The following is a 72,043-nucleotide window of genomic DNA, read 5'->3' as shown; positions in this document are numbered from 1 at the left end:
GCTTTAGCGTAGGGAGGTATATTTTGTTGATATAAAACTTGACATAAAATTAAGCTGAAAACCCTAATCTGTTAAGAGATCATTTAACTCAGGGGGCCTGGGTAGCTCAGTGGTAAAGACGCTGGTTACCACCCCTGAAGTTCACGAGTTCGAATCCTGTTGAGTGCTGAGTGACTCCAGCCAGGTCTTCTAAGCAACCACATAGGCCCGGTTGCTAGGGAGGGTAGAGTCACACAGTGTAACCTCCTCATAATCACTATAATTGGGATCGCACAGTGAGTCGGTGGTAACGCGCTCCACGAGCCACGTGATAAGATGCCCAGGTTGACGGTCTCAGAAGCGGAGGCAGATGAGGATCACCAATAAGATCACCTGAAACTATAAATATCTACAAGCAGATCTGTATATTCCTCTAAGTTTTCTGAGTTATGTCTGAGTAATGTGAAATAATCTGTTCTTATTACTTTTGGACACATGTTCCACTATTTTTCAGTGTTTTCTGTACAACCATTACAGAATGCCACACCATTATTGGATTTTTCTTTTATTTATTTTTTTCAGTTTATTATTGTAGAATAATCTATTCCAGATAAACATATGAAACAGCATGTCAAAACAAAATTGTGTGGCTTTAAAGTGTGGCTTTAATCTAAGTAGGTGGGTTTTGGCCTGAATGAGCTGCAATGTGGACCAGACCTTATGCTTTTTGTCAAAGGTCTGTCTACATGAGAAGTGATGAGCAACTAAATCATCCCTATGCATCAATATGATGCACATGGATGATTCAGGTCAACAGCAACCATACTGTAAATACACACATTCCGCTGTAATTTGACCTCCTTGTTTGTCCCCCTCTGTCTGAGGGAATCAGAAACATTTAGACAGTCAGTCTACTGTTAAGCTCCTCTAGATGGTGGTCTGGCAATCTGCTCCATTCTTCTATGCAGTGGAACTCATTGCGTGAGCAATGTGAAACACCAACGCATGGCTCTATAGACTGAGCACACTCTGAAGTGAAGTTAACTTGTGCCGACTTGTTTGGCATCTTAATTTGTGCTGAAAGGCTGAGAGGAGACTTCCAGCATTTGGTGAGCCAATGCAAATAGATCAGCTATTTCTCCGGACTTGGGCTACAGCTCCCTCGTGGCTGACAGGAGTTTGATACTTGAAATAAAGTAAATGCCAAACAATGTCTAGCTATTTAACACATCCTGTGAACTATGGTCCCAAAACAGAAATGTTTAAAATAGGTTTAGGATTATTATGAAGAAAATTTAATTCTGTAGATAATATTCATAATAAAAAAGTACTGTCTCCTTTTTGCAATTAAACATGATTTTAGCCTCAGAAATGTCAAAACGTTTTTGGAATTTTTTTTGACTATTGAAAAGCATAAAATAATTTGTACATTTTTCTTTGTGAGTTAGGCTATGGTCAGACTCTCAATGGGTTCCTCAAATAAGCAAGTAGATATTTACAGACACTTTTACTTAAAGCAACAAAGTACGTCTACAATCCCTTTGAAGCCACCTGAGATTAAGTGCCTTGTACAAGGATCAGAATGCATGACTCATCGTTGGAAGGGTTTGAATCATCAACCTTCTGTTTACCAGCCTTGAGCTACACCCACTACACCACACAGCTGGAGCCAAAACACTGGTGCTTTGTTGAGATTGACTCAACATGTGGCCTTGTTAAGTCTTGGGTATACCAAGGTACCACTTGGTTTTTCCAAATGCTGTTACGTCTCGCATATGTTCAAATGCTAAGATTTTCAAAGTATACTCTTTTGACCGTGAGTCCGTACAGAAGTGTCCGCAGCATGCATATTCAACTGCTTTGTGATAATCTTTAGTGCAGTCAGCAGCAGGTGAATGTGGGGACGACGCAGATACTGATTGTCCACGTGTCTAGAACATCTGTGCTGCACTCGGACAACTTGCAGCAGACTTTGCCGTATGTTGAAAACTGGGGTGGGGGGGTTGGGGGTTGAAACTTTGGAAACAGTTATTATTTATGGGTCAGTAAATAATAAAAGAATTGTAATTTTGGGAAACGCTTGAAAAGGTTAGTGTGGACGGAGAGCAATTTCAAATGAAAAAGCCATTTTAAAATGTATCCGGATTAATGTAGACATAGCCAGAAGTTCTTCAGCTGAAATCAAGTCAAGTCAAGTCAAGTCAAGTGGTTTTTATTGTCGTTCAACCATATACAGTTAGTACAGTACACAGTGAAACGAGACAATGTTCCTCCAGGACCATGGTGCTACATAAAACAACATAGGACAAACACAGAACCACATGAGACTACACAGACTCAATAACATACCTATATAAAGTGCACTTGCAAACGTGTGCAAAAAGTATGGGACAGTACAATAAATTACTAAAAAATGAACAGGACAATAGGCACAGTGAGAGACAGTGCAGCGCTGACCAATACACAGTAGTGCAAAAAAAATGACAGTTTCTAAAAATTCAGTCTGTCCTACCTGAAATTAAATTCTTTGCCACCAGTGGCTGAAGCTGGAAGTGTTGTTGAATGTACAGGATGGGCATGTGTGAGCTCCAGTTTCAAGGGGAAATGTCTACAGAATGGTGACATAAACGATATGTAAAGCAAGATGTTTTTAGTTGTAAATGATGTACAGTAATATAGTCAATAGGAATGCAATTTATCATTAACTCTTCAAACCAGACAAATTTCCACAGTTGTGGACAATAAAGGATTAACCAATCAATCAAACCCAAGCCTCATCCCTAAACCTTACTGTCAGTTTAGATGACGGTTGTGTATATAAACACGATTACTTACTGGTTTCCATGGGAACAGAAGCCGTGTCTTTGTGGTTGCTCAACGATATTTAGTTGTCAATTCAACATGTATTACAGTCTTTAAAGTATTGTGATGTCATGATATGATATATTTAGCTGTAGTTGTGTTTGACAAGACATTTGTTTCACTCTGTAACTATATAGAATTTGCATGTAAAACATGGGGATGTGAAAAACTACCAATTTTCATAATTAACTAGTCGTTGTAATAATGCACATTTTTATATGTGATTTTATAGCAGAATGGAGTTGATTTCAGGGTACCTGTACATTTGATATTTCCAGTGTGATTGTATGACAAAATCATACAGGTCAAATACCCTAACATCCATGAGGCCACCACAGTAGGTGCAGTGTTTTCCACCTCAAACAAAAGGCTCAACCCCTCAAGGCTATGGTCCACTCAAGTTTGGTGCTAAAGCCCTTAGGTATTTCTTTTCACAGTGCAAATTAAAAAGTTATGGAGCCACATGAGCTTTTAATTCGCTGGGGGAGGAACAGGGTTAGAAGGTGCTATGTCTCAACCCATAACGACCTCTTCAATTGAATTGGGGTCCTTTAACATTTTTCAGGATTCTTTGTGTTGTTCAAATGCCAGCCCTTCCTCCTGCATATGAATAGGAGGTCATGACACTGAATGCTGCACTAACATTATCCTTTCTTGAGTCCAAGTCTGTAAAGTGTGGCATATGCGCCATGTGGCTTTCAGTTTTGTGTGTGGCAAACTACTTGTGATTGCACAGTGTTTAATCAGAGAGAGCGTGCAATAGGGAACTATGAGGTGTGAATCCTATAACCAATTATGTGCTTCCCCATATTATGGCCGCTTAGTTGGACAACATAACCGTTTTGGATATTTCTCTTACATTAAGATCTGTCTCCTTCACTGCTTGTGATACTAATGAATGTTAGGCATGGTTACATAATACACTAAAGAGAAGATCAATGTGGGCTGTGATCCTAGTTCTACAAATTTTTTTGGCAAATGCAGAACGTAAAAACTATTTGTTTTTATTACTTGCATGCAAATGCTGTCAGGGCAAACACAAAAAGATGCACTTCAAGGCTCTAAGGTTTTTACTTCACTTCTCATTTAAAAAATGATTGACAGTCAATTTCAAACAACATGACTTTAGCAAAACGACTGAAACACACACCCATCCTCTCGGCACATTGTGTACCAGATGGAAATCATCAACTTTTCCATTCGTGCATGCACAGTCACTTTCTCTATCCAAGTATATTTGAGATGCATTATTTCAAACTGTGAATAATGCACAGCTAAACTGTTGTCTTGTTCACCACAAGATGCAATCGCATCACCAAATACCTCTGGAAATTGAGACTATTTTTTAAAACAGAGGTGCTATGTGTGTGAATGTTTTCCTTAGAATGTGGTGCTGTCTCTGGGCAAAGCTGACCTATAAACCACAATGTAACTAAAGGCTTCTGTGAGGCCCCTTACTACCCACTCACTGACAGAAGCCTAAACTTTACATCATCATGAAAACATGAGTCAGATAGTGTCTGTGTGTATGCTTCTCTTCATACTGTGAGCCCTTTATCAAGCTGACACTATTTATTTACTGTATATAGTGTTATAGTATTTAGTATACTAAACTATTTATATTACCGGATATTTACATCTTACACCTAATTTATATACATACACTCTTTTAGTTTACACTGCCCCAACAAACACAAAGAAATACCAAGAAACATCAAATTAAATTTTTTTGGATGAGTGTGTTAATCTGTTGTAGTTGGTTGGAGCAGTGTGAAAACATAAGAGTTATGCCTGTTACGCTTGAGTAACGAGGCAGACGAGGAGATGCGGATCCAAACGCAGTTGAACTTTATTAAATGAACAACACAGGAAAAACACAAAGGAACAACCCACGATGGGGAAATGAAACATAAACTGAATAAGCTGACCAAGGTAGACACGAACAGGGAACTCGGGAAGGAAAGATACACCAGGTTAACATCAAACAACGATCGACAAAGACTGAACAAAGACACGGGGTATAAATACACAAACAAGGGAAAAAGGGGCCAATGAACGAACAGAACTCAAACAAGATAATAAGGTGATTAACAGAAGCAAACGGCAAACTAATGAGGGCAGGTGAAAACAATGACAGGGAACACGAACGCTAACAGAGGACTATGGAGTTACATAAGGGACTAAAGTGAAAACTAAGAAGTGCAAAAGTGACAAGATGGAAAACAAGAGGGCAACAGTGAAACAAGACAGGGTAACCGTTACAATGCCATTCAAACAGAACTTGCTCTTGTTCTATAAAAAGCTAGATGCAGTGCAAAGTATAAAACAGAACGCATGTGTCCCAGATGCATATTAAAAGTTGAAGTTCTTTAACTTGAAGCTGCTTCTAAAAAGAATTTGACGCTCCAGCACAACACTGAGAGATGTGGTGCAATGGTTAAAAATATCCATCTAGTTCAGGTTTACATAAAAAAAACTATAATAAAAAAACTGTGTAATTACACAAAAAGTGTGTTTGTTCTGAATGGCCCTAAAGGAATTGTTCATCCAAAAAAAAATTATTCTCTCATCATTTACTCACTCTCATGCCATCCCAGATGTGTATAACATTTTCTTTCTTCTGCTGAACACAAATATTTTTAGTAGGATATCTTAGCCCTGTGGGTCCATACATTGCAAGTCAACAGGGTCCAAAACATATAAAGGTAGCATATAAGGAATGCCTATGACTCCAGTGGTTTAATCCATGTCTTATGAAGTGATATTATAGGTGAGGGTGAGAAACATATCAATATTTTTGAAGTCCTTTTTTTCCAATAAAGTTAAGGTTGGCAATTCATATTCTTTGTGCATATCTATTTATCATAAAAAAGGACTTAAATCACTGATATATAATATAGAACAGGATTGCTCATGACGTAATAATAGTGAAGCCACTGCGCGTGAACAGTGAACAGTGAACAGTGAAGCTATGGTGACTCTACCAACTTGGAGGAATACACAGCAACAGTGACCCGCTACATCAGCAAGTGCATTGATGATGTCACCTTCTCCAAGACCATCACCACATGCTCCAACCAGAAGCCGTGGATGACTGCGGAGGTGCGAGCGCTGCTGAGGAGCAGGCGACAAGGCTTCCCTAAGAACAGCGAGGGCCAAACTGTCCCGGGCCATCAGAGAGGCAAAGCGCGCACACGCCCAGAGAATCCACAGTCACTTCCAGGACAGCAGCGACACGCGGTCCATGTGGCAGGGCATCCAGGCCATCACCAACTATAGGACAACATCAGTTGCCTGTGACAAAGATGCCAGAATGACGTGGTGGCGAGGAAGACCACCCTTCCTGCCAGGTGCTCTGTCTTACCACGGCTGATGTAGAGTCAACCCACAGAAGGCTCCTGGACCAGACAACATTCCTGGCAGAGTGCTAAGAGGATGTGCAGACCAGCTGGCAGATGTTCTTACCGACATCTTCAACATCTCTCTGAGCAGCGCCGTCGTTCCAACGTCCTTCAAGGCCACCACCATCGTCCCCATGCCAAAGAAGTCTTCAGTGTCCTGCCTCAATGACTACCATCCCTTCGCACTCACACCCATCATCATGAAGTGCTTCGAGAGGCACATTAAGACCCAGCTGCCCCCTCACTAGACCCACTGCAGTTTGCATATCGTCCAAACTGATCAACAGACGAAGCCATTGCCACCACCCTCCATCTGGCCCTCACCCACCTAGATAAAAAGGACTCATACGTTCGAATGCTGTTCATAGACTTCAGCTCAGCATTCAACACAATCATTCCTCAGCACCTGATTGGAAAGCTGAACCTGCTGGGCCTGGACACCTCCCTCAGCAACTGGATCCTGGACTTCCTGACTGGGAGACCTCAGACAGTCCGGATCGAAACAGCATCTCCACCACCACACTGAGCACTGGGGCCCCCCAGGGCTGTGTGGTCAGTCCACTACTGTTCACTCTGCTGACTCACGACTGTGCAGCAATGCACAGCTCGAACCACATCATTAAGTTCGCCGATGACACGACCGTGGTGGGTCTCATCAGCAAGAACGACGAGTCAGCATACAGAGAGGAGGTGGACAAAACAAAAGAGATGGTTGTTGTCTTTAGGAGAGCACAGAGTGACCGCTGAACATTGTGACCGCTGGTGGAGAACCTCACCTGGTCCCTCAACACCAGCTCTATTACCAAGAAAGCCCAGCAGTGTCTCCACTTTCTTTGAAGGCTGAGAAAAGCTCATCTCCCACCCCCCATCCTAACTACATTCTATAGAGGGACTATTGAGAGCATCCTGAGCAGCTGCATCACTGCCTGGATTGGGACTTGCACCGTTTCGGACCGCAAAGCCCTGCAGAGGATAGTGAGGACAGCTGAGAAGATCATCGGGGTCTCTCTTCCCTCCATCAAAGACATTTACAAAAAACACTGTATCCGCAAAGCAACCAGCATTGTCTTGTTTCACTGTGTACTGTACTAACTGTATATGGTTGAACAACAATAAAAACCACTTGACTTGACTTGACTTGATATTGCAATGCCCCTATTGACTTAATAAGAAACCGTCTAATTTGAGTGAGTAAACATTAGTCATTCAATCACCGATTCTGAAATCTGCATGTACATCCCTACAATGCAAACGTTCCTACACATGTAATTATTTATTAATTTAAAGTTACACATTTTTCCTGTTTCTTGAAAGCCCAAGAGAATTATGTATATCTGTATAAAACAGTATCCACCTCTAACAAACTTCATCAGCGAACATATCAGCTGAATGTAAACATGTTCACTGAAACCGAGGTAAGATACAAACAGACATTTTCAGACTTATTTATTGTGATCTAAGTGTTTGTTCAGAGTTACTTGTTTTATGTTTTCATCAAAAAGTGCCTTGTACTCGAAAAAAGAGCATGTGCTCTCTCTCCCTCCAGAGGCCTCTAAACTTGGTTAAAAACTTTGCGGTCGAGGCTCACCTTCGTAAGAGGGCAAGCCACCCCAGCAGCTCCCTGACTTGGTCCTTTTACCTACGAGTATGAGGCGGGGTCGGTTAGCACTGGGGGCGATATGGGGACATCAATGGGAGCTTCTCCGCCGGGTATTCCCCCACGGACCTCCCATACCCTGTAACGCTCGTATGTGCTGACCGAGTTCTGGAGCGAGTTTGCCGGTACGTCTCAAGACGGGCCCGCAATCTTGTTTGGAGCTTGCGACGAAGATGAGTTATTGATCGTGGCATCAGAGTGCGGGCTCGTCATGTCTGACACTGAGGACTCGGCTGGACTCCCACCCTCGGGTCCGGCAGCTCAGTCGCAGCATGCTTGTCCGGGCAGCTGCGAGTGTCGGGCTGGAGTGGAACCCTTTGCCCGACGAAAGAACATCTTTCGTTTACGCAAATAATTTTATTTTTTAGTGTCCACTTGCAAGAATTGGCTTATGAAAACCCTTAGTTATAAATTTAAGTCTTTGTTCACTAAGGGTTTCTTTCTTGCAGTCGGCTGTAGTGCTGGTGTTGATTTCTGTTGCCAATTTCCTCTGACAGAGTCCTCTGTTTCGATTTAAGAATTTTGTAGCTATATGCTACTTGTCCACAGAGATGTGAAGCAATAAACTGTAAAACAAAGTTTTCATTATTGTAAATCCCATATTTACACTGACACTCTGAAGAATCCTTAACCATTTCAAGATTTTCTGAGTAGGTTTCCTTTTGACAGCTGTTTAACAGCATAGGAAGATGCTGGTAGTCCTTGAGATCACTTACTTGGTTGATAAAACATAAGACAAACACAGACACACATGCAGCGTGGCCGCGTTCATCTCTCTCAAACTGGCATCTCCGGCTCCCCTTATCTCGCTCTCCCACGGATCACCTGATTCAGCGCTGACCATCGTCCTCATGGCCTGGTCACGCACTCTTCCTCGTCACACTGTTATAATCCAAAATGGTGACTGTTAGAAGATTATCTCACGATGCGCCCAGATTAAACACAATGTTGTATGCACTAAATCTCTAGACTAGATATGCAGCAGTAAAAGGACAAAGGAAATGTAGATATTTGTCAGCAAAGTTGTGCACATTTTGCACTATTTGGTGTCCGAGAGCAGTATAACTTTGTGTATGCCCATATGTAGGAATGCACATCTGTATGTATTCACTGTATGTAGGCTTTTGTGAAAATAATATAAAGTTCAGGTAAAACAATTTGCACAGATGATGTCTCCATGGCATTACATTCTTTAGAACATTTTTCAAACTTTAGAAAAAATATGTATTTTTTAAGAATAGTCTGTACTCACGAAAAAACACTTCTTTAGAAAGTTCTTATAAATGTTCATCATGAATTGTATTTAGGAACATTCTTGTTATAATATTTCCAAAGACCTTTAATAAAATTGGTTAAATCATTCCAATAATTGCTCAATGATTTTATTACGCCACACCCTGTGTTTTTTTTTTTTTTTTGTTTGTTTTGTTTGTTACACCCATTTTACAGGTAATTCAACAATGCAGTCAATGATTCAAGAGCTTATTCTCAAGTAAGAAACTTTTGATCTTTGGGGAATTGCAGGTTTGAACAACCCCCCCCCTGCGTTATCTCCAACCATCTGTTACGATGTTGAGGTTGTTGGAGGTTGAGACTAGATTGGTCTGTTCTATGGAAACACCCTGCCCTTTTCCTTATTTTGATTTCTGTATTTTTTCCTACTTTGTAGCGGGACAGTACTTGTAAAGCGAAGATGGTGTAGCGTGTCTTTTACTGGAATTGGAGATTCGTCAACAACACCTCCACCCACTGGTTCGTACTCCCATGTAACATAAGGGTATAACAGCACAAAGTGGAATACCTTTTCTGCCCAACCCCCATCCACTGGTTCCTACCCCAGCCCCCCAAATGGCTAGCACACTGAAAAGCTCTGGCCAAGAGGAAGCATACCATTTGCCTAGCTAACCTTCTTATCATTTTAAGAGCTAAATGACTATATTGCCACTCTCTTTTGTAGAAAACAGACTCCAGTTCAGTTAAAGGAATAGCTGACCTACACACAGCTCTTTTCCAAACAACCACATCTGTCAAGCTCAAAAAAATTAATAAATAATAACAATAATTTAAGATAGGGCTGCAACGAACAATTATTTACATAATCGATTAATCTTTGATTATTTCTTCGATTAATCGATTAATCTGATAAAAAATATTTTTTTAACAGAAATGATAAAGAGCGTAAGGATTTGGCTCGATTTAGAGTATTGAATTCATGATTCTATTCTGTCAAAAAAACTTGAACAAAAAAACAAAGCTTGAATCATGAAGTTATGCTTGATTTTTTTATTATTATTATTACTTTCAGGACATATGAAAACCAGTGCCTTTCCTTTACTTGTAAGACTTAACAAAAATGACTGTTCATTAAAGTGTAAAAATATCCTTTGGGATGGATTGGGATAAAAAAAAAAATCAGCCCAGCAGAGAGCAATGGTGGCACCAAAACAGAAATATTAATAATTCTGATCAGCTGAAAAATTCATAATTGTGTTAAAGACATATGCTTGTACATTGTCACTGAGTATTTAAAATTAATATTGTAAGTTTTAAAATATTATTGTTACTGATTACATGTTTCTAAACCATTCTTTTTACAAATATGTGTATGCTTATCCAGTAAAATAAGGTTTGACATATATATTTACTAGTGATATCAGACATTAAATGTGGTATTCACAGGAGGACTTTCAAATATCAGTACTGTTAGCATTATTATACATTATATTCAGCATTATATACAGTTTAATATAGTACAATCATCTGTAAACATGGTGCAAGTTCACTCTAGCGCTGAATTGCATATTATCATCAAAAACACTTTAAAAACCAGCACACTTGGACCTCTGAGACATCAGTGTGACATCTATGAGCTACAAAATTTATAATTTTGGAACTGAAGTTGAGGTATGATGGTGCACAATTACTAACTGCAAAACACAGTTTGATTGACGTGGATGTGCATGCTCGCTTGCTCAGTGAAGTTTAAAAAAAAAAAAAACCTCTTTTGAAAAATACCTGGAATTACGCACCTGATTTTGAATTCGTAACATGTATACATTATAAAACATAGAAAATAGCAGTAAAATGGAATTCATGCACTGGAGAAAAACAACTCTTTGGAGCATCAAACAAACAAAACGTGCCCTCTGTCAAAGTTCCTGATGCAGCAACCGCTCCACATTCAAATATATGCTTATTATGATCTTCTTTAAGTGCTCTCGTGCGCTGGACAACTTTTTCAGCTTCAGCTCGTCTCCACTGTTTTCTAATGAGTTTCATCAACACATTTTTACTGGGCTGTAAATTGGTCACTGATGGAGTTTCTCCGTGCTTGACGCATATATAAAAATAATTGATAATGAAATTCGTTATCGATGATTTCCTTTACCAATAATTATCTATTTTATCGATTAGTTCTTGCAGCCCTAATATAAGCACCATAAAAGTAGTCCATATCATTTGTGATACATTCCAAGTCTTCTGAAGTCATATGATAGCTTTGTGTTAGGAACAGACTTAGAAGACCCTTTAATAAAGATTTTTTATTTTATTGAAGAGTTGATTAAGGTACAATAAACTGCAGTAGATTACCACAATGGTGTTGAAAATTACAGTATAAACACATTGTCAAACTTACATGATATAAAATCAATGTTTAATTTGTTGAATTAAAACAAAAGAAAAGAATATGATCAAAAGTGATTTTAAATTAAGTCTTCCCAAATGGTAAAATAAACTATTAGCAATTTAGAAATATTATGTGTGTTAAATTTGAGGGACCTGTAAAAATTACTGCCTTTAATATTAAAGTCAGCTGTAGTAAATAAAGCACAAATTATGCTTAACGACACAGGTGGTAAACATTAAGGCAGTTGGCACCTGATTTCACTCTACTGCCGATCTGTAAATTAAGCTGTAACAACTTAGTGTATGTTTATGGCATTACTTTAGTTAATTAAAGCACTGAATGGCATCATGGCTGCAACTGAAGAGGTTTAGGGTATTTGTGTTTATTAAACCATAGCCTGTTTCTGGAGAACTGCAGTGGAGGTTCATTTTAAGACGCAAGTGATTAGACCTGCACATGTTTTGAATATCGAAGTCTGTTTTCTTGTCAAAAGCACCGTGGGTAGCCGTAAAAATACCATGAAACAAACCACATTAGACAGCTCTATTTATCTGACTGGCAGGCTCTCAGATTCCTCCGTGACCCAGCAATTTATGGCATTTTTTTGGAATAGATTTCTAAATTGCTCTGGCAATAGAAAAAAAAAGTCCCAGAGAAAAAGAATCTTGAAATTACTTGAATATAAAATTAATCTTGGTCTATAGTTAACATAGCATGGAAAATATAATGACATTTTCCTCAATAAAAAGCTTGACATTTTGTTTGAAGAACGGGTTGACTGTGTCCTGCATGTTGTAGTTTGTGAGGAAAAATTAACTCTGTCAGATGTGGCACAGGCAGGGATATAAAGCATGAGATCTGAGTTTTCTGTTCGAATGCAGATAAAATTGTATTCTCTGTTAGGTTCTTCCTTGCCGCATAATAATAATAATAATAATAATTGGTTGAATGTTTTACATACAGGTAAGAACAAAGAAGAGTCTGTCATGCATACTAGCTATCATTTAAAAATTAGCACTGCCACAATTCTGACTAATGTAAAAACTAGACATGGAAATAACATGGTTGTGGTCAAGCGTTTCCACAACTTTTTGCTGCTGCTGCTGGCAATAATGCTCACCCATTGTATAAACATATTTGCCTTATTTTAAACTATAATTAATTATCATTTTAGCAGAGCTACGTTCCCACAAATGCAATCTACGAATTGTGCTCATCGTTGCTTATGTGAACGCGATCAGTAGCACTAGAGGGAAATGTCTTTATGGGGGATGACACTGTCAAAATGATGATTTCAAGTGTGGTCATGCTGAAAGCACACCTTTATCTACAAGATTTTATATATTATTCAAGTTTTCAGACTACACCACGGTTATCGGCCTCATCCGCGATGGTGACGAGTGCATACAGATGGTATGTTGATCAGCTGGCTTTCTGGTGTGGTCACAACAACCTTGAGCTGAACTCTCAACCTACAACTGGAGCTGCTGACACAGTTCTACTCATTGAGTTTGTCCTGTGTACATCTATAACTGTCTGGTTTGGTATAGACACCAAATCAGACAGAAAGAAACTACAATGGACAGTCAGGATAGATGAGAGGATTATTGGTGCCCCCCACCCTCGAAGACCTGTACACCTCCAGGAAACATGCAGTTACAATCACTCTGGACCCCACACCCTGCCCACCCCCTCTTTGAACTGTTGCCCTCTGGCCAGCGCTACAGAGCACTGTGCACCAGGACATCCAGGCACAAGAACAGTTTTTACCCTCAGGCCATTTTCCTGGGGTAAAATTTTCAGGACTCCCCATAGTGCAATAAAATAAATTAATATCTCATGTATATATGTAAATTCACATATTTAATTAAATAACTGTACATTCCCCTACCTTGGACAATATGTTATATGTCCTATTATTTGTATGTCTGTTTATACTCTTTCCTTGTTTTAAATCAAATCAAAATCAAATCACTTTATTGTCACTCAACCATGTACACAAGTGCAACCATGGGTGAAAGTCTTGGGTGCAGTTACAAGCAACATAGCAGTCGTGACAGTGATGAGACATATACCAATTTACAATAAACATCAGATTTACACAACACAATTTACATATCTATTATACACAATATAGAATACGCAGTATACAATGAAAATAGAATATATAAAATATACAGTAGGTTGTATTGTGATGTATTGACATTCAGGCTGTCAGCTAATAGTCAGTTGCCAGTGTGTTGTTGAAAGAGAATATAATTTATGACAGTCTAGTGTGAGATTAAAGTGCAGTGATTATGTATATTGATTGTGAGAGATCAAGAGTTCAAAAGTCCTATCGCTTGGGAGAAGAAGCTGCCATGGAGTCATGGGGCTGGTGTGGGTCCTGATGTTGCGATACCACCTGCCTGATGGTAGCAGTGAGAACAGCCCATGGCTTGGGTGGCTGGAGTCTCTGATGATCCTCCGAGCTTTTTTCACACACCGCCAAGTATAGATGTCCTGGAGGGAGGGAGGGAAGCTCACCTCCGATGATGAGTCTAGCAGTTCACATTTGTGGTTTAGGGCGGTGCTGTTGTCGTACGAGTCCGGATGCTCTCTTCAGTACTGGTGTAGAACCGTGTGAGGATGTGGTGGTTCATTCCAAACTGCCTCAGCCGTCTCAGGAAGAAGAGGCGCTGGTGAGCCTTCTTCACAATGGGCTCAGTGTGGATGGACCATGTGAGTTCCTCAGTGATGTGGACACAGAGGAACTTGAAGCTATTGACTCTCTCCACCGGTGCTCCATTAATGGTCTTTCCTCCTGATGTCCACTACAAGCTCCTTGGTCTTACTGACATTGAGGGAGAGGTTGTGCTCCTGACAGCAGTGTGTTTCTTCATTGTCAGTGATCAGACCTACCACCGTTGTATCATCAGCAAACTTAATGATACCAGTGAAGCTATGTGTTTCCACACAGTCATGTTTGTACAGCCTCCGGGGCTCCAGTGTTGAGGGTCAGTGATGAGGAGATGTTGCTACCCATTCTAACTACGTGGTGTTTGCTTGATCCAGGATTCAGCTGAACAGCGAGCTGTTTAAGCCCAGAGCCCAGAGTTTCATATCAAGCTTGGAGGGCACTATGGTGTTGAATGCTGAGCTGTAGTCCACAAACAGCATTCTCACATATGTGTTCCTTTTTTCCAGGTGGGAGAGAGCAGTGTGTAGTGTAGCTGCAATGGCATCATCAGTGGAGTGGTTGTTGTGGTAAGCAATCTGCAGTGAGTCCAGTGAGGCAGGCAGCACAGAGCAGATGTAATCTCTGATTAGTCTCTCAAAGCATTTGCTGATGATGGGGGTCAGAGCAACAGGATGCCAGTCCTTTAAGCAAGTGATTTTGGATTGCATTGGTACAGGCACAATGGTGGACCAAAGACAAGGAGAGGGAAAGGTTGAAAACTACATGTTTTTATTTGTATTAAATATATTTATTTTCTGTATCTCACTGTAATGTTGTGTGCACTTGTTTCTCCTATCACCAAAACAATTCCTTGTGTACATGAGAACACTTGGCAATAAATCTCATTCTGATTCTGTTCATAGTACAAACTGTATAGCCTTTACAAGTTACACACCCAAGTTTAATAGGAGTTTGTTCGAATCGTTTGACTAAGCAAGAACCACTAAAAACATTTAAAATGTATTGATGGTAATGCACTGTCTTGGGGGGAGATCCCCCATTCCAAGAGATACAAAGTGCTAATTCTCGCTGACTGGCTACCAAAAGAGCTGCACCTGGATTGGATTTCAAAAGAATGTAAGATAAGAGCCCTGTTGGAGATTCAAATGGCAAGTTTGCAGTGCAAACTCGTGAAGATTTCACGTATTGCCTTACAAATGTGGATTGTTCACATTTGTTCATCTGATGGTTAAATGTTACTGTTTCCCAAGCCAATGATGGTTTATCCAAATTATGTGTAACACTATTAAAGTTTTTGGATGCATTTTCTGTCTCCACATGTGATTTTAAATTTAAGATAACAGGACAGGCCTATGATCAAAACACACTGTTTAAAATAAGCCCAGAGCCCACAAGGGAAATCCTCCTCCCTTATAGTCTCATCCTGGAAAAAAATGCAATAGAGGAAGAAACTTAAATTGCAACAACTTCCGAGTACCATGCTCAGCAGGAAAAAGGAAGAGGTAAAAAGAAATATTACATCCATCTAGTACTTACACACAGATGACCTCTTCCTCTTTCTTTTTTCTTTCTTTTGTATAAAAAGACGTTATTCATTGGCAATGGAATGTCTTGAATAAACTTTGTGAGTCCACAAAAATGTATTTGAATAGCTTATTTGTATGGCTTGACAAGACTTTTCATGTTAGTACCATTCACTGAGAAAATTAATGGCAAGAATTGGCTGGTATTGATTTTTCTCATGAATCATCTTGTGACAAACTTAAGAAAAAAAAACTGGGGAGATTATACTCACCTAGAAATGGGAGTGATTTATAGTCTAGTTTGGTTCTTTTTGTTCACTAGGTTTATTGTCTTTCCCTAAAAGATAAGGAAGAAAAAAAATTGTCATTTGTATAGTAACAATTAAACAAGGAAAGAGGAAAAGTAGCATAATCAAAAAATACAAACAAAAGGACCTTGTTTATAAAACACAAGTGGAAAAAATTTCATGAATCAATTTCATGCCAATTGTCCCATTGAATTTAAATGTGACAATTTACTGAAACTGGTTTACTTATGAATTACACAGAAACTCGTGTTTCATGAAAAGGTCAAATGATGGCAAACATTAAGAATGGGTTTCTTGAAATAAAGCTGTGGCAATTGGGCTGTCAGACATTAATCTGGGCACATGGCGAAAAGGCCATCAATAATGACAAAATAGTGATTTTCTTTTATTTTTATCTGTTAACATTTGATGTTTCACATGCCACAGAAAGTGACAAATTGGCGATATTCTCTGATTTTCATCTGTTATCTTTCATTTTATATATTTAAAATGCCACAGAAAATGACAAAATAGTGATTATTTTTTCTCTTATCTAACATTTGATATATCGTGTTGCACGTTTGACAAATAAAACTTGAACGTTATAGGTCATGGCAAAATTTTCCCAAGATTGAAAATATTATTTGATTTAAATATTTTACAGAAATGGACAACACAGTGTTTATATAGGCTAATTAGTAATAAATCGATCATAAAGATTAAATAACTATATTTACATTTTGATTAGATTTGTTTTATTATTTCTGATACAACGAATCAATATTTTTGTAACATTTCTCCCAAAAATATGCAATGATTTTTAGGGATGCAAATCAAGAAGGTAAAAGGATAGGACACTAAACAAATCGGAACAGTGGTGATCAGAGTAAATCGGGTTTCAGACTCTGGTCCCTGAAGGGGGTGGGGTGCGCAGACGGAGGCGGGAGGAGTGGAAAGCATTTCGGGAGCCTCTTTGTCCTCCTCCTCACGCTATTTGAACCCCGACGGCGTGCGGGGAGGGGGGTGTACACATGCTGCTGAAACGAATCAGTAAAGAGTGTGGCTTTCATCATCCAGAGGATCGCCAAGAGATGTGGTGATAGTTTACGCGCTTGTACGAACTCTTAAGAAGGACGTAGTTGGCGGAAAAGGGTGGAAATCTACTCGACGAGGTATGTTTTTCCACCGCTCTTCAGCGTTGACGCGGCCAATGGATTGTTGGTGGCGCCCTCATAACGTGTTTACTGTAGCAAATCGCCACTTTTCGGCTTTATCGAAGTTTCAAGGCGCATTCTTTCACATATCATACAGATGGAGTTCATCTTCTGTCCGGCGTTGCTCAGTGAGCTCATTTGGAAGGAATTGTCGTGTGTCTCTTTAAGTAAATCGCAGGAGAACAATAGTAAATTTACGCACAGCTGGACGGGCTTTCATGGAAATGTGGCGAGAAACCGGTCAAATATTTCGTAACAGCCTTGGCACGGTCGCCAAAAACATCTCCGTGGTTGATGGACCGTTATCGCGTTTTTTCTTTAAGAGGTGTTGAAGATCAACGAGGCTGCTGTTTGGGATGAGTTTGTTTTTTCTTTGCGTGTTGCAGCTTTACTTCAGGTAGCGCGCGCCACAGTATTTGCGCGCCCGGATCGACACGTTGCGCGATAGTCACGATTATCGAAACGTTTTAATCTTGAACTTTAACTGTTTTTTTTTTTTTCTTTCTTGAATTCTATGAGCATTTGTTTTTAACATCTACTTGAAAGGATGCTTCTCCATCAATCGTAGCAATATACTCAATATAGGCGAATATATGTGTGTGTGGTATGTATGTATATATATATATATATATATATATATATATATATATATATATATATATATATTAGCTAAAAGCCAATTTACCATGAGTCCTCGTTTTAATCACCCCAAATTGTTCACAAACCCGCCAAAGTTGTTATACAGGAATGTAAACTACTCACCGTTCAGCTCAAGTTACAATTTCTGAAACTAATCTGCTCAAAGTTTGGTAGTTTTGTACATTTTCCGTATCAAATTTAAAGGGCTACTTTAAGCATAAACACTTAAACATGCTGTGACTCATCTTTTCCACCTCTCAAGAGTTTGAATCCCCCATATGATTTTTATCTGAATTAAATGATTCTGATGATGTTCATTGCTCAGTCAGATTTCTCTTAGTTCACGGAGTGATTCCTGGTGATTCACACACCTGTAGGTTATATACAGTTTAATTCAGAAGTTTACAAACACTTAGGTTGAAGTCAATAAAAATCATTTTTAACCACTCCACATATTTCATATTAGCAAACTATAGTTTTGGCAAGTCGTTTAGGACATCTACTTTGTGCATGTATTTTTCCAACAATTGTTTACAGACAGATTCATCTCAATTCCAGTGTGTAAGATGTTTACATGCCGGTAACTGTGCCTTTTAAACAGCTTTGAAAATTCCAGAAAATTATGTCAAGCTTTTAGGCAATTAGTTTCTGATAGGAGGTGTACCTGTTGCTGTATTATAAGGCCTGCCTTCAAACTCTGTGCCTCTTTGCTTGACATCATGGGAAAATCAAAAGAAATCAGCCAAGACTTCAGAAAAAATTGTGGACCTCCACAAATCTGGTTCATCCTTGAGAGCAATTCTCAAATGCCTGAAGGTACCACGTTCATCTGAACCAACAATAGTATGCAAGTATAAACTAGGGATGCACCGATCCGATACCTGGATCGGTATTGGCTCTGATACTGAATGTTTAGACGGACCGGGTGTCGGTCCGATGAGCCCAATCCAAATCCGGTACTGTGTGTTAGTCATGTTCGTTACTGTCAAGCTCCAAAAATGACAAAAGAACCATAAAATGACAAAAGAACCATAAAAACAATTGAAGTAGTTCATATGACTTGTGCATTTTATTCAAAGCCACTCAAAGACGTGATAACTCTGTGAATCACAAAAGGCTGTGTTTAATAAGTAAATATACAAATAATAAAATGTGTGCGTCTGAATGGCGCTGCTCTGTTTACACACACTTATGGCTATTTTTAGCCTTCAAGCACGACTCCCGAACAACTACGATATAGATGCTCAATAGTTCGGTTCACTTATAATGTGCAATTAGAATGGCACAGGAGGTGCATTTTACCAGAATTTGAATAAGGAGCTAATTAAACTACTGTGAACTTGCCTACAAACAGACACATTTACAGGACTTCCTGGAGAGTTCAAAATGTCAAAATAAAAGTGTGAGGATTTAAAGGTTAAAGGTGCCCAGTTGAGATATTTCTATTATAATATATTAATAATAATTCAGTAGAATGGGAAAATAACTGTGTGAATGAAAAGTGAGCAGATATCTAACAACTAAATAAAATAAAAAAAGAGAGATATGAAAGTCCAGAGACGAGTAAAAAAAAATATATAAAAATTCTACTGTTGACTTTTACTGGAATTACTGCTAATTTTGCTGCTATATTATCCAGGATACTAGTTAATAATAAAGTGTTTCTTAATAAGCTATACATTTATAGTGAAATAATGTGTAGTTAGAGGTTTGTGTTTCTTTACATATTACCCCCAATTAGTTCCACACAGTAATGTAAAGATATTATAAACTGAGTATGCAAATAAACAACACTGGTATCGGTATCGGCCGATACTGAGATTTCTGATATCGGATCGGATGAGAAAAAGTGGTATCAGTGCATCCCTAGTATAAATGCCATGGGACCACACAGCCATCATACCGTTCAGGGAGGAGACGCATTCTGTCTCATAGAGATGAACATAGTTTGGTACGAAAAGTGCAAATCAATCCCAGAACAACTGCAAAGGACCTTTTGAAGATGCTGGAGGAAACAGACAAGTATCTATATCCACAGTAAAACAAGTCCTATATCAACATGACCTGAAAGGCTGACCTGACCCACTGGGAATGGGATTAAAGAAATAAAAGCTGAAATAAGTAATTCTCTCTACTATTATTCTAACATTTTACATTCTTAAAATAAAGTAGTAAAAAGTGAGTTTAAATGTATTTGGCTAAGGTGAATTTAAACTTCTGTCTTCAACTTACCACCACAAGTCCATAACAGAGAAAGCACAGAGTTGTTTTTCATAAAGGATTATTTCTGAATGCATGTTTCTTATGCAATATAAAAGTTAGTTGGCTTATTCTTTAAGGTTACAAAATAATCAATGTCACTTCAACCTTGTCACTTGTTGCAATTATTGGCCCTAATATTTTACCTGTTGGGGCAAAATGTTGCCAAAATGCCTGTAATTAAAATGTGGGGACATACATTTCTAGCATTTGATGTTCTGTTTTACAGGGATGGGGTTTACTGCCTCTGCAGATACTGAACTATAAACGTCAGCTGTGTAAACTGAAAAAAAAAAAAAAAGCCCATCTAAAGGTAATTTCAGGGTGTTCCGGGTTTTATAGATAGTACTTTTGACTGCATTAAACTGCAAGTTTTTTAGAGACTGACTTTTGTTTTGAGTTAAGCACCAGTCTCCTCCTCCCGAGCAGGAGGGCTCTAAATTGTAACGATAATTACTTTTTCAGGTGTCTCTAAAAGCCACTCTGTTCTGTGAAACTAAACGTCAACTGCTTTTATTTTCAGCAAACTTAACATGTGTAAATATTTGTATGAACACAAAAAGATTCAACAACTAAGACAAACTGAACAAGTTTCACATATATGTGACAAACAGAAATGGAATAATGTGTCCCTGAACAAAGGAGGGGGGATCAAAATGAAAAGTAACAGTTAGTATCTGGTGTGGCCACCAGCTGCATTAAGTACTGCAGTGCTTCTCATGGACTGCACCAGATTTGCCAATTCTTGCTGCAAGGTGTTACCCCACTCTTCCACCAAGGCTCCGATCCAACAGGTCCCAGACGTGCTCAATGGGATTGAGTTCCGGGCTCTTCGCTGGCCATGGCAGAACACTGACATTTCTGTCTCGCAGGAAATCTTGCACAGAATGAGCAGTATGGCTGGTGGCATTGTCATGCTGGAGGGCATGCTGAGCTTGCAGGAAGGGTACCACATGATTGAGGAGGATGTCTTCCCTGTAACGTGCAGCTCATTGCTTCGACGATAAACGTGAGTCTGACCATCACCCCCAGGTGAGACAAAACCGTAACTCGTCAGTGAAGAGCACTTTTGCCCATCCTGTCTGGTCCAGCGAAGGTGGGTTTGTGCCCATAGGTGACTTTGTTGCTGGTGATGTCTAGTAAGGACCTGCCTTACAACAGGCTTACAAGCCCTCAGTCCAGCCTCTCTCAGATTATTGCGGACAGTCCGAGCACTGATGGAGGAATTGTGCATTCCTGGTGTAACTCAGGCAGTTGTTGTTGTTGTCATCCTGTACCTGTCCCTCAGGTGTGATATTCGGATGTAATGTGTCTGTGCCGGTGTTGTTACACATGTTCTGCTACTGCGAGGACGATCAGCTGTCCTTCCTGTCTCCCTGTTGCGCTGTCTTAGGCATCTCACAGTATGGACATTGCAATTTATTGCCCTGGCCACATCTGCAGTCCTCATGCCTCCCATGCAGCATGCCTAAGGCACATTCACGCAGATGAGCAGGGATCCTGGGCATCTTTCTTTTGGTGTTTTTCAGAGTCATTAGAAAGGTATCTTTAGTGTCCTAAATTTTTATAACTGTGACCATTATTGCCTACCGTCTGTAAGCTGTTAGTGTCTTAACGACTGTTCGACTGGTGCATGTTCATTAATTGTTTATGGTTCATTGAACAAGCATGGAAAACATTGTTTAAACCCTTTACAGTAAAGTTAATTGGATTTTTACAAAATTATCTTTAAAAAACTGTGTCCTGAAAAAGAGACGTTTCTTTTTTGCTGAGTTTAATTCTTGTCTTGGTTGCATGACTTCAGGAAGAGGAGAATCGGGCTTTGAGGTAGTGCTGAGGATCAGGGTGCTTTCAGTCTTTTTGCAACCTCAAAAGTTGAGCGCCATATAAAATGAGCTTCCAAACTGTTTGAAACACTTCATCTTGAAAGCTGATGTTTTTCCTCATCATATTTTTATTTTTACTATAACCACTCCCACCCAGGAATTTCACATTTGTAGTTTCCAGACCTGGCCAATTCATTGAAATTGGAAATCTTGAAGCAAAATTCCAGGTTCAATACAATTGAAGGACAGTAAACGGCATTTGTGGCATAATTTTGATTACCACAAAAAAATAATTCAACTTGTCCCACATTTTCGAAAAAAATAAATCTGGGTTACAGTGTGGCACTTACAATGGGCCCAATCTGAAAACATAAAGACTCAATGTTTTAAAAATATAGCTATAACGTGTAAACAATATGCATGTTAACATGATTTTATTGTGATAATTTTTCTGTGCTAAGTTATATCCACTTTTACAATTTTATGGCCATGTAATCCCAGTAATTTAATAGCTGCAAAAAGAGCTTTTTTTTTTCTTTCAACTTTAGTTCATAATACACACTTTTTTACAGAAAAATTCTGCTATATAGCTTTACATAAAATATGCTTCACATTTCTACCTTTTTAAACCCTCAAAAAATTTACCCAGTTCACTTCCACTGTATGTAACATTGATTCTTGCTTGCTTAAAGAGGGGGACAAGTCAAAATGGTTTTGTGGTAAGCAACATTACATCACAAATTCTGTCGATTTGAGCTTAACTTGTATTGAAAGTGTAATGTTCATGTGTGAAGTCATGGGAAAAGTTATGTCGTTTTCTATAGTCGATGTAAGTTTTTCTAGTTTTATTTGTCTCTAAAATACTTCAAGGCTATGTATTCTTTTTAGTGCTGATGTAGAGTAAAACTTGCATACAAACCAGAATTAAACAGGTCTGTCTGTCTGTTGTTGTAGATATTTGCAAGTATGGAAACCAAATTCTATTTGTTCCAAAGACAAAATCATGTCAGTCTCTTTGATTTAGAAGTCGTTATCTAGTAATTGTAAACAACTGGAGAGGTTATGGTCATTCATAGTGTGAGAACCATGTTTGAAGATCTGCTAACAAGGTGGAATGTTCTGAGTGTGGACCCAGCTGATGTGTAATTTGTGGGCCAACCAGCTGTGGATTGTTGCAATTGACAACCACACAATTGTACTGTTGGTTGCAACTGGATATGTCTCCATTGTACATATGACACTCTCTGACACCTCTGAATGGCATAGAGACTACTGAACAGCTTGATTCTCTCTTTATGCCACTGTCTCTCCCTTGACTGAAGTTGTTGTCAGCATGTTACACCAGTACCTAGGTATTTAGTAAAATGTATGCTTTAAACCAGAATGCGAGCCTGTCTGTGCAGGTGTTTTGATAAGTTCACACATGCCTGAAAAAGCTTATGTGTACTTTGTGCAGCTCGTGAGGATTCCACAGTTTGACGAGACGTGGTTGACCCCATCGTCGTCTTCCTCTTTCAGAAAAACAAAGTTTGACTTGTTTATGGCCAATTGAATTTGGTCACCTGTTTTGTAGTTTCCAAATGATGTACTGCATGCATTGTCTGTAAGAGCTGACTCATCCACAGTATAAAAAGATACTTTAGGTTTAAATAAGATGTCCCGTGCTATCTTTACTCAAGCACCAGAGATGCTGATTAATGTTTTAGGTGCTAAACCACAGGGGTCAGGAAACTCTATGGAGGTAAATGCCTCATTCAACGCAAATATTTTTTTACCTGTATGATGACTGTATAGATTAGTTTTAATTAATATTATTATTATTTGATTTCAAAGGGTGATTAACATGATTTTAACCTTATTTCTAGTAATCATTTGTTTAATAATAAAAAAATAATTTCACTCATTCTTTTGTCTTGGCTTTATGACCAAAAAATAATCCTGTTTTTGTTTTCTGCAAAGGCAAATGTTATGCTCAAAATTTTCCAAAACCTACACGTCATGCATTTGATCACATTACATCTTGGAAGTATTCATAAAAAGCACAGAACAGAAGAATATGGTTATCACTCAAGTTGATTGAAAAAAGTGTAGTAGTGTGTGGTTAATCTCTGCCAATAGTTCCAAAAGGATCCTATAATGGAACATGCTGAATAATATATATGTATGTATGTTTCCTCAATTACAATTTCTCAGCAGACTTGAGATTTTTGCAAGGTTCAGATTAAGGAAAAATGTAGTTCATAATGTTGCCACCTAGTGGTTTTGTCCTGAAAAACAAAAGTTAACTTGTTTTCAAAAGCAACCTAAGCAAGTACCTTTTACAGACTGCTAAATACTGTTGGTTAAAAACCTGAGATGCTGCATTGATTAAATTTTGTGTGCTATACATACCATACAATTCATTGGATATCATATTTTGGTGCTATTTTCTATGAATATTAATTCTATAATATGTTCTCTCTCTCCTGATAAGGAGGTTCTTCTAGAAACACCATGAGCTGGAGCTTTCTTACACGTCTGTTGGATGAGATCTCCAACCACTCAACCTTTGTGGGAAAGATCTGGCTCACGCTATTCATCGTCTTCCGCATCGTCTTGACCGTAGTTGGGGGAGAAACGATATATCACGATGAACAGAGCAAATTTGTTTGCAACACCAAGCAACCTGGATGTGAGAATGTCTGCTATGATGCGTTTGCACCCCTCTCTCATGTCCGATTCTGGATTTTTCAGATCATCACGATTACCACTCCCACTATTATGTACCTTGGCTTTGCTATGCACAAGATTGCTCGCATGGGGGATGAGGAGTACAAATCGCTGAAAAGGAAACGCATGCCAATTGTCAATCGTCAAGCCAACCGCGATTACGAGGAGGCAGAGGACAACGGTGAAGAAGTCCCGATGATGTCAGAGGAAAATAAGTCACAGAAAGAAAAGGCACCCGAGAAGTCTGCCGTTAAACACGATGGACGGCGGAGAATTAAACGTGACGGGCTCATGAAGGTGTACATACTGCAGCTCCTTTCACGGATTATGTTTGAAGTGGGTTTTCTCTTCGGGCAGTACATCCTGTACGGTTTTGAGGTTGCCCCATCATACGTGTGCACACGCAACCCCTGCCCACACACTGTGGATTGCTTTGTGTCACGTCCTACAGAAAAAACCATCTTCCTGCTGATCATGTATGCCGTGAGTTGTCTCTGCTTGTCTCTCACTGTGCTGGAGATTATTCATTTGGGCATCAGTGGAATCCGTGAGTGTTTCAGGCATCGAACACAACATCACAGTGTTGCACGCCCACGTGGCGCCACATGTAGACAGGTTCCCACAGCCCCACCTGGGTACCACGCTGCCCTGAAGAAGGACAAATTGTCCATTGGAATGAAAGCGGAGTTTAACAAGGACTCTGTTCGGGAGTCTTTTCCAAAAAACTCGCGGGAAATAGATCACCTGCGTAAACATCTAAAACTTGCTCAGCAACACCTGGATATGGTCTTTCAGAATGTAGAGAGCAGTCCTTCACGCAGCAGCAGTCCAGAGTCCAACGGCACTGCTGTCGAGCAGAATAGACTCAACTTCGCTCAGGAGAAGCAAGGAAGCACATGTGAAAAGGGTATGACACAAAGTAATATGTTTCAGTAATATCTTGCCTTTTAGTTTGGTTAAAGACTTAAACAGTGGTTCACCCCAAAAAAAAATATTTATCATTTACTCACCCTGATGTCGTTCCAAACCGCTATGCTCTTTTCTTTCTTTTTTTCCCCATGAAAAAAGGGAATTTAAAAAATCCACAGACACCCCCTTTCCCTTAAACGACAGAATATAGTGACCACAGCTGTCAAGCTCTAAAAAGCCCAAAATAAACTCTATAGAAATGCAATTAGTTCAAAGTAGTTCATACAACTTGTTTACTACAAAAAATTTACAGTGAATAACTGCTTAAAGAGCTTTGTGTATGGAACTGACATTGTTTGGAAACAAAGTCTTCTGCATAGCAAAAAGTAACTAATTTTCGAGAGCTTATGCAGGGCTCTATGCAAACTTTTTTTCCCAAGGAGTACATGCTCTCCTAAATGAAAAGTGCGTGCGTGTACTAAGGGGGACACATCTGTGGAACAGCACATGTCACCCAAAATGCACATTGACCCATGCCTACTAGAATCAAAGGATATCAGTTGTCCAGCTGCTTTTGTATGTGGACTGTCTGGCATACTTGGAGTTTAGCCAGCGATCTCTCATTATGTCAGCAATTTGACCGATCATCTCTGCACATCTTACATCATTGTTGTATGTTGGATCAATGTTAACTCTGTTTTTGTGGTGGAATCTGATAAGCGGCCCAAATTTGACGAAAGGTCCTTTCACAATGAAGTATGCGATGGCGACGTTTATCTTTATTTTCAGCTGCTTCCTCTTCTCCTCCTCAGACTTCAGCACTTGCCTCGTCAAGGCTGCTGACACGGAGCCTGATGGTTTCTCCGGTCTCATCCAGAGCACTGGATATGCTGCTGTGAGATGTTATGTTTCGCTACGCTATCTCTTTTCAGATTAGCGATGGGCATTCTGGCTCGTTTCAGTGAGCCATTTGGGAGCCGGCTCTTTTGGCTCCCAAATGGCTCTTTAAAAAAACAAAAAAAACAGTATGCAATAGTTTTAGTAATTTAATATTAATAAATGTATAAATATGGAGTATAAATTAATAAATTAAATTATACTCTACCTTTTTCAAAATGCATTGATTTGTTATGAAAAATAATGACATAAAACGAATACAGTCTGAACCGCATAATAGACAGGACCACTGCTGGCCAAATTGATGCCCTAACGCCCTATGTGTGATATGAGCATGAAGCGATCCTCTTTGTTCCGCAACTGCTTTCAGGCCCTTGAATAACGTATAGCGAGCAAGGGCAGCCGGTGGACTTTCTGGTGCCATCCTAGGGTAAGATGGTGCCCCCCCATTAAGAAGTTGATGCCCTACGCAAACTGCGTAGTATGCATCTAGATTTTGGCGGTACTGAGAATAATGCACCATATCAAAGAAAAATGTATTACAATTTGCAAACTGCAGCATCCCACAAATTGAAATGCATGTAAAAAAGGATGCTATTTCACATGTGCATTTGAAGTATAACTTTTCAATGTATTTAAAAAAGTGCATATAAATGTAACCATTCAAAACGAATACAATCTGAACAACATAAAATGTTGGCTCCGCCCTCCCTCACGCATCTTTGGTTCATCTGATTGACAGGACCAACAGGTGAGGCTGTCAGTCTGAGCAGACAGTCAGAACAAATGTGTGCGCTTGAGCATTTAGGCCTATATCATTTTATAAAAAAAAAAAAATTCATACATTTTAAATATTTTGATTTATTCACAAGTTTATAAATAGATTCTGATATGCGAGCCGGCTCCCAACGTTCACCTACAAGAGCTGACTCGTTTGCAAACGACCCATTACTATTTCAGATGCAAGTTTCCTGACTTGAAGGACAAGTTGCCCACCTTTTTCTGCCCTCTACAATATTTGTATAACATGACATTGTTTTCGAACTCTAGCCATGGGAACATTTTGATTCAATTCGCATTGAATCTATATGTTCTCCCTCCACCGGCTACAGTTGAAGTGACGGCTGGTGTCACGGTTGCTTCGCTAACGTTGTTCTCAGCATCACTAGCATTAGTTGAACCGTGCGAATCCCCCTCGCCGGATTCCTCTTTCTCCTTGTCTCTCTTTCGCTTAAAATAAAATGTGATGTCTGTACGTTAACTTGTAGCCTATACCGATACTTTTCTCCATTGTTCACCTTTCTCTCTCTGACTGGACTGCATCATCACAGAAAACTCTACTGTGGTCTGCACAAGCCGCTTGTGGAATACGTTTGTAATCCTTAATCTTCCACTGTGCTCGTAAATAATTTTTCCGGTTCGCACATATCTATTTTTAGGGGCAAATGGGAGTGAAATACTCTCACTGTAGAGTCCTGTTATTGGTGTTTTTTTATTTGTATTTTTTAAATCTGAAATTGCAAGAAAAGTGTTTTCATGAGTTTTGAAATAATTGGGTTTATCTCTGGCTTAGTGCTCAAATGTAGACAGTCATGCATACCGCAATCACACATCTTTGATAAGCTGGTAAGAAAAGCAGTAAAAAGGTGGTTACATGTGATTGGTTAATTCTTAGAAGTATAGGTCTCTGTGGAACAGTAATGGGTGTTTTCAAACCAGGATGGTGTGTTTCAACTATCCAATGAAAGTAAGGAATCTAAATGTAATAGGAAAATCGTATAAAGCGTTTTGAAAAACACCCATGCGGGTTTGAAAACGCCCACTGATTGAAAAACGCCCATTTATTTTTTTTGTTCTGCAGATACCAGTATAAATTAAGCCGTTTAATGACCATATCCCTTTAGAGGAATAATGTCATGACCTTGCATGCATAATCAGTGTAAGATTTTGCACATAATTGCGCTCCATGAGGGTGAGTAATGGCCTAATTTTTTCCGGTGAACCATTTTCTTTAATTTTCTTTCTCAATCAGTTGCAGAACAGTGGAGAAACTAAATGCAAATGTAATATTTTTAAAGGTTTTAATTTGTGTTTTTTCCCCCCTCATAGGTACCCGCACTTGAGTGAGGACATGGACCATCATCTGCTTTCTTGTAAAGATAAGCACTCCACCTGTGGTTGGCATTGCTCATCTGGGAAAGTGGACAGAGTCTACTTGTGTGTTTGTGCATTTTATGTTTGGCTGCTCTGAAAAGTGTGTGAAGCAACTTGAGACTGATTTGAGCATGAAGGTTTGTGTACACAGGTGAATTAGTGAGAACATGCCTGGCAGTATTATGGCAAGTGAACAGTAAGTTAAAATCTTTAAGTAGTTTCTCACCAGCCAGTTATACTTGGCACCAGCCAGTCTGCCTGATACTCCAAAGTGCCCAAAAGCTAGTTAGGAAGATGTCAAGCTTTAAGAACTCTTAGGCGACTGTGCAATTTCTCTTTTGGTGGTGGTGGTGTATGGTGTTTTTTTTTCATAGGAAAAAAGTGGTTCTTCCATTTGGTTTACCACACTTCTTATGAAGTGCCAAGGGTTGCATCTCAAAAATGCCTTAAATCTTAAAACTGGAGTTTACATATTATCTTTGTCATTCCCAAATTAGATGGACGAGCCAGTGTAAAACCATGTAAGAAATGTAGTTCAGAACTGTTTTGTTTATTTCAGTAGTAGCCACAATTAGTGTACGCTTGTGGACTGGACAGCGCCTGCCTTTTAAAGGGATGGTTCACCCTAAAATGAAAGTTCTGCAAATAATCACTCTCATGGTTCCAAACCTGCTTTACTTTCTTCCATGGAACACAAAAAGATATGTTCTGCAGAATTTTTGCCTCTTTCACCCTTCACTTTCATTGGAAAAAAGATGAAGTGTGTGTTGACGGAGGCTAGAATTCTGCCTAACATGTTATTTTGTGTTCCATTGAGAAAGAAAACACTTAGAATGACAGGACTGTGACCAAAAACGATAGAATTGTCAATCTTTGAGAGGACTGAATACGTGGTACCTTCTGTGTTTGGCCTGTGTGTTTGGATCTCATAAACGGAGCGCTAATTTACCTGTATTAACTGGATGGTAGTATATTGGAAAGGCCTGTGGTACTAGCAGCTGCAGTCTCTCCATTTTATGACTATCGTCACATCTGGAACCTTGAATCATTTCTTGATGCTTTTTGTCCAAATGAACAAAATGGAAACCTGGAAAATACTTGAAACTTAATTATTGTCCTACAAAGAGGCTTTTGATATATTGTTTGCATATTGTGTACGTTAGTTGTATATGAGAAGTTTTTTGCTGACTGTACCACACTATTTTGAGAACTTCTCTGTAAACTACAATAGTTTAAGTCTTATGTTTATTTTTTTGTTGTTTATTGATTTGTTACATTTTCTGAAGCCTCCAGGTTCTGTTTGGCTTTCGTTCCGTTTGACCAACGGTTTGAGAGGCACACCCAATATTTGGAGAATATCATAATTTCTTTTGTCTTAATACAATGTTTCAATTCATTCAAAACATTCATTTTTATGTTTATTGTCTCCATTGCTAAATGCTAATCATACCATCTTAAATGTCTTTTTAGATCATGTCATTTCAGTGTATTTTTGCCTCCCTATGCAAAATAAAATCATAAGTTGGTTCAACTGCAGCTTTCTGTTTGTAATTGCAATAAGATCTAAAAACTGAAAGCCATAGAGCCCAATAATTTATACCTTTATTAATTTATAATAATTTAGAGCCCAATTATTTATACTTAAATCAAGTAAATAAACAATGCAACCTATGATATTTCCACAACCAGGTTTTCCATCTTTTTGAAACTTCACAGCATCCTCTGAATTTTTTAATTTTCTATTTTTTTCTAAGTTTTTGTAAAAAAATGTATTTTGTGATATATTGAAATAAACCTTTGAAATACAATTTGTATTTGTGCCTGAATTTTTTCATTGGTCCAGAGTCTGATAAACACCATGATGTCACTTTACTGATATATGTTGCTCCCAAAAGCTGTTCCAACAGTGAAAGTTCAAACCTAGGTAAATTGTTTAATTTCAGTGTAAACGTGTTCATTTGTTTTGCTAAATTATTCGCCTATATCAGCAATTGGCCAACCCTACTCTAGTTATCAGTATTTGCATCTGCCATTGAAACCAACATTGGTTGAGAACTAGCCTAGAATGTGTCCATTTCTGAAATGTAGTTAAAGATTTGGTTAGTCAGCCTGTTGAGGAATGGAGTGCTTTACAAAAGTCATATTGCGTCCTAATAATTATTCCCCTTGCCAAATATGTAAAAGCAAGTTTTATGAACACGGTCACTGTAGTACAAGGCAGTTGAATATTTAACTTAACAGATTCTTCAGATAAGACTTAACGACTACGCATACACAATGAGCCTCAATCTGAGATTTCATTTGTTCTTTGCAGACAAAACTCTCTTAGTGCATTGGCTATTTTCTGGTGCTACAGCAATGCAGAACAGCATGACTTATTTTTCTTGCAGGCCCTCCAAGCATGCGATTTGGGAACCAGGCATTTGGACAGCACAACTATGCCTTCAGCATCTTCAGAGGAGGATTTTGTGTTTATCTGTGGAAGTCCAACAATGCCTCAACAATCTAGAGACTACTTCCTGTACCTTCAAAGCAAAGGGGTGAACCACTTTAAAGTTCCCCTGTCCTGGTCCCTCATCCTTCCCACAAGTGACCCCAGCCAGCCTCACGAAGACACTGTGACTTGCTATAAGACACTTGTGCAGCAGCTGACCAAATCGGGCATCAAACCTCTGCTGGTTCATCATTTTTATATGTTATATAAATATATAAGTATTATCCTTCATGAATCCACAGTATGCCTACTTGTTCAGACACTACTACACTGCTTAACCACTACACTTCCCGATTGATTAGTGAGAGTGGGAATAGATGTGATTCTGGACCAAATAATGTTGGGGACTTCCAGGCTCATATTGCCCCCACCTGGCCCACCACAGCTTCTGACCAGATCAAATCTGCTCCTTGGGGACTTTGGCATTTATTGAACTACATCTCTTTAGAGTATAAGTCCATCTTTATCACAGGAAATGAAATGACCACTGATTACAGAGGTGATGTGCTCAATGACACACTGTGGGTTTACTTCCTCAAAGCTTACATTAATGAGGCAATGATAGGTAATTATCATAAGGTTAAAGTTAACTCACCAACATTTGGTCAGATTTATAGTAACTCTCTTAGTGAAAACAGTTCCTGGCCAATCTAATAATTTGCCAAACCTTTACTTATATGCTGTATAGTCAAAGAAACACACTAAAACTCGCTATCTAGTTCTATCTGTCAAAACAGCTGTGCTTTTTTATGATGATGTTGCAGTACAAAGGTTTGCAGTAGCCTACAGTCTCTAATGGATGGATTCGAGGGTCCTCACCTACAGTAAATGATTTGGATTGCAACTTTGAAGATCCCAACAGGCCAAGAACTCCCAAAACATCTGCATATTATTATGCAAATGTAATTAAAAGAAATAGATTCCCTGTGAGCACAGCAAACTCTACTATGAAAATCTATGGAAATAAAACTGACAGCACAAAGCTCCTTAGCCAACCAGTTTCCTTCAAATTCCAAAGTTGTTTGGGAAAAGTTCTCCTCCCAGATGAAAATGTACCATTATGGAACATTTCCAGATGGGTTCGATTGGGGTGTCTCTTACTAAGCATATCAGACTGAAGGTGGCTGGAATGCAGAAGAAATCAAGTATTTGTGACACTTTCACACAAAAACCTGGTAGTATCCCAATCAATGACAATGGTGATCTGGCATGTGACAGCTACAATAAAATAGATGAGGATCTTTACATGTTGAAAGCTCTAAACGTGAAGACATACAGATTATCCTTGTCATGGTCTCAAATCTTTCCCAATGGTTATAAATCTTCTCTTAACCTGAAGTGAGTGGATTACTACAACAGGCTCATAGATGTTCTCATACCAAACAGTATCACACCCATGGTGACTCTCCACCATTGGGATCTTCCTCAGGCATTACAGGACATAAACGGCTGGGGCAACCCTGACATGATTGACATTTTTAATCAATATTGTGACTTCTGCTATGCAACATTTGGAGACAGGGTGAAGATCTGGACAGGGGTGTTTTTAGAGTTTTTGAAGAGACTAGGGGCTTAGCCCAGACACAGACAGGTACCCACCGTACCTCAAGCACAAAATACAGCTATATGCATTACTGACAAATTGCTTGTTTTGGAAGAACACTTTATCCCATTTCAGTAACACCTCCTGTATCTACCCTTTTCTGTTCATGCACACCATACTCTTTTCTGTCTCTTTGTCTTTCCTGGTGTCTCCATCTATTTGTTGTCTGTTTCTCTCTTTCCTTGTGTTTCCATCATATTGTACTATTTGTTGTCTTTCTGTGTCTTTCCTGGTCTCAATCGAGTATTCAAGCCAATAAAAGATTTCAAACCACTTGTGTAAAAAGGCCCTTTTTTGCAATCTAAAATGTTCAAGGGGATATTGAGGTACATTTTCACTTGTTTAGGGCCTGTGTCTGGGTCTCCTAAATCAGTACTGGTCCAGCCAGTTGCCCCTGCCTGCTGCTGCTCTAGGTCTTTAATAGAATAGAATCCTTTATTTTGGTCACACATTATACACACAGTTTTTTGCATATATACAGTGGAATGTATTCGTTTTCACATATCCCAGCTAAGCTGGGGTCAGAGTGCAGGGTCAGCCATGATACAGTGCCCCTGGAGCAGATAGGGTTAAGGGCCTTGCTCAAGGGCCCAACAGTGGCATCTTGGGGCTTGAACCCCCAACCTTCTGGTCAGTAACCCTGAGCCTCAACCACTGAGCCACCACTGCTGCTGCTTCTTCTTTAAATTAAAGTTAAATGTTTATGCTTATGCATATTCTGAAAATATTATTTTAGTAATAACTTTGTCGAATATAAAAATACAATCCTGCTGGTTCCTAACTTTTCCTAAAAGTGTGTGCATTTTCTTTTATAATGTTTTATATAAATAACACAAAAAACAAAGTCGCACAGGACTTCAAATTTGAATCTTTCCAGCTGTTGATGGTTGCTTAGCAACTGTCATTAGCATAGTTTCCATCCATTTTTCACGCTATTTTGTTATCGACAAAGTGAAAAATCGTAAAACAAATTTAGCAACTTTTTTCCATTCAAATGGCCTTTTATTCATAAAAATGGTGTGCATGAAGACGTCATGCCTAAAAAAAAAACACTTTGTGGCATAAGATTTTGGTTTATCGCAACAGAAATCTGCCCCTAAGTCGTTTCCATTCGCAGGTTGCCACCGGTTCCGACCCGAAAGCAAATCGTCATGGCCCTGTTCAAGCTGGCCACCTCTGCCAACTAAAGTCAAGTCATCTTACATGCATGATCTTTATGCATTACAGGGGAATTGCGACTGTAGCTGACAGGTTATGGCTGGATTCCGGCTCACCTTGGCTCAAAGTAACTCCATCCTGATTCAGAAATATCCTTGCCTTTATTAAGGAGGAGTATGGGAATCCTCTGATGTACTTGTATGTTACATAAAATGGAATCTCAGCCCAGTTGACTTGAATGACGGACATATTCTTTTATTATGAAAACTACATCAACCAGGCCTTGAAAGGTGTTATATGATGTACTAAAAGATTTTGCCTATTGACTGTTTATTGAATATTTCACAGTTGCTGCATGTTTGCCATATTCATTGCTTTTGAACATCTCATACATTTATTACATGTAAATGGATTTGCATGCTTGAATAAATCTGTTTCAGCATATTTGGATGATAGTGTTGATCTCCGTGGCTACATAGCTTGGACTCTTATGGACAACCTTGAACAGGCCCCTACTTGTGATGAGAGGTTTGGACTTTGCTTTGTGAATCGATCAGATGCTTCTCTTCCACGAACACCCAAGGCATCTATCAAGAGCTACGCCACAAGAATCAGCTTTAATGGCTTCCCAGACCCTAAAGAAGGCCCTCGCAGTTGTCTGAATTCTGAGCCTGAAAGTAATGCTACAGAAATGAATCACAATAGAATAGAGTGCAACAATAGAATTCCAGACAAATAAATCCCAAGTTTGTGTGATTTCAACATTTGTCTTTAAAAAACTGGGTTTAACAAAAAAATTCCAGATGAAGAACTATACTACCTGTAATTCTGAGGGGACCTCCAAGTGCCACAACATTTGTAAATCATCGTATTAAGGCACATTTAACGAAATGAAAACACTGAAATACTGTATATACAACCCAAAAAATAGTCTTCACAAATAAGACCCAAAACAACCGAATGTATACACGCTTCATTTGACAATAATGTGGAGGTGTAATAATGTATTGTTCAAAGTAGAGAGGTTAAATGGCTCATTAAACCGACCTCCACTTGGTTACTTGGAAGTAACTGCTCCTGATGCCGAGTTGGCTCTTTATGTCCTCTTCGTACTTACTATTGTTGGCATCCTCGCAGCTGTACTCCTGACATACAAGGTCACAAGGTCAAAGAACTCGCCAAAAACGGCCACGGAAGAAAAAAAATGACCCTTGAGAATACGTTTGAAACATCAGAGCTCTGATCTACCTTTGTTCATAATACACAGTTTTTTAAAAATAATTATCCATAAAATATTGCCTTTTTAAAAGACCCTGTGGTCTTTGTGGTGAAGCAGATTTATTATAGGATAGGAAATATGTTTTCTTTATAAAGGGATATGTCTGAGATCTCTTATTTATTATTTTGGTTTATTTCTGTAAAGGTTTGTGTCTTTACTATTTTGTTTGGGTGTGTGGATTATGCAATTAGACAGATTTAATTGGCAAATTTTGTAAAAAAAAAATTTATTCTCTCCGTTTCTCCCCAATATGGAATGCCCAATTCCCAAATCCTGCAAAAGGACCTCAAATGCTTTCCATTAATTCATTGGCCAGTTATTATACTTTTTATTAAATTATTTAATAATTTTGTATGCTATCACCTTAAACACCATTTAAAAAAATAATTAAATAAATATTTTGTTTCAAAATAAATGTGATAATTTCCAGGAGATTCAGTAGCTACATAAATTTACAACATTTAAAAAATATTAAATATTAGATCAAATTGCCATATAATTACCCTTTAGACCAGGGGTCACCAACACGGTGCCCTCGGGCACCAGGTCGCCCCCAAAGACCACATGAGTCGCCCGCAGGCCTGTTCTAAAAATAGCACAACTCAGCTGCGTATAAAATTTTATTTTATTCTGTTTCTATTCATTTTTTTTTAATCACACTTGCATTTATATAGATTTAAAAAATGAAAATATCTTAAAAATATGTTTCTTATACATGAAGTTTAGATAAGTTTAGGTGAACTCTGACGTACTCCAGTTCGGTCAGTATTGTGCGTGTGACAATACAGCTCGTGGAGAGTAGGTTAAGCTAGAGGGCGTAGCGAAGATTGGCGCTGAACGTAGTTTCTTACCCCAAAAACATGGCAGAAAAAGAAAGAAAACGTATCACTTTCACAACGAATGGGAGTCGGGAGTTCTTTTACGACTGTGAAAGAAACCTGCGTGTGTCTTATATTCGAGCGACTGTGGCAACGGCAAAGCAGCACAATGTGGAGAGACACTTTACTACTGAATCACAAAAACTACTAACTACCCACCGGAAGCGCACTACGGGCAGAAAAAGCCCTTGAGCTAAAGACAGCTTTGGGTAAGCAACAAGCTTTTTTCACAAGGCCGGCGAAAAAGTCACAAAAAGCAACCGAAGCCTCTTTTAGAGCTACGCATTTCCTGATCAAGAAGAAGAAGGCATTTTCAGACGGAGAAGTTGTCAAAGAAGCAATGATGATAATTGCTAACACTGTACTTAAAGACGAGAAATATGGAAGCGATGTAATCGCCACTCTCTCCGACGTCCAACTGGGGGCATCTACGATGGCTAGACGAGTGTCAGCTTTGTCCAGTAACTTGGTCGATCAGCTGGACCGGATCTGGCGAGGTGCAGGTGGTTTAGCATCCAGTGGCGACGAGTCCGTGGACAGCACAGCGCAGCTGATGGTTTTTATCCGGATGGTGTTTGAAGATTTCTCCACAAGAGAAGAACTCCTGACACTACTGCCCATAAAGACAACTACGAGGGGAGTTGACATTTATAACACAGTGAAGGAGTTTTTCGTGCAGAAAAAGGTACCATTGGAAAAGCTGGTAGCGGTGACCACATATAGGGCTCCTGCTATGATTGGCCGACATGCAGGTTTCATCGCTCACTGTAAAGGTGACCCAGACTTCCCAAAATTTCTGCATTACCACTGCATCATTCACCAGCAGGCATTGTGTGCCAAAGTGATCGGCTCTGGGCACGTGATGACTCCGCTATGAAAATCATAAACAATATCCACTCCAAAGCAAAACAGCACAGGATTTTCAAAGTGCTATTGGAGGAGATGGCAGCTGAATATGGTGACCTGCTACTACACACAGAAATCAGATGGCTCAGCAGAGGACGAGTTTTACTTCGTTTGTCACTTTTGGGTGAAATCAAAGAGTTCATGCAGTCCAAAGGCAAAGACGTCTCACTGCTAGAGGACACAGAGTGGACACTTGACATTGCATTTTTGACGGACATTACTGGGAAACTAAACCAATTAAACTGCGAGCTGCAAGGTAAAGGCAAGACTGTTGTTAATATGATAAGTGCTTTAAATGCATTTAAAGCCAAAATGAATATTTTCTCTGTGGATTTACAGAGAAAAAGATGCTGCACTTTCCCTCTGTGCAGTCAGTGCTGAAAGACAATGCTTCTGCATCTGATACATTTGACAAAGTTGCAGACAAGTACTATGAAGTCATAAACAGACTTGGGCAAGAGTTTGAGAATAGGTTTTGTGACCTAGATCAGCTTGAGCCATGTGTATCATTCATTTCCAATCCTTTCATGAATGTGGACACAACAAGCTTTGCTGAGCAACTAAGTACAACGTTCAACTTGGATGCTGGACAGGTGGAGATTGAAATCATAACATTGCAAAATGACCTCCACCTCAAAGCCTACCAGGCTGCACCAAACTTTTGGTGCCTTGTTGACACAGAGAAGTACAGTGGTGTGTGTGTGTACAGCAGAAGGTTGCCAGCCTGTTTGGTTCTACCTATCTATGTGAATCAGCATTTTCTGACATGAACTTCATCAAGAACAAACACAGAACACGCCTCACTGATGCACATCTGAAAGAGTTACTCACAGTTGCAGTATCAAGTTACACACCAGATTACAATACAATGGTAAACAGCATGCAATGCCAGTCTTCCCACTAACAAAGAAAATTATACCAGATGTCAGTGGCAACATGTCAGTGCCATGGCAAAGTTTAATTAAAATATTGAAGAATTGTTTTGGTCAAAGCAGATTTGGTCATTAGTTCAAAATGTGACAAGATTTATTTAAAAATATTTAAGATTTTTCACTACATTACAGACATTACAATGTACATAATTGATAACTTTTTGAAACATGGTGCAACATAGTTCATGATTTGTTTAAAAGGTTTGTCAGTGGCTAGTGAAAATGGGACATTTTTCCTAAGAAATGTAATGTAAGTGATCATCTGAACATTTTACAATTACTGAGATAAATAGAAATAATGTGCTGAATATTGATATCTGTTTCCCACCTTGTCATTGTTGGTAATTATTTTGAGAAATCATTAACGTGATCAGAGTCTTTACATTATTAATAATGCATAACGCAAACTAAGCAAATTTGTTATTTCAGAAGAGTGTATCAAACTGGTAGCCCTTCGTATGACTCAGTACCCATGAAGTAGCTCTCAGTATCAAAAAGGTTAGTGACCCCTGCTTTAGACATTACAAGCAATGATCTCATGGAAGAGGAAACGTTTGCATACTTTGATTTGGTAACCTATGTTAGTTCTGACAAATTAACATTAGTTTTAAAAACAAAAGAGACAGCATAGGGCCACCTAAACCAAGTAATAAATACAAGGCTGTGAGTCTTCATGTGCAGTGCTTTGATGCTTAGTTATTACATGGAAAATGATTCATTAAAATCAATCGAACATGACATGCAACAGAAGCATTAAATATCAGAGCTGCATCACTGACCTCTGCTGGCCAATCATCAGTAATACATGTCCATGTGTGCGGCATGAACACCTGCGTGTATTCAAAAGTAATGGGACAATTGCTGTGACAAGTGCCATTACTTTTCTAAGCAATCGGAAGTAAGATTCTAACCGATAAAACAGGCTGAAAAATACCACAGACGGACATTGTACATTGAAGACGGGACCCGAGACGTATCTGAGGAGGGCCAAACAAAATATTGGGAGTTGACTCTTATAATTTGAGACCACCTAGCAACCACATATCCAAGCTCTGGTAACAACGCAAAACACCCTAAATAAATAAAATGTTCTGTGTCAAAGCATATTCAGTATATATTCAATGATTTTTTATTTGTTATAATTATTTTTTTAATAATTATGTTTTAATATTTATATGTCCTTAGTTTAGTCAGGGGTTTTCAAACCAAAAGACAAATATGCATACACACACACACACACACACACACACACACACACACACACACACACACACACACACACACACACACACACAGACAGACAGACACAGACACAGACACAGTTACATTCAAAAGTATTTTGATTACAGAGATTTCTTTGCATTTTATTGTCGTTTGTTTCATTTAATATTTAGTCTTTTCAAATGGAAAATATTTATACATATAAATGATGTGATCCAAAGTGCATTTGAACAGCGGTGAAACACTTTCTTATGATGTGTTACATTCATACGAGCAGACAGAGAAGTACGTTTGAAGTAAGTTTGGAGCAGAAGAAATAGAAATAAACCTTGTGTAAATTGTTAGCTTTACGCTAAGCTAAAATACAAATTCTAGCCATTTTACATGCACATGTTACCAGACACAATCATATTTTATTATCAAGAAAATTCACATTGGATCATAATTTCTTTTTTCTAGTAAGACCTTTGATATTAGGGCAAAAATCATATTCTTGATAATATTTTTTGTGTTGTTTTCCTGTAAAAATATCTAAAAATCATTAAAACAAGATCAATTTGTTTGATCTCATTTTAGAAACAACGCTGCATAAGATATTTAGTTTTTTCAGAGAATGTATTTTTAACATGTGTATTTTGTCTTACTGTAGTGACAGAGTTTTTATAATCAAAACAAGTGAAAAAATCTACCAGTGCTGAAGAAGTAATCCAAAGTATTTAGATTACATTACTGACCATGAGTAATCTAATGGAATACGTTACAAATAAATTTTTTCAGCATGTACTCTGTATTCTGTAATCTGTAGTGGAATACATTTCAAAAGTAACCCTCCCATGTTCTCTTTAAAGCTGCTTAACAATATTTTTTGTTAAAGGTGCTATAGAAATGCATTTAAATTGAATTGAAAATGTTTTTCTTCCCTTTTAAACATCTTACATTCATTTCGCAAACAGCATTTTCTTACACGGGTTCCCTCGAAGGGGTTCATCATTTTCTGGGACCTTTGTATTGAAAACCCCTGGTTTAGTCAATTGAATCATTGATTTGTTTTCTGTTGTGCAGTAGGTGGCGTTGTAGCGTTACTATCCCACTTCACACATTTATTTGAAGAGGAAGTTTCTTCTAACATGCTGTAATATTTTTGTTTTGTTTTATATAACATAGTGGCACACACGCACACGCATGCATACACACACGCACACGCACACGCATGCATACACACACGCACACGCATGCATACACGCACACACACACGCACGCACACACGCATACGCACACACACACGCACACACACACAAATGCATACACACACGCGCACACACACAAATGCATACACAAATGCATACACACACGCGCACACACACAAATGCATACACGCGCGCGCACACACACATGCACACACGCACACACACATGCATACACACACGCACACACACATGCATACACACGCGCACACACACGCACACACACACATGCATACACACACACGCACACACACATGCATACACACACACGCACACACACATGCATACACACGCACACACACATGCATACACATATATATGTGTACCATGGAGCAATGGAAGAAGGTGGCCTGGCCTGATGAATCAGGTTTTCTTTTAGATCATGTGGATGGTCGGGTGCATGTGCGTCATTTACCTGGGGAAGAGATAGCAGCAGGATGTTTAGAGGAAAAAAGTTGAGGCTTGCAAGCCGAAGAACACTATCCCAACCATGAAGCATGGGGGTTGCAGCATCATGTTATGGGGTGTTTTGCTGCAGGAGGGACTGCTGCACTTCACAAAATAGATGGCATCATGAGGAAGGAAAATTATGTGGATATATTGAAGCAATATATCTAATCAGCCAATCGTGTGGCAGCAGTGCAGTGCATAAATTCATGCAGATACGGCTTCAGTTTAATGTGCACATCAACACTCAAAATGGGGAAAAAATGTCATCTCAGTGATTTGGTTCATGGCATGATTGTTGGTGCCAGATGGGCTGGTTTGAATGTGATGATTGGCAGGCAGAAAATGTTTCATCACTCAGGACACCTATTATTGTGATATCTGTCTAGTAGTAGGGGCATTTGAAAAAGAAAAATCACTTTCAGCTCATTTAATCTGATTAACATGTAATCTTCTGATATGCAAGTTAATTAAAAAAAAAAACATCTTAAACCAGCCTAAGCTGGTTTGGTGGTCTTAGCTGGTTTAAACTGGTCTAGCTGTTTTTCCTGCCTGACCAGCTGAAAAGTGCCCAAAACCTCTCTAAAACCAGAAAACAGACCAGCATGAGCAGCCTGGGAGACCAGTTTAGCCCACGCTTGTTTAGATAGTTTTTTTTTTTTTTTCCAAGTAAGGTTGGTACTACCTTACTTGAGTGGTGGTGGTGGTCTAAAGCACATAACTGGTAAACTGGTAATCAGAAGGTCGCTGGTTCGATCCCCACAGCCACCACCATTGTATCCTTGAGCAAGGCACTTAACTCCAGGTTGCTCGGGGGGGGGGTTGTCCCTGTAAAGTCACTTTGGATAAAAGCATCTGCCAAATGCATAAATGTAAATGTACTAAAAATGCTGCTTTAATTTGTGCTGTCTCCCTAAAACAAAGCCAGATCTCAGAGCACGAGCCATTGGAAACCTGTTGTTTCAATATGAGTACCAAGTCTAATCTTAGACAATCAAAAAGGCACTTTCAGCCTTTGGTGACATTTTTGCAGCCCAGTGCTGGGCCACACGAGAGTAGGTCGATTTGTCTAGGGCATTATTAACAAGGTGGCAGTAATGTTGCTTTGACGTCAGCTAAACCCCTGCTCCATAAACGACCCCCTAGGACACCTTCCATAAACAAAAACTGAGAGACAACCAAAATATATCCAATGATTCTGCACAGTTACAAAAATAAAACAGAAAGAACAGACTGATCTCACAGTGAAATTGGAAACAGTAGGTTGACTTTTTCTTTTTTTCTTTTAACTAAAATCAGTGTTTACTTACTGAATTTTTAAACACTTCCCCAGTGTCCAAAGAGGTAAGTGTTGTTGGGAGTATGGGCATGTGTGAGCTCTTATTCTGGAGAAATTCCCACGGAGGGGCGCCTAAGCCGAGTTGTGAAGTGAGTTGTTTTGAGCTGCACAGGCTGTAATACAATGAAGATGAATGCATGTTTTATAAACTGTTCCCCCCAACCCAAACCCCAGACCTAAACATAACCATCAGTGGAGTAAAAATGTAATGTTACATGGAAAAATACAACCTTCAAATTTCCCTCGTAACTGATTACGCAAGCGTGATTACTTCCTGGTTCCACAGGATCTGAACCCGTGTCCGTCCCACACTGCTGTATCAACGTGCCATAGGGTAAGATAAACTCACTGGAGCCAATGCAGAAATGTCTGACAAGAGATGGCACTTGTCGGTGAGTCGGCAATGTGACCAATCCTAGGGTACTGGAACACTCTGAAACAACATGCAAACCTACCTCGATGCCATTATACTGTAAGTTCACAAGAATATAGCACTTGCTCTGTTGTTTTAATCAAATGCTTGCTGTGCATAACTGCACCTTTGTGTCACACATGCTCAGAGATTGTGATTGCAAAGTGCTATAAACCAATAATACTCCCAGGAGAGATAAGCACTCTCTTCTCATAAAGCCAACTGTGTTCCACTATCCTGCCTGTTTAATGGGTTTGTTGCTGCTTGACATGCAAGATCACACATTCTTCAGTAAAGTAAATTCACAAGGGATTGCATTTGCAATTTAAAAAAAATAAAAAGCCAACAGCCATTTACTGTATTTCTGCACAGTTCTGCCATGATTTCTGTGCATTTTCTCCTCTCATTAAATGGATTGTTCACCCAAAAATTGACATTTCTGTCATAATTTACTCACCCTCATGTTGTTCCAAACCGGTATGACTTTCTTTCTTCTGTGGAATCAGGACTCCAGACTTAACAAATACATGTAGGAGTCAAATGGCTGTTTTTGTTGCCAAATGACATAATTTCAAGCTAAAAAGACAAAGAATAGAAAACAGTTGATAACGGATTAATCACCCAGATGTTTGTCTGGCTCTTCCTTCCATCTGTCCATCCTTCAATCAATCCATCCGTCCTTCCGATCATCTGTCCATTTATCCGACACATTTCATTGATGTCAGGGTCAATAAGTAATTGGCTTAGAAGACTCACGTGATCCAGAACTGCATACTGCACAAAGTGTTTTTAACTTGCCCCAGTGGTGACTAGATTGTGAATTATTAATATTTTATAAAATAAAAAATTGCATTTGCATTTGCAACCATTTTAGTCACAGTATGGAGCCCTGGGAAAACAAAAAGAGACGTTTAGCACAATGTTGAGTCTTAGTCACCATTCACTTTTCATTCCATTTGTGTTCCATGGAAGAAAGAACGTCTTAAGGGTTTGGAACAACATGAGGGTGAGTACATTATTACAGAATTGAAAAATGTTGAACTTTTCCTTTAAAGAATAAAGTGTTTGTTTTTCCTAAGAATTTCAGGGTAATATTTTCAAATACATGGGATAACCAATCCTAAGGATGTCATGGCCATGGCATGTTTTCCCTCTATCTGCAGTGTTGGATGTCTGGAATACTGCTTTTCCTGGAAAGAGCCTGAAATCTTCCCTTTTGAAATGTGAGATCATGAAAACATTATTGTAAATGAATGGTGTGGGGTGGGACGTGGAATCCGCAGTCCAAACAGGGGTGAATATTTTCACTTCAATAATCTGAACATGATACTGGAGGAATGTTTTCAGCTGGAAGATTGCCTGGGCAAAATGCTGCTTTCAAAGAGCACTTCACAGAAAGCTCCTTTTGCTGAAGGTTGCGATGATGGGTCTTCATTTTAAAGGACCCCATGAAATAGCTTGACAAGCACAGTTTCTCACATTTTTGATGTGTTTTTGTATGTCCTATTGTAACAGGAAGTTGAGACAGGACGCAATGAAGGTCTCGTCCTTTTTTGTTTCTTATTTCAAAAAGCAAATATGGTTTGTTACCGTCACGGTCATGAATCATGATAGATTTTGTTGTGAAATAACCCAAAATTTCATTAAGATTAAGATTCAACTTTATTGTCATTGTGCAGAGTACAGGTACAGAGCCAATGAAATGCAGTTGTTTTCACATATCCCAACTAAGCAGGGGTCAGAGTGCAGGGTCAGCCCTGAAACAGCACCCCTGGAGCAGATAGGTTCAAGGGCCTTGCTCAAGGGCCCAACAGTGGTATCTTGGCAGTGCTGGGGCTTGAACCCCAGACCTTTCAGTCAGTACCCAGAGCCTTAACCGCTGAGCCACCACTGGCCCTTCATACAATGTCTGTCAATTTCAAAACTGTCAAAACTATTTATACCATAGCGCAACTGAAATCATTTGATGCACGAGTAGTCAGCGCGGACCCAACGAGTCGACTAATGGCAAAACTGTTCGACTAACCACGTAGTCGACCAGTTGGTGCATCCCCTTGTACACACAAGACTTGCACTAGAAGCAACACAAGTGCTCACATGAACATACATGCCACTGTTAATGAGCTTCTCTTCTGCAAAATGACAAAATTACGGGTTGTTCTCACCAAAACCTATTGTCTTCAGAAGACTTGGAATATGACAAACAAGTTGCATAAACTACTTGAAACAACGGACTGAGATTTGTCTCTATTTGTGTTATGCATAAGAAAGAAAGTCATTTTTTGGAATGACAAGGGGGTGAGTAAACAATGGAACATTTTAAATTTTAAGGCAGTCACCATGTCCAGCCACAGTCATCATGAATACAACTAAAGTGTTTTCATGTCAGAATGCTTATTGTTTGTCAAATTGCAGCACATCATAAAAAATAACCCATCTGTTTTAAGGAAAAACGTTTCTTAGATTCACCTTGATGCTTTTCAAGTGTTACTCTTGAAAAGCTTTAAGTAATTAGTGTTCATCTTCACCCACGTTTTTGCCTTCACGCTCTCCAGAATTATTCATGCACTCTGATTACCACATCCACTATAGAATCAGTGTCTCTGCTGTGCATTCATGTACTCCACAGACGCGCAGATATCTTGAAAGGGCAGGCACACTCCGCCATTCAAGGCTGTGACAATACAGTTATTCAAACATTCCTTCAGCTCACATTGATGAGTTTGATTCACAGTCCCTTTTATAATTTCATCTTACCTTCAAAGCTTCCCCCAGTGGCAACCTACGCACAGTGATGAAGTATAACTTTGTGTAATATTGAACTAAAAGTGCCATTTTAATAGTGTTGCGTCTGATTAGGATCATGGTATGCAATAAGCATCCGGCTACAAACAATATGTTTGTGACCTGCGTGATGTTGCCATGACATAAAATTATTAACGTACATGAATTTTGATCGGTCGATTTTCTAGAGCCTTTATGGTAATTCTTTGTATTGGTAAGTTACAGTACTGTTAAGTGATAGGTGACAAACCCTTTAGAAGAGTTAGAACCCATTAGAACAGAGATACAGTATATGCTTGTCGCAAACAGTAATAACAGGGGGAAAGTTTTATCCTGCAATAACTTAGTTATTCATCTTTTTCCAAATGCTTTATTAACAGTTTGTTACCATAAAATATCTCTATTAAGTAGGTAATCATAGATGGTAATGCTTTCTCATTGAAGCACTTTTGGAGATAGTATTGGATATATCTGTCTTGTTTTGAGGTTATTGAATTGTGGGGGGTGGGGGGGGGGTGGGGGGGGATTATTTTAGGTTACAAAGGGTATTTTGCTATAAATGTGGTTTATAAGGACATTTCTAGTGTCCTCATAATTCAAATCGCATAAAAACATACTAAACTGTTTTTTTGAAAATGTAAAGATGTAGAACGTTTTTTGTGAGGTTTAGGGTTAGGGGATTGAATCTATAGTTCGTACAGTATAACGCACATAACTGTTAATCAGAAGGTCACTGGTTCGATCCCCACAGACACCACCATTGTGTCCTTGAGCAAGGCACTTAACTCCAGGTTGCTCCAGGGGGATTGTCCCTGTAATAAGGGCACTGTAAGTCGCTTTGGATAAAAGCATCTGCCAAATGCATAAATGTAAATGTAAGTATAAAAATCATAATGTGTGTGTGTGTGTGTGTGTGTGTGTGTGTGTTCACTATGTAACCAGTGTGTCATGACAATCTTTGAGAGTGAGAGTGACAACAGAATATATCATCTCTTCTTTCTATATATGGCAATTTCACAAAATGTACTTTTTAAATGACCTTTTTTCTTTATCAGTGGTGCATTCTGCTGCAGTACATAGCCTTCTTTTAAAAGCATGGATCTAAAAAAAAACACACACACATACTGTATAGGCAAATGTACGATCGTTATTTTTATATCACAGTTTGTATTTTATAAAGAATCACACTTTTCACAATAATTAAGCTATATATATATCTATGTTTTATTTTGATTCTTTTTAATTACATGTGTCCATAATGTATTAAATAGCATATTTTACATAATCTACTCGCCTCATTAATACAAAAAAGTACTTCAAATATTTTTTTAATGAAATAAAAAATTAGAGTGCAGCCCTTGAGGCTAAAAGGACCCTGCTTTCCTGCCCCCTGGCTTTCCAAAGTTGAGTACCTCTGGGTTAGGATAAGGTGTTAAGCTTTAAGTGTCCATTTAATTTATTATGCAGTGAAGGATTGTAGAATGTTCAAAAAAATGTAACAAATTAGTAATTATTTTGCTGGATCTGTTCTGTTACCCCATGGGAGGGTTATATTGGGTGCATGGATGAGCAGAGAGTTTGCCCAGAACAGAACCATATCGCCAACACTAACAGATTGTTTTAACTGTCTATAAGTGAATCAAGTATTCATTCAGGTCAAGTATTCTTTTGAGAGAAGTGGTCCTAAATGAACCTTTAGATTCATGACCTCTAGCTCGATATCGATATCAATTTTATTCCAACAATATTTTATTTTGTGTACTTAGACTCCAATCGTGGTAAAAATGATTCCTCCTGGCCTCCATGATAAGCAGACCAAGACTAAAAAAATGTTTTTTAAGGAAAATCTGCACAATTCAGTGGAATAGAATTAAATGGAGCTGAGTGTACAACACTTTTATTGGTGGCTGAAAGCATAATTAATTTAGATAAAATATTTAAAATAATAGTTCACCAAAAAATAACAATTCTCTCATCATTTACTCACCCTTATGCCATCTCAAACTCGTATGACTTTCTTCTGCGCAACACAAACACATTTGTTTAAGGATATATGATGTGTGTGTAAGTCTATATACAATGCAAGTCAATGGGGTCCAAAACTTTTAAATTCCAAAGAAGGACCTAAAGGCAGCATAAATGTAACACATACGGCTTGTGTGGTTTAATCCATATCTTTTGAAGCAATACAACGAGTTTTGGGTGAGAAACAGGTCAAAATCTATCTCTTTTTTCATCAAAAATCTTGACATGTACAGTCTCCTAGGCACGATCATGATCTGAAGCTCAATTACTCTTCCTCGCAATTGAAGCATGCACTGAGCACTGTACATGATCTTGTTTTAGTCTGTTCCTTGTCCAAAGCTATCGCTATTGCTTCAGACGACACTTACACAGGAATATACTGTATATATGATTATTATAATTTATATGAATTTATATTTTGTCCATTTTGGAGCTTGACAGATGGGGCCACTATTGTGTATATAGAATATTATGTCATTATACAGTATGGGTATGAAACAACATGGGATGAGTAAGTAATGATTGAGTTATTATGTTTGGATGCACTGTTTCTTTAATCTGTTTAAAAAAAAAAAAAGTTAATTTAAAGTAAATCAAAACACAACTATACACATAAAAAATGTATGGGAGACACAGCTCTAAATCTAATGACATCTTTTAGTCTAAAACAAAACTTTTCTATTGTGTGGCAAAAACTGCTTCATGGAAATATTTAAGTCTGGTTCATCAGGACTTATCTGATGATGCTAACGTAAAAGCATTTACTGTATATTATAGTGTACATTTGAACAAATGTGCAGGGCATCCAATGTTAACAAACACTGGTATATTAGTATATAAAATAAGTGGTTATATTCCAAGTGGTCTGTACTGTATATCAGATGCAACATTAAACTTATTCGTGCTTTTTCTAAAAAAATCTGCTCTGTTTATCTATCCTTTCAATTCTCAATGGGTTTTACTACAGCCAAGACAGACACTATTATTTATTCTGCTGAAACGTCAAGGTTAAAACAGCAGAATTCTTTATGTAATTATTGTGATTTGATTTAGAGAAAATGTATCTTGCTTAGTTGGAGAAATGGTAGTGTATCAAATTATTCAAGCTAAGATGATATTGAATTTTTCAACTTGGATATCACTTAGCAACAGACACAAGCGTGTGATAAAAGGCTATTTATGCACACACAGGGTTCTGTTACAACCCAAATGTGCTTGCCTTGTTGCACTGAAAAGACTGGCACAATTACAGTGAAAAAGCACTTCAGAGGATGGAGAGAAGTTCAATGTTGTGCACTACTTACCCTCAGACGAGAATAGACACATTTGCATGATATTGCTAAATGCTTTTAACTAATGTGTATCTCATCCACTTGCTTTATTTTAAGTCAGTCACTCTTTTCTGTTGTAAGCAATCAATGTTTCGTGGAACAGGATGATTGGCTGATTCTAACAAAAGTGCATCATGAGAGAAAATGCAAAGCATTATTTTCAAATCATCTTTGATGTTGTCTGATTAAAGCAGTCTGTAATGTTTGAGGAGATATATATATATATATGGGATGGGGGGGATGCGCAGGATGGCATCCAGGTCGCCTGTGCCTAAATCTGCCACTGCACACACACACACACGAGAAGAAACGAGGTCAACAAGACTAATTGACAAGAAACACCCAGGAACAATCATGGGGAGCACAGAGACAAGACACCAAACCAATACAATACTTCAAAATGAGCTCGTAATCCGTGGCAGGCGTGGACGTGAGCTCATGATCCGTGGCAGGCGTGGACGTGAGCTCATGATCCGTGGCAGGTGTGGACGTGAGCTCATTATCCTTGGCAGGAGTGGACATGAGCTCATGATCCGTGGCAAGCGTGGACATGAGCTCATGGTCCGTGGCAGGCGTGGACGTGAGCTCATGATCCGTGGCAGGCGTGGACATGAGCTCATGGTCCGTGGCAGGAATGGACGCAAGCTCATGATCCGTGGCAGGCATGGATGCGAGCTCATGGTCCCTTGCAGGCGTGGACGTGGGCTTGTGGTCCGTGGCAGGCATGGATGCGGGCTCGTGGTCCATGGCAGGTGCGGACGCGGGCTCGTGGCCGTGGCAGGCGTGGATGTGGGATCTTGACCCTTGGCAGGTGTGGAACAACCGGGACCTATGAGGTTGAGACCACCAGATCCATTGAAGCTGGGACCACTGAGGTTGGGAGTGGAGGGGCCTCTGTCATGAAAATCTCTATCAAGAGATCACTGGCCTCATTCTCACAGGAAGGGAAAAATACTCCCCAGAGTCATGTTAATGCACTCTCCCATGTGAATGTTCGCAACTCAGGCAAGTCTACGTCGCCAAAATAATTTTATCTAATCCAATATATGGATTTCAAATGATAGTCTGCCCAGTTGGACCGGCTCGCTAATGTGCAAAACGAGCAGAGTAAGTCCTGCCTTGAAAAATTCCACAAATTCAGCTACTAGATCCATGGATTCGGTTGGTTCTTCTGTAATGAAGAAGATCTTACATTTATTTTGTCATTCACTTTTTCTGTCTTTCAAGGTTTCATAAGAATGATCCCTCATGACAAAAGAACATGATTAATGTTTGAAAAATTCTCTGATTTAATCGCTGAGTAGAGGAGATTTCGCTCTCTGTCGATAAATATGTAAATAGGATCATTTTGTTTGATCAATTAGCAAATTCGGAAAAGTGTGACTCCAATAGATTAACATTTGCTCATTGTTCTGATTTTATAGAATCATACTATTGTGTTTAATGCTGCATGGAATGTTAAATACCTCAGGTGTCCCAAATGATCTTTCATGGAAGGAATAATGACTTTTCAGATACTATAATCCAGCACAAAATTATTGTGAAAGATGTTCCTTGTTAATTGTGGCACATAACGAAGCTATTAGAAATTACAAATCATAATGAGATTTCTTTAATATCTCAACTGCTTTTCCTTGATAGCAATAAGATTGAATTATGGGCAAATGGAGACTTTTCCTGAAGTCTCCTGCTTCTCAGATTTTTCTCCTGAGATAAGGATTTCAGTAATCTCACATGTCAAAGCAATGCCTCAATCTATGCTCGGAATTGCCAAGATACTAAAATCTCCCATCAAAAGTCAAAGATTTCATTATCAGATTTCTAATCAAACCCAATAGCAAATATTTTTAAGCAATGCTATCTTCATTAATTTCACAGTGCTCTACAGTATCTATATAAACAATTGTCTCATTTCGGTCTATATGTCAAAAGTTCAGCCATGCAACTTTATGTGGTGCAAGCTGATAGGTTCTTTGAACTTGTTATCTGTTAGCCAATTGGCTTGCATGGTGTAAACCTTCATTGCAGTGGTCCTTTGACATGTAATTGGGTAGCCAATCAACTGCATCTCTCTCTTTGTCTAGCATTTTATTTTGGCTCAGTGTTGCAGATAAGCCAGTTTCATTACAGTGTGCTGTGAGAGTTTTTTTCTATTTGTTCAGGTAGTTGCTGGGGCTTTTCTTCTACAGTTTGCACAGTAAGGTCTGCTTTTAGCCAAGACATATAGAAGCACATCTTTAACAAGGTAAGCCTTAGCCAGATCTGTCTGGTACACATCGCTAGGTCATTAGATTAAGTAAATCCACACATATCTAGCATAAGCTCAGGGCTGTCCTTGTTCAGGTACACATTATGAGTTTGGTCACTAGCTGTTTAAGCCATTTGGGCAAGCAGGCCGAAGGCACACAAAAGTTTAGTTCATTAGTGTTGCGCCATTTGGTCAGTGGCCATAACACACCTAGCAAGCATACACATGGCACATGGGGGGAAATTAAATATCAGGGGTTGGAACGAGAAGAGGGAAGCATATTACAGGTTTTTGGCATTCGTCAATCAATTGTTTGCATAGATAAATATGAAATGATTAATACAATTTGTTAGCAGATGTTTTCTTTCTTAATAAATTATAAATAAAAAAAAAAAAAAGATCAGTGTTGGTTTGGTGGCCAGCTAAAATTAGATGCCTGTATTGTATTCGTCATGTAGACCGTATTCATGTTCCAGTATTCCAGTTCCAGAGACTGGCGATTGGAGGGATGGGTTAAAGAGCAAGACAGATTCAAGAAGGAGTCAAGGAAAGTCTTTGCAGAAGCAGAGCCAGTTATTGCATTTTGACTAAATATTACAAAGACAATTATTCTTTATAATTTGGAGTAATATGCACTAATTGCCTTGAAACCAGAACATTTAAGAAAGTACATAGGCCAAATTCTAATTTCATGTTGACTTTAAGTTACGGAACAGCAGTCTGTGGCATCTATGTCAGCATGCCCGTATACAGTCTGGGGAGGTTTTGTCCTGGTAGAAATCTTATGTGTAGTGTCAGACTCTTTGTACCACTCACTCTTGGTCTCCTGGGCCCCTTGTCTCCTGATCCCCACCCTCTTCAAGCTCTCTAGTTTCAGCCCAACTGTTATGTATGACCTTGTCTTGTTTTACCGTTGCCCCTTTGTTTTCCATTTTTGTCCCTTTTGTTATTCCATAGTTTTCACTTTTGTCCCTTTTGTAGCTCCACAGTCTTCTTGTTAGCGTTCGTGTTTTCTGTCATTGTTTTCACCTGTCCTCATTAGTTTGCCATTTGCTTCTGTTTGTCATCTCGTTATCTTGTTTTGAGTTCTGTTTGTTCATTGGCCCCTTTGTCCCTTGTTCATGTATTTATACCCCGGTTTTTGGTTCAGTCCTTGTCTATCGTTGAATGTTTGTTAATGTAGTTAGCCTGGTCTGTGTTCCCTGCCCTAGTTCTCCGTTCATGTTTATTTCCCCATTGAGGGTTTTCCTTTGTGTTTTGTTTATAATAAAGAAAGCTGCATTTGGATCCTCAACCTTCGTCTGCCTTCGTTGTCTGCAATTCGTGACACCAACAGGCTCGCTGGAAATTGATATAATGTGGAGAACGTTCCTCCCAGCCCCCTATAGCAATGGGCAATGGAACTCTAAACCCTTACAACACATCACTGTTTTGAACCATGCCTTAAATAATTTAGCCCTGTTGCATGTAAAAAATACTTGAGGGGAAAGGTTTTGACGCCTGAACGATGATTACATTAACAGTTTATTAATAGTTATACTTAATTCACAGGACACAATCTGAAAAAAATGATGTTTTTTGCCTAATGTGTGACCTACATTGAATATTCGGTGCTATTTCACCTGACTCTGAGCTGCCATTTCGTCTATAGTTAGATTTGCATTTCCTAGTAAATAATACCAGCTTGCAAGGCAGCAATACAATTCTTTTAAAGTTTTAGGTAAGTTTAAGTTTAAAGGGATTGTGTACTTAAAATGTATAACTCTCCCATCATTTACTCACCCTTACGTAATTTCAAACGTGTATTACTTTGCAGTATTTCTTCTGCGGAACACAAACAAAGATTTCTGAAGGATATAATTATGCCTGTTTGTTCATACAATGAAAGACAATGCTGCCATGCAAGCATTGTAATTAGTGGTTTATGGCCCTGATATACAAAAAATGTGCATGTATAAAAACGTGCAAACTTGATAGCATGCACAAAAAAGGTCAGAGCTGATGTACTAACATAGTCTTCGAAGGATTGCGTCCTTCAAATCCACAAAATGGCACGTCTTTTTTTGCGTGCCTCCAAATGTCCATAAAAAGGGCAGCGTCAATGCAAAAGAATCAAATTGCACCCGCAAAGTGATTGTTCAAGCCTGAATGTCATTTCAGAAACAGAAATTGCGAGAGCAAACTAATACGAGTGAAAGGTATGAAATAATTTGATTTGTGTTGTGCATCATGCTATATACATAGAATACCTGATGACACACATTAAAGGATAGTTCACCCAAAAATGTAAATATCATCATTTACTCACCCTCATGACATCCCAGATGTCTATGTCTTTCTTTCTTCAGCAGAACACAAATTAAGGTTTTTAGAAGAATATTTCAGCTCTGTAGGTCCATACAATGCAAGTGAATGGTGATCAGACTTTTGTAGCCACAAAAAAATCACATAAAGGAAACATTTAAGTAATCTATAAGATTCCAGTGTTTAAATCTATATCTTCAGAAGCAATATGTGGGTAAGAAACACATTACAATTTATGTCCTTTTTTATTCTAAATCTCCACTTTCCCTTTTATATCGTAAAGGCTAATGTGGTGCCTGTTTAGTTTTTCACATCTAATAGTGAAAGTGGAGATTTAGAGTAAAAAAGGACCTATATTTTGATCTGTTTCTCACTCACATCTAGTATATCGCTTCTGAAGATAGAAATGTATTCACTGGAGTCCTATGGATTCATTTTATGTTTCCTTTATGTGATTTATGGAGCTACAACTAATTTTTTCTTTGTGTCCTGCTGAAGAAAGTCACACACATCTGGGATGGAATGAGGGTGAGAAATTAAATTTCTCATGAAAAAAAAAAAGGTTTAATGCAGTTAATTTAGAACTCAGTATCATAACCGATAACATACTGATGATCATACAACTCATATAACTCCTACAAAAATAAACCTACAATTTGTTCCCAAATGATGTCGTAAATGAATGTTTTAAACTTTGTTCTTAAAAAAACATATTTTAAGTGGTGGTTCTATCCAGTGCTCGATTGAATTTGCCCAGCATGCACCAGTATGTAGAAAAGGTGTGTCTGGCTCCCGCGAAAAGAGCAGCGAGCGCTTGTTTTCACCTGTGCAGCTTCCTTGACTTACGCTTGCATATTAGCAGGGAATCTGTGAGGGAACCTTCTCTAGATCCACAAATCTGGCCCCCTCCAGGATCCTTGCGAGAGTAAAGATCTGGTCCATCGTTCCACGGCCAGGACGGAACCCGCATTGTTCCTCTTCAATCTGAGGTTCGACAATCGGCCGAACCCTCCTCTCCAGCACCTTGGAGTACTTGTTCACGAGTGAGGTGACAATGGAGCGGGAGGTTGGCCGGAGAATCGGGGCAGCGGGGGCGGTTTTGCACTCGCTCTATCGCACCGTTGTCATGAAAAGAGAGCTGAGCCGGAAGGCAAAGCTCTCGATCTACCGGTCAATTTATGTTCACCTATGGTCATGAAGGCTGGGTCATGACCAAAAGAACTAGGCTGCGAGTACAAGCGTCCGAAATGGGCTTCCTCAGAAGGGTGGCGGGCTTCTCCCTTAGAGATAGGGTGAGGAGCTCAGTCATCCATGAGGAGCTCGGAGTAGAGCCGCTGCTCCTTTGCGTCGAAAGGAGTCAGTTGAGGTGGTTTGGGCATCTGGTAAGGATGCCCCCTGGCCGCCTCCCCAGGGAGGTGTTTCAGGCATGTCCAGCTGGGAGGAGGCCTCGGGGAAGACCCAGGACTTGGTGGAGAGATTACATCTCCACACTGGCCTGGGAACGCCTCGGGGTCCCCCAGTCAGAGCTGGTTAATGTGGCTCGGGATAGGGAAGTTTGGGGCCCCCTGCTGGAGCTGCTGCCCCCGTGACCCAACTTCGAATAATCGGTTGAAGATGGATATGGATGAATAAAAGTATTATTTAGTGAGAGATGTACTGTAAATGAGCTTGCATGCATTTGATACAATTGGCACACATAAAATCCTTCTTTTTTTTGGAGGGTTATTCCTTCATATTTGCACGTGTAGCTATTTTCACATTTTTTTGTAAATCACCAGCAATAAGCCCACAACACACACATGCAATTTGAGAGATTGCACAAGTGAATTAGGACCTGTTATTTGGGGTCTTATTAAATTAGGGCCTATGTGCTAAAAATGACTTTTTTTTTGGTCCCTCCAGCGTTGTTGGGTTTTTTCACCTTTGCTTGCTGTAACTTTCTATTTTTCTGTCACCACTGTCATTTTATAAACACCTCCACAGAAAATAGCCCCTTTTCACTCTTGATAACAGGGAAGGCAGCTAGCTGTTATTTCAGGACTGTGAGAGAGAGAGATGAGGCATATTCAGTGCAACTTGCCACATTGTAATTTAGTTGTCAGAGGGAATGTCTGCGTTCCTGCAGGACTGTCACAATTCTGATAAATCATGTATGTCATGTCACTGTCAGTTGAGAGCGAAATCCAATCGGTTGTTTTGATTGGCCTGCTGAAGTTGAGTGATGCCAATAGGCTGTCAGAATTATACTGTTAAAGGCCTAAGCTGCTCTCGATTTGATGAACCATTTTCCAGATAATAAGCTTTTTATTCTTTCAGCAAACTTTGCATCAAAGTAATAAGGAGTTTGACTAAATCACACACTTAAGTAGTCATTATGGTGATTCAGACACGCCCCCAAGATAATTCAATATTAATCAAATTGAACAGCTTCAGGGTTCATGATTTTTTTCAAACTGCCATGATCTAGTCATGTTTTAGCTTGGTTTATTGTGGTTCTGAGACATTTTTTGCATCCATTGCTACACAGAGGGGAATTTTGGTTGTTGGACGACAGGAGGAAATTAAACCCTTTTAGTGCATGATTCATGACGATACATTTTTACGTTTGCAGTACATACAGTAACCTAATACAATTACAAGCTTGATCGGATTGCGCAGCAGCTGAGCGGATAGAGCTTTGCATTTGCGAATGATTTTCAAAGGACTTAAGGGTACGAGTCGACATGTGAGTCAAAAGTGTCCCAGAAGCACCACAAAATGATGTGGTTGCTTCAGCAATTGCATATTTTTTTTTTTTTCATATGCTTTTAATGACACTATCGGATAGGTTTAGGAAGTAAGTTTTGTTTATTTCAAAGTTGCAAGAGTACTTACTGATTGGGAGAACATTTATCTGACTTTTAGCACCAGACAGTGCACCTTTTTACCTAGAAACTGCCGTGATACATGTCATGAGCCACGTAATGTAATTTTTCAAAGATTTTGCCACAGTCATGTCATTTTCATAAGATCAGGCTGATTATATGATTAGTTTTTTCCCCGAGCATCCACAACTCTCAGATCATGTTTGTGGACACAAGATGAAAACCACTGTTTTATGTTCTGCCTCAGAAAAGAACATTAAATCAGGAACAAATATAAATATTTGCAGATGAATACACGGTTGTTCATTAGTTGCCATTAATTTTCCTTTTTAAAAGGAATGCCAAAACTTTGTTTACATTTCCTCCATGGTAACCGATAAGTTACCCAGTTACTCTCTAATGGCTGAATGCAAGAAGGGAAATTGCTTTAACTGAAGGTGATTAAATCCCAGGTGTGCACAATAACCTGCTATGGATTTTCACAGAGGCACATAATCCTGAGGTAAGCAAGTAGTAATACAATTTTTCAAAGCATATTAGTGGCAATGAATGCTGCTCCTTTTAAAGCAATGTGTCTACCAATGCTTGTTAAAGTTCATGTGTGTACTATGGTGATGTTTTATCATTAATGCAACTCCATTATCATCAGCTCCGGCAGTTCTCATGACATTTTTCACAATAAGTGTTTGAAATCACTTTTAAAGGAACAGTTCACCAAAACAACTCATCACTTTTGGAGCTTTTCAATATATAACTCACCATCCACTTTTCTTGTATGGATGCTTTAACCTTTTTCATGGGGGAAGAGTGCTCAGTGATACAATTTTAATCCAATGCATAGCAGTCATAAAGGAAAAGCTGTGACTGCCACGGGGCATAAGCAGGAATAAGGACCCAATTGCAGGAATGAGTAAAATGAAAGACTTAAATAAAATACAAATATGAAGAAAAAAATATGAAGAAGAAAAAAAAAGAAAATCACAAGAGAGGAGACTGAAAAGCAAAACAATGAGGAACCATATTAGACGCTGCGCAGACAAAACATTGAATCAACATGAGAACAAAACCATCCGACAATCACAAAAGGACAGGGAGCACAATATATACAGGTAAGGCACATGAGGAACAGGTGAAAGCAATTGACATAAGGACTAAACATGGAGAGTGATGAGGGTAACAAGGAGGCGGGGTCAGGGAAGAACATGGCAGACAAACTAGGCTAAAACAGACATGAGTGCACATAGTGATGGGGAATCATATACACCCATGTGCACTCACATATTACACCAGACTGACAGAAGAGCACATCAAGAGGACCAAAGCCATGCGCTCACAAAAGACAAGACATGGAGCACAAGTGTCCGAATCCCGACCCAGAACATAACCCAAACTAGGCAGGACCCAGAAACCACACTCCGAACATAAACACAAACACAGAACATGAGTGTCAGGATCCTGTCACTTTATAGTGGTGACAGTATCCTGACAGTGACACGAAGTGAAAAACTCAAATTAAATGTGTGAGAGCAGCCCACACATTTCCTCTCCATCTCTCTTAATTCAAACCCAAATGCCTTCTCTCTCCACCTTCAGGGCTCTCAGCATCCCAAGCCATCTCTCAGCAACCCATACCATCAACGCAGAACTCTGAAAACACTTAACTGCTTATGTGTGGCAGAAAATTACACATTTTAACTTTAGAGCCATGCGGCAGAATGGAGATTCGGTGCAACATGCTGAGACAAACTGTGTCATTAACAAAGACCAACAGATGGCAGATCTGGAAAGAGATTATATACTATATGAGGTTCAACAGGCATGGAAAGGAACTGGTTTGGGCCAGTAATGGCAAATTGCTTCTATTAAACAGCTGTTGTGCTTTAAAGGTGCTGTTAGCAATTTTGTTTTTCATGGAGAAGTATGCAAAAAATGTTCCTACTCTCTTAAAGGTTTTAATTAAATAAGAGTCCTGAGATTTCTCTCTGGTCTCTGTGACAGCTGTAGACTTTGTAAACGGCAAACAAAATGTGTCAGCGGAACACGGACATTGACGCTTTTCACCTGTCAATCATTTTGTTAGTTCACATCATGTTGTCTTGACTATGATACATACTGTTTTTTATTTGAGGGCACTATTTTGCCACTATTGATTTTGACAGCACATGAACAAACAATGCTGCTCTTTTGCTCTGTTTTGGTTTCAAAATGATTTTTGGATGGCAGGGTCTAGGAATGAGGGGGTGTGGCAAATTCAACATCTCAGTCACTTGAAAGCTTCAGAATGCAAAAATGTAAAGGGATAGTTCGTCCAAAAATGTAACTAATTTACTCATCCACATTTCGTTCGAACCTCATATGACTTTCTATCTTATGCTGGACACAAAATTTCCCATCCATTGATTTCAGTACAATGGCAGTTGAAAGTGACTTTTTGTAAAGCTTAAAAAAAGCACCCAAAAGTATCATAAAAGTAGTCCATGCAGCTCGTACGACATATTTCCTAGTCTTCTGAAGGCATTCGATATGTTGTTGTTTTTTTTTTGAGAAACGACTTGAAATGTGAATCCTTTTTCAGCTAAAAACTTGTAGGTTCTGTGTTGGTGAGTGCATGAGAGAAGCTTCTGAAGGCATTCGATACATTTCTTTGAGAAACAACCTAAATGTAATTATTTTTCAGTTTCATGTTTGTAAGTGTATTAGAGAAGCTCATTCACAGTGGCTTGCGTGTTCATTCGCAAACTTTCATTGTGTAGCGCTAGCATTGATTCAACGTTTACATTGATTATTTTCAACACAACAACAGTTCAGAGTAACCATGGCCTGTCAAGCTCCAAAAAGGACAAAAAAGCACAATAAAAGCAAATTAAGAGTTGTCCAGACGACTTGTAAGCTATATACTGAAACTTAAAAGTTTAAATTTGACATCACCATGTTTGGTTATGAGACTCAAGAACCAATGACGTTTGATGTTAATGACATGTTACTCGTGCCATATTTGCTTTAAGAGTCGTAGAGAAAGTTTACATTATCAGTGAATTAAGACATAAATTGTTTTATTTCTTCACACTAAGCTATCACTATTGTACGTCATCAGAAGAATATATGGAATATATTGCACATGTCTTATGGGCTACTTTTATATTTATTTATTGTGCTTTTTTGTCCTTTTTGATGGTTGAAAGCCTGTGTGTGTGTGTACACACTGGTGGCCAAAAGTTTGGAATAATTACAGATTTTGCTCTTATGGAAAGAATTAGTACTTTTATTCAACAAAGTGGTATTCAACTGATCACAATGTATAGTCAGGACATTAATAACATGAAAAATTACGATTACAATTTGAAAAACAAAATCAGAACTTTTTAAACTACCTCAAAGAGTTCTCATCAAAACATCCTCCATGTGCAGCAATGACAGCTTTGCAGATCCTTTGCATTCCAGCTGTCAGTTTGTCCAGATACTCCGGTGACATTTCACCCCACACTTCCTGTAACACTTGTCTTGTCAGACACTTCTCACGCACCTTACAGTCTAGCTGATCCCACAGAAGCTCAATGAGGTTGAGATCCATAATACTCTTTTCCAATTATCTGTTGTCCAATGTCTGTGTTTCTTTGCCCACACTAACATTTGCTTTTTGTTTTTCTGTTTCAAAAGTGGCTTTTTCTTTGCAATTCTTCCCATAAGTCCTGCATCCCTGAGTCTTCTCTTTACTGTTGCACATGAAACTGGTGTTTAGCGGGTAGAATTCAATGAAGCTGTCAGCTGAGGACATGTGAGGCATCTATTTCTCAAACTGGAGACTCTGGTGTACTTATCCTCTTGTTTAGTTGTACATCTGGGCCTTACACATCTCTTCCTGTCCTTGTTAGAATCGGTTGTCCTTTGTCTTTGAACACTGTATACACCTTTTTATGAAATCTTCCGTTTTTTGCCAATTTCAAGCATTGTATAGCCTTCATTTCTCAAAAACATAAATGACTGAGTTTCCAGAGAAAGTATATATTTTTTTGTGCCATTTTTTTTACCTAATATTGACCTTAAGACATGCCTGACCTTAAAACAAACACAAAGACCATGTTAAGCTTAATTTAACAAACCAAATAGCTTTCAGCTGTGTTTGATATAATAACAAGTAATCTTCTAGCACCAAATTAGCAATTTAGCATGATTACTCAAGGATAAGATGTTGGAGTGATGGCTGCTGGAAATGGGGCCTGTCTAGATTTGCTAAAAAATGACTTCAAATAGTGATGGTGCTGTAATGTCCCGACAATACTATACTTTGTGATCAGTTGAATGCCACTTTGGTGAATTAAAGTACCAATTTCCTTCCGAAACCGCAAAATCTGTAAATCTTTACAAACTTTTGGCTATATATACATATATATAGTTGTATCTACTGAAAAATTGTGAATTCCACAACATGAGGGTAAGTTATTAATAACAGAAATTTTTCATTTCATATTATTTCAATTACAATAATGTCACAATGCAAATATCTTGATTTTAATGAAGCCCCTAAAATAGGTTTCATTTTTAAAGCACAATTTGATTTAGAGTGAAACAATAAAGCTCTCTTTTATTCTTAAATATGACCAGGGCTTCTTAACATGTTTCATTAGAATCACCCAACTATTCGACTCTTTGATTTGCACTCACACATAAAGTTGCTTGGAAGACACACACTCGTTATGAAATCAATGCACCGCTGTTCATCCTGTGGTTTTAAATGCACATGCCTGGTTATGTAAGACATCATAATCCTCTGTTACTATGGTTACTATAGCCCCCTCTGACTTGTATTGGAAGAAAGGTACAAATTTAAACCGTCACTCTCACAAAGCTCATCCTTTTGGATGCCAGCAGTTGTTGTCAGTGTATAAGCATGATATTGTGTACTTGGCCGCTATGTTCCATAGGAGCATCTCTTGCTATTTTTGCTAAGCACTTTGGCTTTCCTCTCCAACAGTCCTGTGGGATACATACAGTGAGGAAAATAAGTATTTGAACACCCTGCTATTTTGCAACTTCTCCCACTTAGAAATCATGGAGGGGTCTGAAATTGTCATCGTAGGTGCATGTCCACTGTGAGAGACATAATCTAAAAAAAATATCCAGAAATCACAATATATGATTTTTTAACTATTTATTTGTATGATACAGCTGCAAATAAGTATTTGAACACCTGTCTATCAGCTAGAATTCTGACCCTCAAAGACCTGTTAGTCTGCCTTTAAAATGTCCACCTCCACTCCATTTATTATCCTAAATTAGATGCACCTGTTTGAGGTTGTTAGCTGCATAAAGACACCTGTCCACCCCATACAATCAGTAAGAATCCAACTACTAACATGGCCAAGACCAAAGAGCTGTCCAAAGACACTAGAGACAAAATTGTACACCTACACAAGGCTGGAAAGGGCTATGGGGAAATTGCCAAGCACCTTGGTGAAAAAAGGTCCACTGTTGGAGCAATCATTAGAAAATGGAAGAAGCTAAACATGACTGTCAATCTCCCTCGGACTGGGGCTCCATGCAAGATCTCACCTCGTGTGGTCTCAATGATCCTAAGAAAGGTGAGAAATCAGCCCAGAACTACAGGGGAGGAGCTGGTCAATGAACTGAAAAGAGCTGGGACCACCGTTTCCAAGGTTACTGTTGGTAATACACTAAGACGTCATGGTTTGAAATCATGCATGGCACGGAAGGTTTCCCTGCTTAAACCAGCACATGTCAAGGCCCGTCTTAAGTTTGCCAATGACCATTTGGATGATCCAGAGGAGTCATGAGAGAAAGTCATGTGGTCAGATGAGACCAAAATAGAACTTTTGGTCATAATTCCACTAACGTGTTTGGAGGAAGAAGAATGATGAGTACCATCCCAAGAACACCATCCCTACTGTGAAGCATGGGGGTGGTAGCATCATGCTTTGGGGGTGTTTTTCTGCACATGGGACAGGGCTGACTTCACTGTATTAAGGAGAGGATGACCGGGGCCATGTATTGCGAGATTTTGGGAAACAACCTCCTTCCCTCAGTTAGAGCATTGAAGATGGGTCGAGGCTGGGTCTTCCAACATGACAATGACCCAAAGCACACAGCCAGGATAACCAAGGAGTGGCTCTGTAAGAAGCATATCAAGGTTCTGGCGTGGCCTAGCCAGTCTCCAGACCTAAACCCAATAGAGAATCTTTGGAGGGAGCTCAAACTCCGTGTTTCTCAGCGACAGCCCAGAAACCTGACTGATATAGAGAAGATCTGTGTGGAGGAGTGGGCCAAAATCCCTCCTGCAGTGTGTGCAAACCTGGTGAAAAACTACAGGAAACGTTTGACCTCTGTAATTGCAAACAAAGGCTACTGTACCAAATATTAACATTGATTTTCTCAGGTGTTCAAATACTTATTTGCAGCTGTATCATACAAATAAATAGTTAAAAAATCATACATTGTGATTTCTGGATTTTTTTTTTTAGATTATGTCTCTCACAGTGGACATGCACCTACGATGACAATTTCAGACCCCTCCATGATTTCTAAGTGGGAGAACTTGTAAAATAGCAGGGTGTTCAAATACTTATTTTCCTCACTGTATATGTTCACTTTGGAAGTAGTATGTGTATCTTATACTCATGTAATATGTATATTACACCCTTAGTGGTGGAAAGTCTTCACCTTGTTGCTTGGTTTAGATTGTGGGAGTATGGCATCAGGTTGACAATTTTCTTTGGGGCTTAGAGTCTGTTTACAAAGACAAATGAGAACAGTGATACATCTTTGTATAACTATGTATTCTCTCTGTACAAGGATATGAAGCTGCTAAGCCAATTTTTATGAAAATCTGCACATGTTTGACAAACACATGGAGGGAAAAGTTTCCATCAAACTCTGTTTTGCATTATGTGTATTTAATGAATAAGCACACAAACACATACATATATATATATATATATATATATATATATATATTATTTATGTATTTCCTTTAAGGTTATTCAGCTGTGTTTCCCTCATATTACTGACCAGTGTTAGGGAAGCTACTTTCAAACCATAGCTTTTGGTTTAACTTAAAAAAAAAAAAAAATAACCAAACATTTTTAAGGAAGAAAATCTTTTAAATATGTAACTATAATATTTTATAATTTAATTCTGCAATCAGGAGTTGTATTTAGTTAATAGTCAATTCGTTTTGTCCATATAACTGTAGTAATATAAACTATAAATATACTAAACTCAGCAAAAAAGAAACGTCCCCTTTTTCAGGACACTGTATTTTAAAGATAATTTTGTAAAAATCCAAATAATTTTACAGATCTTTATTGTAAAGGGTTTAAACAATGTTTTCCATGCTTGTTCAATGAGCCATAAACAATTAATGAACATGCACCAGTCGAACGGTCGTTATCAGCTTACAGATGGTAGGCAATAATGGTCACAGATATACAAATTTAGGACACTAAAGAGACCTTTCTAACAACTCTGAAAACACCAAAAGAAAGATGCCCAGGGTCTCTGCTCATCTGTGTGAACGTGCCTTAGGCACGCTGCATGGAGGTATGAGGACTGCAGTTGTGACCAGGGCAATACATTGCAACGTCCGTACTGTGAGATGCCTAAGACAGCGCAACAGGGAGACAGGAAGGACAGCTGATCATCCTCGCAGTGGCAGACAACGAGTAACAACACTGGCACAGGATCGGTACATCTGAATATCACACCTACAGGACGGGTATAGGATGGCAACAACTGCCCAAGTTACACCAGGAACACACAATTCCTCCATCAGTGCTCAGACTGTCTGCAATAGTCTGAGAGAGGCTGGACAGAGGGCTTGTAGGCCTGTTGTAAGGCAGGTCCTTACCAGACATCACCGGCAACAAGTCGCCTATGGGCACAAACCCACCGTCTCTGGACTAGACAGGACTGGCAAAAAGTGCTCTTCACTGACGAGTCACGGTTTTGTCTCACCACAGGTGATGGTCGGACTCGCGTTTATCGTTGAAGGAATGAGCGTTACACTGAGGCCTGTACTCTGGAGTGGGATCGATTTGGAGGTGAAGGGTCAGTCATGGTCTGGGGTGGTGTGTCACAGCATCATCGGACTGAACTTGTTGTCATTGCAGGTAATCTCAACACTGCGAGGACATCCTCCTCCCTCATGTGGTACCCTTCCTGCAGGCTCATACTGACATGACCCTCCAGCATGACAATGCCACCAGCCATACTGTTCGTTCTGTGCGTGATTTCCTGCAAGACAGGAATATCAGTGTTCTGCCATGGCCAGCGAAGAGCCCGAATCTCAATCCCATTGAGTACGTCTGGGACCTGTTGGATCAGAGGACGATGGCTAGGGCCATCCCCTCAGAAATGTCTGGGATCTTGCAAGTGCCTTGATGAAAGAGTGGGGTAACATCTCACACCAAGAACTGGCAATTATGGTACAGTCCATGAGGAGGAGATGCACTGCAGTACCAGATGCCCCCTTTACAAATATTTACACATGTTAAATTTGCTGAAATTAAAAGCAGTTGAATATGAGAGGAGTTTAGTTATATTGTAAGGGATTACATCTTGGGCCCGTAGAACAGCAGGCTTGGAATGAAGACCTGGAGATGAAGTGTCAATTAAATTAGTTGAATTTTACTGAAGAGAGTTGTTTTCTAAATCAAATGGCAGAATTCAGCAGTACAAAAGCCTCTGAGTTCGAAGACAAGAAGAATCACGAACTGAACTCCGGCCCAAAAACATCAATACTTGTAGTCAGATACAGAATTATGTTGGCATAAATGCTTTAGCTTCTAGAATTCTGATTAGTTACAAGTATAGATAACTATAGAACATTTCTGAACATGGACATCGTGTACATTGTTTAACTCATTGATTGTTGGCATGACGTTTTAGTTCCGTATATAGGATCCAATGGTCCAAGGCAGGTCCTAGGCCATGGACAGTCTTCCCTTTATGGACAATAGTAGGTCTCTGAGGTCCAGTTGTCCACCTCACAAATGCTATTCTCACTATAATGAATTCCTGAAACGGAATACCTTTGGAAAAACACACACAGTTGCTCCTATTCAAGGTCTTATACCACAAAGCTTCTGTGTGAGACTGGTCTTATCTTATTGGATATTAAAACATAGAGATAACTGTACTTTCTCTCAGGAGAGCTGAATTTGTGTTCTTTTTAACTTGGCAGAAACATTCATAATCAAATGTATGTTGTTGGGTCATGAAGACACTAGAGATGCGGCCCCCCTACCTGAGCAAGGCCTCTTAGGAGGCTGTCTCCTAAAGCATGAAGACAGATAAGGAATGGTCTCAAACTGTTTGTACGAGCAAGACACCACAAAGAACATATATTAAGGTAATTAGAATAATAAATTATTACCTCAAAAGGATATATGGGATAAAAATGACAAGTTCCACTAAAATAATTCACTTAGTCACATTACATTTACATTTATGCATTTGGCAGACGCTTTTATCCAAAGCGACTTACAGTGCACTTATTACAGGGACAATCCACCCGGAGCAACCTGGAGTTAAGTGCCTTACTCAAGGACACAATGGTGGTGGCTGTGGGGATTGAACCAGCGACTTTCTGATTACCAGTTTACCAGTTATGTCCATTAGACCACTACACCACCACCACTCCTAACATTAACATTAGGTTAAATACTGATCAGTTTCAATTTAATTTACTCAAAGGATATATATATCCAGGCATCCACCCCTTCAATATTTATATACTATATATAGTCATTAAGTATAGTTGTATATGTTACTTGAAAGGATCTGTATCGCTATTGTGCCTTATACTGTATAAAAATACTGTTTTAAAAACTTTACATTGAACAACTAAATTTATACTAAATAAAAATAAAATGTTGAGACACACTATGATTTTTTGCATGACTTAGTTAAAAACATTGTTGTAATCAAATGTAATTAACTTAATATTTTGCATCAAAAGAAAAGCTAAGTGACTTCTGCACTGGGGCTCAAGTGAATCGGGGAGTCATTTATTTCAACTAGTTCTGAAGCAATGAACCAGTTCACTTAAATGAACTGGCTACCCAAATCTGTACCCAAAACTGCAGACCATTTCAAGGAATATTTGTCAGTTTTAGGAAGTGACGTCTTTTTTCCTTTAACCAGTTATACTGGGAAACGCTTTATTCATAGTGACTTTAAAATGATTCATGTTAATAAAAATGACCACGACTGTCACAAAATGTCATTATTAAAATGTGGACCATGTTGTTTGGTGGCTAGATGTTCTCTGGATGCCTGGAACTAATGAAAATTAAAGTAGATCTTCGAAAAAGCAATCACAAATGGACCCATGAGCCTCAGCAGTGAAGCGAGTTGGATACGTGCAGTATTAAAAACTGTAGCACACATCTTTTCTCTGGTAGGTAAACGACATTTATGTCAACTAATTGTAAGTTTCATAGGTAGACTTCTAAAAGTGACTATAGATCCCTGACTTTATAATGAATGAAGCTGTGTAATTAGTAATTTAGCAGACACTTTTATCTAAAATGATTTACAAATTAGGGACATAGAAAACAAATCCTTACCTTAGCGTCATTAAACGGCTTCCTTATAATAGGAGCGATCCAATATCTCTCCGCCTAGGAAATAATTGTGAGGATCTAAACTACAAATTCATTTCATCACCTCTCTCGCATAGATCCGCTCAGTATCATCAACGCCTCTGAATAAGTCACTTAAAATAAACGTTTGGCTCTTTGAGAAGATATGTTAACTCTGAGCCTTCTATAAAGAAGCTGTTTTAGCCACTCAATAATGATTTAAATGAATATAGATGCAGTAGATAATGTGTAATTTGTCATGATTACATTCTGCATTCACAGTGCTAATGCGCTGACATTTACATTTATGCATTTGGCAGATACTTGCAGTGATTTTGAAGGTGTACTTTTTTTAGTTTGTGTTCCCTGTGAATTGAACCTATGATCTTGGCATTGCTAGCACCATGCTGTATCAGTTGGGCTACAGGAACCCCCATAGCTAATACACTGTACACAACGTTTACATTTACATTAATGCATTTGACAGATGCTTTTATCAAAAGCGACTTACAGTGCACTTATTACAGGGACAATCCCACCAGAGCAACCTGGAGTTAAGTGTCTTGCTCAAGGACACAATGGTGGTGGCTGTGGGGATCGAACCAGCAACCTTCTGCTTACCTGTCCGGTGCTTTAGCCCACTACGCCACCCAAAAAAGTGATGAAAAAAATGATGGCACAGATGCTACTGCAAAGAGACAAAATAATTATGATTAAAGGTATATCACACTTTGGGCAGATGTCTGAATGACTTTCGGCTGCAGACGGCACATGAGTGAAGCAGCATATCAAACAACTGAGTAAATGGGTACTTAAGAGGACTTGAGTAGATTTGATTTCTTTTTTAGACTAAGTAAATGAAACAAAAAAAGTGAGATTGCAAAATACGTGACAAACGGTGTCCCGTATGGATTTACTTCGGTGTGCAATTTTGTTTGCTTAAATGCGGGACGGTTGGTAACCCTTAACCTGCCCCCACATTTGACACAAACCTAGACAGAAATGTGATTTCCGTTCATTGTGGCGAAAAGCAAATCACCATTCGGTAAGAGTCGAGCACACAGAAGTGGAATAAAAAGCTTGTAGTATGTCATTGATGGAGAGAGGGCATTTCATTATGGTGTTGTTGACAGAGACAATGAGCTCAGGGACTGTGAGAGGAACAGCATCACTGTTTACAAGCTCTTTGTGGGCAGGAGACAAACTGTGCTGTGATGACGGCTTGACGGGTAGAGGTCCTTTTATTTCACCTCAGAGCCAGAGGCCACCACGATTCAGCCTGTGTATTTGTGTGTGGAGGGCAGAGAGAGTACAAAGTATAAAAGAGAAATTAAGAGGAAGGATGTGACTTACTGGATAGTCGGGCTTGAAATAAATTTGGAGATCAGACTGAAGAAAAAGGGGCCTTATAAAGCCACTGAACACAAAGACTGTGTTCACATAATGCATTCGAAAAGGTCAGCTGCTGTTCAGGAATGAGATATTGCCATATCTTGTTTTTTGTTACATTGTCCAAAGTAGTTCAGACTAGTTTGTTTTTTTTAAATGGTACAAAAATATGTTCCTTTCACCTGACAGATATCACTAAAATAGGTGTCCAGACAGATGACAACTGTCTCTGTGACAGCCCTAGGCTCTTTAAACAGGAAAAAAAATGGAGGGAGCAGCCTACACCTTCTAGCCCTCTGCCTGTCAATCATTTAGCATTTAGCGGGATTGCTGACAGTCGTTTGGGTGCCATGTGTGTTTCAACATGATCACAAGGGAAGTTGGAATTTCGGCAAGTTACAGTACAATATTCCAATTTACTGAGAAGCATCTCCTATTTGACATTTTTGCATTAGCACAAACATGTTTACCTTTCCTTATGGCGCGACCAAAGCGCGTTGCCTCAGCGGCGTGGGAGACCTGAGTTCGAATCTTGCATTGAAACCAGGGAGTAATCACGTTTGCTTAATCAGCGACAAGAGAGATTCGAAGGTTGCATTTTTCCCTTTAACGTTAAATTTTTACTCCACTGATGGTTATGTTTACGTCTGGGGTTTGAGTTGGGGGAAAAGTTTATAAACATGCGTTCCTCTTCACTGTATTGCATCCTGAACGTCTGAATACAATTCCCTTTAAAACTCGCTTTTGGCACCCCTCTGTGGACATTAAAGTCACTGTGGCGGACGTCCTATTAAGACGTTTCAGAGTGATGCATGACAAGAAATGCTGTTATACACAAAGACATGTACTTGAAGAAACACACTTAATTATATTTTTTAGAACAGACAAAAGAAAAGCCGTTGATGCATGTGTCTGATTCGCTGTATGTTCAGAGACGTGCAGCGTGAGTGTGTCTCCTGGAACACGTGCATGTATAGAGTTGTAGTTTTAATTGTCTGAAAACAGTTTGCTAGGATATTGTTGTCTATGACAATTCTACAAAAGACCATCTCTGGAGGTGCTCTCTGAAATGAGTTTGTTTTATTTCCACAGAGCAGTTTGCGCTTAACATACATTGTGAATGCAACTCTGCAGTTTCGCTTGTATATCTTTGTATTAAACAAATTTATTTAATACAAAAAAGAATACAAGATGTTCAGATTGAACGTAAAATTTAGTTCTATTTCATTTCCTTTTGGCAGCATATTAACCAAATGCAGCTAACACAGTGGAAATTATTAGGGAGCCTTAATTGGGAACACAAGGGAATATATTAGGTTTAAACTATTTATTTTAAACACAGACTAAGAAACCGTTGAAGCCGTTTATGAAATTAAAAATTATGTGGGTTATGTTGGACTTTCGAGAGGTAATGGTTTATTTATGTTTCAGTTTTTACATCTCAAGCATGAGCTTGAAATTTAGAAATTCAATTAATGGAAATTGATTGCAATGGAGACGGAGAGAGTATGAAGAGTTGAGAGTGGCAGTGTATTCATAGAGAAGGTGCCAGGAGGATGTGTCACTTGTTGGCGATTTGGAGCGGAGAGCTTCTGCAATGCTCTGTTCTATGGCCTGCTGCGTTAAACAGGATTGCCTGATGGACTGGGGAGTGAGCCATTAATCTCTCTTCCCTCTTATCCAATTACTGCACCAATAGTAGAGCAAAGTGGAGAAAACTGAGTGTGTGTGCCAACTGCCGGCAGCAACTCACAACACAATCACAGGGAGGAAATTTAAAAATCCAACCGTTTAGAGGAGAATTATTGGAAAAGTTCATCCAAAAAATAACATTCTGGCATTGTTTACTCACCCAAATCCAAAGTCTATCCAAACTTGCTTGCTGTTATTTTTAGTCCAAAACAAAAAGAGACGTTTTGAAGAATCTTATCGTAGCTCATAGTTACACAAACTCCAAAAGAAGACCAGAAAAACCATATCAATGTGGCATTTTTGAATCAGAACATGATTGTAATGAGATGCAAAACTTCAGCAGAAGGGCACTGATTGAACATTAAAGTGTTGAGATTGTATAGACTTTGTCTCAAAGACACACCCACCTGCTGGCAATGCCAATCAGAAGACAGGGACATGGCCCATGTTTTTTGGTGGTGTGTTAAGATCCAAAAATTTTGGTTGAGGGTTCAGAATTGTATGTGTGCTGTATTGGGTATTCAAATTTATTTTAGCCCCAGACACTGTATTCTAGGAGATGGGACGGTTATTAATATAGTCATCCTTAGGGGACAACTGCAATCAATAGAAATTGTTAATAACAATATATGTTGCTTTATTAATACTAGGCAGTGGCTATTTGCAGTGTAAAAAGCAATCAGAGTCTTTGCACTAAGTGCAAATAGTGTTATATGCAAATATAAGTTTGTGCCCAGTGAAGCGCAGTCATGAGTCTGAGTCTCTGTAGACTTCGTGAAGGAAATAGAAAGAATTACACACACACACACACACACACACTTGGTCTGTACTCAATCTATTCAATATTTATTAGAGCAAACATGTCATTTATATGTTCATGAGACAATAAGCAGCCAATGGGAGAGCGGTAACAAGGGGAAAATGGGTGTACAGAAAAGAGGCCATGTACAGATGTTCCAGCCGTGATGCCTCACGGTTGACGTCGGTGGACGGGTGTGACCTTAATCAGATCACAGAAATAAGTATGCAGAACATGATAAAGGGAAAGAGAAAACTGTCAGCAGTTGCTAAATATATTGACTCACTATCGTGTGCGCTGCAGCCTGCATCTGGGGTCAACAGATCATACATGAGAGGCCCAAAAGACACGTACACAGAGCAGAACAATATGTACAACATTACATTTCTCACATGTAGTAACACAGTGGTTAATTGCGTTAAAACTATGGCTTTAAAAGAAAAAAGGTTACTTTAATATTACTAATGTAAAACCATGGCTAATTTGACCCAGATCAAACCTGTCTCTCAACTCCCAGCCTTCAACATGACCAAATCACTGCAAGGAAATCAACCTTTTATATTCATTGTTATGTATGATTTTAAATATTAAAAGGAAATATTAAGAGTGGAGACAGGAAACAGGATGAGGAAAAGTGGGGAATGGAACCCAGGACATCTGCTTGATAAAAGCATATCCATACTGTCATTACACACTGTTTTGGTGACACATGAGGATGCAGTTTGTCTTTGTTTTCAGTGATATTGGAGTGCAAATAGCCATGCTGTGTGGCAGGTGCTTTTTACACCTAGTCCAAATAGTCACTCCATTAATGTACAGTATATTATAGGTAAAATGCAAATTGTACAATATGGAACAGGGTGTACTTGCTCCATCTCTCTCTATCTACCAATGGGTTCTATATACTCCTGATATAGACCATTTCAAGAATGTGACTAAAAACAAATGAATTCGAACGGCATGAAAGTATTTCTGGATCCTTTCATCAAAGTCTCTTTTTCAAGGTAAGTCAGTCCACTCAGTGGCCATCTTTGGAATGCTCTTGGGCAGTTTGGGCATCTATTTTTCTACGAAACAAGCGTCACGAAAGTGCAGCTCTATTCTACTTGAATAGGGAAAGACAGAAATCTCCAAAACAGTTGGTCGAGATTACGATGAAAGAACATTTTAAATTTGCATTAAAATCTGACAACACTGTGTGGTGGCGTGAGCAAGAGACAGACACAGTGGGTGGGGTATCAGGCTTTGGAGAGGCATTTATTTAAAATGTCCAAATCAAAGGGGAATCTGGGGCCTTCATGAAAGAGCTGTATGATTGAAGAGTAGATAAACAGGGGAAGGTACAGGTGATGGTGGGTGGGGTCTGAGGCGTACAGGGTGGCAGCTTCCCTCGAGTGTCCTGACTTCTCTCGAGTGTCCTGACTTCTCTGGACCTCGGCACTTGCTCCATACACCAATCCCCGTTGTCGCAT

The 72,043-nt window shown here is 39.0% G+C and overlaps 1 protein-coding gene across 1 annotated transcript; it reads left to right on the top strand.

The window, feature by feature from the left end:
* Nucleotides 1-17,024: 17,024 nt before the first annotated feature.
* On the top strand, nt 17,025-30,410 carry LOC127658693 (gap junction gamma-1 protein-like). The gene is made up of 3 exons (XM_052148124.1): nt 17,025-17,189; nt 24,429-25,571; nt 28,580-30,410. Exons 2-3 carry the CDS (start codon nt 24,449-24,451, stop codon nt 28,591-28,593), a joined length of 1,137 nt encoding a protein of 378 aa, XP_052004084.1. The 5' UTR covers nt 17,025-17,189; nt 24,429-24,448; the 3' UTR covers nt 28,594-30,410.
* The last annotated feature ends 41,633 nt before the right edge of the window (nt 30,411-72,043 follow it).

This window comes from Xyrauchen texanus, chromosome 18 (assembly GCF_025860055.1).
Source record: "Xyrauchen texanus isolate HMW12.3.18 chromosome 18, RBS_HiC_50CHRs, whole genome shotgun sequence".
NCBI lineage: Eukaryota > Metazoa > Chordata > Actinopteri > Cypriniformes > Catostomidae > Xyrauchen > Xyrauchen texanus.
This window is presented reverse-complemented; position numbering and strand designations above follow the sequence as displayed.

What these genes read in the sequence shown, in the direction of transcription:
- LOC127658693 (XM_052148124.1), top strand. Translation starts at nt 24,449, where the DNA reads ATGAGCTGGAGCTTTCTTACACGTCTGTTGGATGAGATCTCCAACCAC.